Source organism: Danio rerio, chromosome 9 (assembly GCF_052040795.2).
Source record: "Danio rerio strain M-AB ecotype USA chromosome 9, GRCz13ab, whole genome shotgun sequence".
Classification (NCBI taxonomy): Eukaryota; Metazoa; Chordata; class Actinopteri; order Cypriniformes; family Danionidae; genus Danio; species Danio rerio.
The window spans coordinates 8741562-8812866 of record NC_141029.1 but is presented as its reverse complement, the minus strand read 5'-3'; the positions used below and the strand labels follow the sequence as shown (position 1 = coordinate 8812866).

General features: G+C 34.6%; 8 protein-coding genes and 2 long non-coding RNA genes across 25 annotated transcripts; 1 reads left to right on the top strand and 9 right to left on the bottom strand.

Annotated features, from left to right (window-relative positions):
- Nucleotides 1–4315: 4315 nt before the first annotated feature.
- On the bottom strand, nt 4316–7508 carry zgc:153499 (the record flags this gene model as incomplete). The annotated part of the gene is given in 9 exon segments (NM_001045426.2): nt 4316–4422; nt 5212–5341; nt 5416–5460; nt 5537–5643; nt 5729–5858; nt 5939–5983; nt 7212–7219; nt 7221–7281; nt 7457–7508. Coding segments are annotated over 9 exon segments (660 nt in total). The 5' UTR covers nt 7485–7508.
- Nucleotides 7509–9265: 1757 nt separating this feature from the next.
- LOC147842265 (rhamnose-binding lectin) lies at nt 9266–11361 on the bottom strand. The gene is made up of 6 exons (XM_087267480.1): nt 11286–11361; nt 10238–10282; nt 10007–10136; nt 9800–9906; nt 9669–9713; nt 9266–9586 (listed from the first exon to the last, which is right to left on the bottom strand). Exons 1-6 carry the CDS (start codon nt 11311–11313, stop codon nt 9567–9569), a joined length of 375 nt encoding a protein of 124 aa, XP_087123606.1. The 5' UTR covers nt 11314–11361; the 3' UTR covers nt 9266–9566.
- Nucleotides 11362–12995: 1634 nt separating this feature from the next.
- On the bottom strand, nt 12996–15103 carry si:ch1073-75o15.3. Its single transcript, NM_001328196.1, is given in 9 exon segments — nt 12996–13287; nt 13374–13477; nt 13685–13820; nt 13896–13940; nt 14011–14114; nt 14222–14351; nt 14447–14491; nt 14826–14897; nt 15052–15103. Coding segments are annotated over 9 exon segments (669 nt in total). The 5' UTR covers nt 15080–15103; the 3' UTR covers nt 12996–13282.
- Nucleotides 15104–17812: 2709 nt separating this feature from the next.
- On the bottom strand, nt 17813–20306 carry zgc:171776. Its single transcript, NM_001109720.1, is given in 9 exon segments — nt 17813–18000; nt 18125–18228; nt 18840–18975; nt 19059–19103; nt 19179–19282; nt 19396–19525; nt 19601–19645; nt 20036–20086; nt 20255–20306. Coding segments are annotated over 9 exon segments (660 nt in total). The 5' UTR covers nt 20283–20306; the 3' UTR covers nt 17813–17983.
- Nucleotides 20307–30049: 9743 nt separating this feature from the next.
- LOC147842264 (uncharacterized) lies at nt 30050–32647 on the bottom strand. The gene is made up of 3 exons (XR_015499109.1): nt 32531–32647; nt 32249–32327; nt 30050–31608 (listed from the first exon to the last, which is right to left on the bottom strand). It is a non-coding gene; the product is annotated as an uncharacterized LOC147842264 (long non-coding RNA).
- A 99-nt stretch (nt 32648–32746) lies between these two features.
- Nucleotides 32747–47030, bottom strand: LOC147842262 (uncharacterized). Of its 5 annotated transcripts, none has more exons than XM_087267460.1 (15): nt 46815–47030; nt 46062–46082; nt 45884–45928; nt 43702–43725; nt 41442–41476; nt 38482–38679; nt 38246–38360; nt 38071–38171; nt 37835–37888; nt 36537–36601; nt 35472–35733; nt 35264–35317; nt 34390–34601; nt 33186–33345; nt 32747–33064 (listed from the first exon to the last, which is right to left on the bottom strand). In XM_087267460.1, coding segments are annotated over exons 5-15 (1338 nt in total). In that variant the 5' UTR covers nt 41443–41476; nt 43702–43725; nt 45884–45928; nt 46062–46082; nt 46815–47030; the 3' UTR covers nt 32747–32948. The 5 variants fall into 5 exon arrangements, with proteins under 5 accessions (XP_087123586.1, XP_087123584.1, XP_087123585.1 ...); XM_087267458.1 differs by having other exon boundaries at nt 43702–43722; nt 46815–47026; XM_087267459.1 differs by lacking the exon at nt 46815–47030 and having other exon boundaries at nt 46062–46189.
- Nucleotides 39186–41419, bottom strand: LOC147842263 (uncharacterized). Its single transcript, XM_087267428.1, has one exon. The coding sequence runs from the start codon at nt 41305–41307 to the stop codon at nt 39316–39318; it is 1992 nt and encodes a 663-aa protein (XP_087123554.1). The 5' UTR covers nt 41308–41419; the 3' UTR covers nt 39186–39315.
- On the top strand, nt 44373–55407 carry LOC147842261 (uncharacterized). 4 transcript variants are annotated; one of them, XR_015499097.1, is made up of 5 exons: nt 44373–44463; nt 47819–48023; nt 49008–49190; nt 49298–49379; nt 54761–55407. It is a non-coding gene; the product is annotated as an uncharacterized LOC147842261 (long non-coding RNA). The 4 variants fall into 4 exon arrangements; XR_015499098.1 differs by having other exon boundaries at nt 47947–48023; nt 54761–55324; XR_015499099.1 differs by having other exon boundaries at nt 54764–55324.
- Nucleotides 55408–58032: 2625 nt separating this feature from the next.
- LOC564755 (L-rhamnose-binding lectin CSL3) lies at nt 58033–60172 on the bottom strand. The gene is made up of 9 exons (XM_087267471.1): nt 60121–60172; nt 59923–59958; nt 59479–59523; nt 59279–59402; nt 59085–59194; nt 58962–59006; nt 58740–58875; nt 58305–58408; nt 58033–58206 (listed from the first exon to the last, which is right to left on the bottom strand). Coding segments are annotated over exons 1-9 (630 nt in total). The 5' UTR covers nt 60149–60172; the 3' UTR covers nt 58033–58204.
- A 4229-nt stretch (nt 60173–64401) lies between these two features.
- On the bottom strand, nt 64402–70107 carry si:ch1073-75o15.4. 9 transcript variants are annotated; one of them, XR_015499091.1, is made up of 6 exons: nt 69988–70107; nt 69824–69889; nt 69426–69505; nt 66221–66356; nt 65443–65543; nt 64402–65370 (listed from the first exon to the last, which is right to left on the bottom strand). XR_015499091.1 is itself a non-coding variant. In XM_087267476.1 (6 exons), the coding sequence occupies exons 1-6, from the start codon at nt 69989–69991 to the stop codon at nt 65357–65359; spliced, it is 378 nt and encodes a 125-aa protein (XP_087123602.1). In that variant the 5' UTR covers nt 69992–70107; the 3' UTR covers nt 64402–65356. The 9 variants fall into 9 exon arrangements, 6 of the variants coding, with proteins under 6 accessions (XP_087123602.1, XP_087123604.1, XP_087123603.1 ...); XR_015499090.1 differs by having other exon boundaries at nt 70032–70107; XR_015499088.1 differs by having other exon boundaries at nt 70057–70107.
- Between the last annotated feature and the right edge of the window lie 1198 nt (nt 70108–71305).

The following is a 71305-nucleotide window of genomic DNA, read 5'->3' as shown; positions in this document are numbered from 1 at the left end:
ATCTGTAGTGTCAGCTTTTTGCTGGCTGTATGTGGGCAGAGTAATACACAAAGGGTAAAGAGGCTGTACGGGTGCTGATATTACTTAAATATATCATGGCTATCAGTCTATAAGATTCAATAACCAGACAATACTGTTGTATAAATATATATATATATACCTCAATTTTAGTCTCAGAAAAGCTTACATATATATATACAACAGTTCAGTATGGTTCTCGAATCTAATTGGCTGATAGCCATGATATATTTAAGTAATATCAGCACCAGTAGGAGCTTGCTCTTGTGGGGGCGTGATTGTGACGTTGTGCCTGTTGTTGGTGTCCCAGGGGAAAGCCTCCAGCCGACACCAACAACAGTTCGTCAAACTGGGCTCGGCTCAGTCAGAGGCACCGCTGAAAGCCTCCGTAATCCAGGTTCTGTTTTTGGAGGAGTTTATGAGCTTACAGAGCTGGATGCACCTCTAAAATGATCTAGTGAACTCAGACACAGCTCCAAACAAATCAACGCTGTTTTTCAGCCTTCATAAAAGCACATAAACACAGTTATTTTCTCAATAAAATCCATATTAGCCATTTAACAATGAAGCTAGAGTCACCGGGCAGACAAAAGCCCAGCCCATCACGTGAATCCACGTCTGTTCTTAACTGAGTTTGACGCATCAATGAAGTGGATTTGATGCGCGAATGAAGCAGGGTTTGAGGCGCAAATTAAGTGAGTAAATTCAATAACGCAATAGCGAATAGCGCAAATTATCCGCGTGTTCCAGCATAAGGCTGTTTGGTGATTTCATACAGTCGACATCCTTCATTTTCTCATCAGTGACATCCAGTCCATAAACAGTCAATATGTGTAAAGATTTTGGACATCCTCTTGCACATTTTTTTTACGCGGTTAGAAAGGTTGAGATTGTTCAATATGATGCGATTTACTTTCTATGTGCGATTTTGATTGGACACGAATCAAAAGACAGAGTTTTCTACTTTAACCAATCCCCATAGACAAGAAAAAAATAGTGTCTGCAGTTTGAAGGAAAGTAGTGGAGTAAAAGTACAGATACAGCACTGAAAATGTACTCAATGGAAAGTAAAAGTACACATTTATAAAACTACTTAGTAAATTACAATTCCTGAGAAAAACTACACAATTACAGTAATTTGAGTATTTGTAACTAGTTTCTTTACACCACTGCACATTATAGACCTGTATTTTCATTCCTTTGTTAACTGAGCTGTATGAAAGTCTATGCATGTGTTGCTCAGTTAGTAAGCTGGAACGTAAAATGCAGAACACACACACACACACACACACACAAAAAAAAATGAGACGCCAAAAGTGTTTCTCAGCTGATTCATGTTGTTTGCCTGCAGCAAGAGTCTTTCAGCATTGCGTAAGCACTGGAATATTGTGTGTGTTTTTTCCCCTGCTGTTGTGAACTCGGGCTCAGCCGAGGGATTAGAGTCTCCCACCCTCCCTTCTCTGGCTTTCTCTCCGTCTCTCACTTGCTGTTCCACAGGCCAGATCTGACCTGCAGAGACTCGCCAGACAGACAGATGAACTATCAAAGACCGTCTGTATGTCTGTCTGTCTGTCTGGCAAACAGATGCTGATGGGTCAGACAGAGTAATGGGGTTGCTCCGTACAAACATGCGATGAACAATAACAGCTTGGGACGTACAAAGAGCTCATGAGACAAACACAAACACCTGAGCACACCTGGGATGAGTCAATGTCAAGTTGGTCCACGTTCAGGGGGTGAATCACGTCCCCCTCCCCCAACTGCTCCTCTTCTTTTGCCTTTGTTGTTGTTTTCTTCTTCCCCAGAACTCTCCACCACAACAGCAGGTGGAGGGAGGGAGAGGCGGGATTTAGACAAGCCACACCCCCACAGTTCACCTGCTTCAGCGTGTAAACAACATGACTTTATTCTCTTGTGTTTGTGACGCCATGCAGACTCAGTTTATATAAGGGAATCGTGGGAATACAGGTGAGAAGAGAATCTAGCATGACCTGAAAGAGTAAAAACAGCTCACATTGGGGACAGAGTTGTGGTGTATTTAAAGGCATAGTTCACCCAAAAATGAAAATTACCTTTTTTTTCCAAGTCTTGTGGCTTTATACCTTTTTCTTTTTTTTATGTTGAACACAAAAGACTACTTACTATGAAGATAATAGGTGCCAGCAACCAGCATTTTTTCAAAATAATGTTAAACAAAACAAACTCAAGTACAAAACAAGTAAAGGGTGAGTAAATGGCAAAGACTTTCATTTGTGGTTGAATCCTTCTTTCACCTTTCAGATTATATTTACAAGACAAATTTTAACTGGATATTGAGAACAGGTGCACATTCTTATTGTACTCACTATATGCATGTGCATCACTTGACAACCAGTCACAGCAATGTAGTAGCATTTTAGAACGTTGCATTGTGGTGGAAATTTAGGTTGTGAATGTTATTCTAACCATAAAAAACATTCTAGCAACATTAGGAAAACTGAACATTTCCATGTCTTTGAAAAGTTAAAGATAATGTCAGGTGAACATTCTTATAACAAATTTGTTAGCTAGAAAATTATCTCATTTATTAGTCCTTATGTGGTTTCAAACCCTCTACTGCACGGCGTAACCATATGGCAACATGATACTCATGTTCATTTCCCTGCCACTGTTTCTGTAAGATCAGCATATTATTATTATTATTATTGGAAAGAGAAGACTTTAGTGTAGCCAATAATGTGCTTTTGTTAAGTCACATGACATCCAGTGTTTTTCTGTAGCGCGATTTCTGACAGACTGGCATTTATTGTGAGGAGTGCATTCATTCATTTATTTTCTTTTCAGCTTATCCCTTTTATTGATCCGGGGTCACCACAGCAGAATGAACCGCTAACTTATCCAGCAAGTTTTTACAAAGCAGATGCCCTTTCAGCAGCAACTCATCTCTGGGAAACATCCACACACACACACAATTTAGCTTATTCAATTCACCTGTACCACATGTGTTTGGACTGTGGGGGAAACCGGAGTATGCAAACACCAACTGAGCTGAGGCTCGAACCAACAACCTTCTTGCTGTGAGGCGACAGAACTACCTACTACACCACTGCTTCGCCCTATTGTGAGGAGTTGCTAAACGCAAATGTAAACGTCAAAAAAAAAAAAGGGATCAAATTATGTCAGATCCACAAATAAATCTGAAACATCACTTCCAGTCAGTTATGATTTAAAAAAAAAAAAAAAAAAAAAAAAAAAAAAAAAAAAAAAAAACACGTGAGATTAATCAAAAGATCAAAACATGTCTGTGGAAGCAAAATACAAAATATGAACCACGTCTAGTCATCTTGTAGAATACCTTTTAACAGCGGCATAAGATTTTGCATGCTTAAACTTGTGTAACCACCCCTGTGGTAGACCTGGAAACGCAAGCTTGTGCAACAAGTTTCACAGTTCTCTGCATTGAAAAGTTCAAGCTCGGTTAGCAAACTCTGACCAGTCAAAAAAAAAAAAAAAAAAAAAAAAAAAAAAAAAGAGATTGAGACCAATTGAAGATCAAACCATGACCTCTTTAGACAGAAGTCAATATGGAACAATCACTTTTTGTGCAATGTTTAATTTTTGTAATGTGTAATTTTTTTACAGCAGTTCAATGTCGCACACGTATGGGTGTATGATTGTTGCAGTACCATTGGAACCATTGTAAACCATTTAGGGTTGGGGGGTAAATAGATTTGAAAATTTTATTACAACAGCAAAAGGCTACTGGCTTACAGCCATCTAATATTTTTATTAATCCTTAATGCTACTTTCACACTCGTTTGTGCTTGTGAAATTCTGTTGTACGGTGCTGGGAAAATGAAGGGAGAATATACATTAGACAAAAACAGTGAGCAGTTGGTGTTATTTTTAAATTTGACCAAAATAAAAATGCATGTCTAGCCATGTCTCAACCTTTTTTGTGTGTGTTGGCAACAAACATGGTTTAGAAATTGATTTAACTAGACCAACACCTATTTCCGTTTTGAAACTGAACTGTAGCTGATAAACAGCTAATTAACTGCAAACATGATTCCACTAAAAAAAAAATAAAAAATAACCCAGGTTTAGTAAGGGTTTTATTTGTAATAAATACATGGTTAAATCTTCATAAAGGGAACATTTCATTTTTGGTGAGACCGACATGGAAAAGCTGACAGAAAAATGAAATGTCCAAGTCCACAAGATCAATTCATGCTGTGGGGGAAAAAAAAAAAATTAAATATTAAAATCTAGACCATACACTAGTGAAATCAAAACTAAATTAAATTGCACTACATACTTTACACACAGTAGTAGACAATCCACAGGTACTTGCGGGTATTGACACATGGATCTGAGAAGACGTCATTTGAGGCTGATATAGTGCACCGTTTTCTCCCTTCACATCTATACACAAATAAAATAAAAAAAGGTGATAACTTGAAGTAAAACTGGACTGTCAAATCAGATTGCATTTGATGGCTTGTAACTTGACCCATAATCACATGTACATATCAAAGTCCACGAAAGCAATGTGGAGTGTTAGACAATTCAAGTCAAGTAGCTAGTGTTAATGTCAAACCCTAGACATCACTACTCATTCATGACCACATACAGACAAAACAAAAACATGTTCATAGGGAATAGACAAGCTAAAAATTATAAACTTAAAAACTAACAACATCTTGGATTTTTTCCCCATTTTGGGTGAAAAGGAAAAAAAATAAAAAATGTTTAGTAGTACCCAAAACCTAGGAAGTTACTGCAAAAAAATGCTTTTCTTGCTTAGATTTTGTTGGTCTTGTTTCTTGTCCAAATATCCAAATTCCTAAATCAAGCAGCATTTTCTAGACAAGCAAAACATAGTTTTGTTTTGAGAAATATGCCAATATTAAGTGAGTTTCTTTAAAAAGAGCAAAATAATCTGCCAATGGGGTAAACAATTTTACCTCAATTTTTTTATTTTTTTTATTTTTATTTTTTTTATTACCCCATTAGCAGATTTTGCTTGTTTTAAGGAAAAACTCACTTATTAGCTTATTATCTCAAAACAAGACAATGTTTTGCTTGTCTAGGAAATTCTTCTTAATTTAAGAAATTAGATTTGGACTAGAAAGACAAAAAAAAATAAAAATCTAAGCAAAAAAAATTTTTGCAGTGTACCTAAAATGTTAACGCCACTTGCTCAATCTATACCTGTTTGACACTATGTCCAGTGAGTTGGGTGAAGAGCAATTAGTGTTTGGGCGTCTACGTTTTGTAGGGCAAGTGGTTCCATCTGTACGTCCATAGTTTGCAGCAATTATCTGAATCTTGGTATGTCCCGCTATGGGAAACAAAAGCACATTAAAAAGGCGACAGCATGTGACCCAATATTGAAACAAGAGAATTGCTGCTTACCACACTTCAATATACTTTGTTCCCCTTCACAAGTCACACTAGTCTCTGAAAGACAGAAGAAGATTACATGTTTGCGCACAGGGTTCGACTGGAAAAGAAAAACTAAAATAAAAATACTTACTTGCTGGGATGCAAGTGTAGGTGGTAATGTAGTACTTAAAGGCATGAATACACGGATCACTTGCAAGTCTGTCCTTGCTTACTACACAGTCTGACAGTCCATTACACCTGTTTGAGGACAACAAAATAGTTGTAACTAGTCTTGTCAAGGAGTTTTGATTTAAGTCCTACATGGCAAAATAAAAACCCCTACCATTTATCGACAGGAGGAGTATCTTTTGAACACCGAGTCGTTAGCATGAAATTTTGTGGCCTCGCACGTCCACAAGTGTCAGTGCTTCGGCGACCAAATGTTGCTGATATTACAGAGATCACACCGGTACCTGTTAATATATTAAAATAATAGGATAAAGTTAATCTCATTAAATAACAAAATTCAGTAAAAGATCATGACTATACCTACCGCAACGAAGATGAAGGTCTGAATCCACACATGTCATTTGGCTGTCTGAGGAAAAAAAAAAAAAGCCATTTTTAAACTAGATGATTTCTTACCAGAGATTAAACTTTAAATAAGTTTGACAAACACTCACATATACTCTTGGACACTTGGGGCTCTATTTTAACAATCTTAGTACTAAAGTCTAAAGTGCAAAAGAATTACGGGCGTGTCCGAATCCACTTTTGCCATTTTAAAAGGACAGGACAATAGGCTCTGTGCCACAGTGCATGGTCTAACAGGGTTGAGCTTATTCCCGCAAGGAGTCTTGGCTGTGTTTTGAGAAACCAGAGTCTCATCTCCTATTTCCTTTAAAAGTCAGTTGCGTCACACCATGGCAGATATGCCATTCACATGGTGACTTTGTAAGTGGGAAAAACTGAACGCTTCACTTGGAAGAAACAGTAAAACGGCATCTGGAGCGAGGATAAGAATGAGCCTCCTCCAATCGGCCTTTACCTTCACTTTCATGGATAACTAAACTTGTACACAGACATGCATTAGCCTACATAATTTAATTTAAGCATAAATACTGGTTTCAAAACCCATTACGAAACTTTATTCTAATTTCCAGCAAACAAATAAATGAACAATAACGACGGTCAAAAAACTGAGTTATTCAAAAAAAAAAAATAGCATGTCCCATATGGTCCAAACCCTGACAGGTGGACTAATCCAAGCTTTTATTTTTTTATAAAACAAATAAATATGCATACAACTACAACATGCAAAAAGCTAATTGTCATGAATAAACTAAGAATAGCCTTGCAGAGCTTCACCAAAACACCTACCTTCAAGTCGCTAGTAAGCTTAAGACCTTGATTCACTTAGTTCAGGCATTCAATTTGGGGGAGGCTGAAGCTAAAATACAGTAAATTAACCTCCTAAGACCAAGTTCAGGCACCCCTGCATATTCTCCATTTATATTTTAAATTTCTGCAAATCAGTTTAAGCAAAAAACCAAGTAGTCAAACATCACTTCAACCTTTTCTTGGGGGTCACTTTATTTTGATGGCCTGTTTGTTGAATTTAAAATTACACTGCCAACTAATTGTCAGATTACAGGTAGACTGTTAGGTTAGGTGCAAGTTGACTTGCACAACTTATCAGTTAAAAGTCTGTGGTAGGAGCAGCATCAACATAAGCAAACAGTCTATCAATACACTAAAGCATATAGAGCGGTCATTGTGACAAAGCATAAAACAATTGAATCTAGTAGAAAGTAAATGAAACTTACATTTTTTTTAACGCTGTGCGGTAGTTTACAATTGCAGGCTTAGATTTCAGTAAGCTGCAGTTCATCAGCACTACTAGAAGACAAAAAGACAACTGAGTAAAAAGCCTTCACTGCTAATCTAACACAGGTTCACATAGTATTACTGCAAAATAAACAATTTGAAGGGACCTACTCAGGGCTTTTGTTTAGCTACACAATAACATTAAATCTGCAACTGCTTTTATGATGTATATAAAGAAACTTACAGAAAAGCACAGCACTAAGAACACCCATGGTTACGCTGTCTTCCTCAACAGTTTGTAACTGTCTTTACAGGTTCACATTTATAGTCAAGTGCTCTGAGTGTTAATGAGCAACACCTGTGCACCACACCAGTTCCCAGAGGATAACGAGGAATGACTACAGATAAAGAGGACACTATAGTGGGTTAATGAAGTTAGTTAGAACTCATAATGTATTAATGTGTATTGACTCAATGACAGGACCTATGAGTTTAAAGTCACTGCAACTAAAATAAATGAGTATTTTAACACAAATCTGGTCAATATAGAATATGAATAGAATAATCCCATATCTATATACATTTAAGGTATTGAGGAGGAAGACAAAATAAAGCTAAAGAACAGCTAAAAGTAAAAGAACCAAGAATAAATCAGAGTCAGAAGAATAACAATTTATTTTTATTCATGCATTTTGGGTGAACTATCCCTTTAATTTGAAAGATGGCAGCTTCTTCTTACAGGTATTCGCAGGAATATTTGGTAAACATTACAGAGCATATTAATGAGTACGTCAATGACATTTTCAATATCATTCTATTCTGTGGAGGCCACCCTTCGGGTAAATAGGCAATTATATATTTTAGTTCAGTAATGTTTAATATGTAGGGCAGCATGGTGGCGCAATGGATAGCAGGATCGCCTTACAGTAAGAAGATCACGGGTTCGAGCCCCGGTTGGGTCAGTTGGCATTTATGTGTGGAGTTTGCATGTTCTCCCCGTGTTCGTGTGGGTTTCCTTCTGATGCTCCCGATTCCCCCACTTTCCAAAGTCAAGCGCTAGAGGTGAATTAAGTGTGAATGCAAGTGTATGGGTGTTTTCCATGTTGGGTTGCAGCTGAAAGGGCATCCACTGCGTAAAACATATGCTGGATACGTTGGCGGTTCATTCCGCTGTGGTGATCCCTGATGGACAAAGGGACAGAGAAAATGAATGAATAATAAATATGTAGAGATTTTTAGATAGGAAGGTCGCTGGTTTGAGCCCCAGCTAGGCCAGGAGGCCTTTCTGTGTGGAGTTTGCATGTTCTCCCCGTGTTTGTGTGGGTTTCCTCTGGTTTACCTCACAGTTCAAAGACATTTGTTATAGGTGATTGGATAAAATTAATAAGCCGTAGTGAATGAAAGAATGTATGGGAGTTTCCCAGTGCTAACTTAAGGCTAGGGGGGGATCCACCGCATAAAACATATGCTTGCGTAAATGACAGTTTGTTCCAGTGTGGCGGCCCTTGATAAATCAGGGACTAAGCTGAAGGATGGTGAGTGAGTGAGTGTTCTTCTCAATTACTTGTATTGCAATTTGTGTAGTATTCAAGGTTGAAATGGAAGAGAAGGCTTAAAACTCTTAAGCAGGGCTGTGGAAACATGATCCTGGAGGGCCAGTGTCCCTCAGATTTGACTCCAACCCCAATTTGACACACCCGAATGAGCCAGTCAAGCTATTTCTAGGTATGCTAGAATTGTCCTATCAGGTGTGTTGTAGCTAAACTCTGTATAACACAAGCCCCAGGACCAAGTTCAGGCACCCCTGGGCCCGGTTTTTCAAAAGGTTTAATCCGGATAAAATTGATCCGGATTTAGTAATCCTGTTTTTGCGATCCGTGATCACGTAATCCAGCTTACTTTTTGAGACAGTTTTTCAAAGCAACATCGGATTGGATCAATCTGATCTGAATAGGAACTGTTTAGGATCACTAAATCTGGATAACCAGTGCTCAATCACAATGTAGATGGATAGATAGGCCTATGTAAAGAGCAATAAGTAGAATAGCCAGTGTGGGGTCAATTTAACTTTATTTTTATTTGAAATGAAAACACACACACACACACACACATTTAAAAAAAAAAAAAAAAAAAACTAAAATCTAAAAACAAAAAACCCCACCCCGTCCTCTTCCAGCAGACTGCTCATCTGACACCTACAACACACTATACATTGAGGATATTTATAATAAGTTTCAAATATAGATGTAAATAAAAAAAATAATGGGTTGAATAGCAGTCAGTATTTTGTTCCAGCTTGAACGGCGGTCTTTCCAAGCAGGTCGATTTGTCTCTATGTTGAAAGTCTGTAGCAACTATCTTAATCTTCCGTGTCCTACATGAAGAACAAGCAGAGCAATTTTTAAAATGAAAGCCTGTGAATGGATATTGAAACAAGTATTGGAAACACAGCTCACCACATCTCAAGACACCGTGTCCATCTTTACAAATGTCACATGTTTCTGAAAGTTAAAATGGAAAGTTACACATCTGCACAGAGAAGGAACTGTTGAACTGGAAAAGGAAGAGACAGAAAAACCATTCATACTTGGTAGGATGCAAGTGTAGGTGGTGTTGTACTTGTAGGTGTAAAGACACGGATCAGATCCTGCAACTGTTTTCTTGCTTAACAAACACTCTGCATGTCCATTACACCTGTTTAAAGGAAATTGCACAACAAATTATTCACGAAGCAAGATAAAGACTACTAATTGTTCTCATAATCTAGAGCAAAAGGAATGAAAAAGATTCTTACAACTTAAGGACTAAGGGGACATCTTTTAAACACCTAAGAGTAACCAAGTCAGATTGTAGTCCTGCAAGTCCGCAAGCGTGGGTGCTTTGGCGACCAAACGTTACAGACTTGACAAAGATCACGCCAGTTTCTTAAAATATTTGAGTAAAAATAAAACCTAGATCAAATATGCTGTCTTTTTATGAAGCAATGTTATCCAGCACACAGTAGCTAGACATGACTACATCTTACCACAACGGAGATAGAAGTCAGAATTTTCACACGTCATTTCAGTGTCTGTAAAAATAAAGAAAGTCCAGCTCAAGTCAATCAGTCAGTTTTAAACAAGTAGATTTCTCTCAAAGTTCTAAATAAGTTCAATGCAGATACTGTACATCTAGACTAGAGTTTCCGGCTACACAGGAACATGCTTTATGTACACTGAAAAAATGTATTCAAAGATGATTCCTTGGATTTACTCAATTATTTTACGTTAAGTGGTGGTAAACAATTTATCTGGGCTGAATTTAAACAAACAAATTAAGTTGAACATTATCAAATTTAATTTGTTTAAATTCAACACAAATAAATTGTTTGCAACAGTTTAGCATGTAACACTTTTTTTTCCTGTATCAGACATCCCATAAAACAGTCTCACTTTTTCTTTTCATTTCACTACAAATTAGATCAAACTAAAATTTAAATGATTGTTTTAAATTAATTTTATAGTTCTAAATTAGGTGTATAGATTTGTCATTTTGGGAGAAAAAAAATAAATAAAATAATGACTTGAATGATGAAATAAATGCAGCAGCAGATCTATCAAGAAACACTGACATTGATCTAACTCAGAGATGGAATTTACGACACCTGCAGATATCAGCGGACTACAGCTCGTAAGCACTACTAAAAGACAAAAACAACCGATTAGGACACCTTTGAACTGATAATCCATGTTTTACTGCAACTAAATTTAATTAAGAACGAACTTCCCACATGTCAGTCAACACAATAAAGCTGCGGTCACACTTGAATTTTCTCCCCATAGGTTTCCATTAATACGCACGCGAATGCTTGAGACCAGAAACGCAGGGTCTTGCATCAAGTTTTGAGAATCAAAACATGACCTCTTTGGACAGAAATGTAAAACATGGAGCAAACGCTCACTTTTTTTAATGTCTAATCATCTTGTTTAATCCTGCCCCTTTTTTGCAGCACCGCACAAGAATATCACATGCTCAAACTGTAGTGTGACTGCAGCTTAACTCTGCTTTCAATTTAATAAGAGCATTCAACCTACACATAAGAACAATACCGAGAGAGAACATGATTCTGCTGTCTCCGTCAATTGTATTTTAGCTTTACTGATTTATATTTATTAGGCCTGTGCTCTGAGTGTTAATGAGCATCACCTGTGTGCCACACCAGTCTCCAGTCCTAGAGGATAATGAGGAATGACTAGAGATGAAGGCCATGGCTGCTTCTCAATATGCGTTCTTCAGCAATCTTGTGTCCGTGTCCAGAAGTGGGTAGTAATGAATTAAATTTACTTTGTTACATTTACTTGAGTGGAATTGTTGGGTAATGTGTACTTTTACTCGTACTCAAGTTAATTATTAGAAAAAAGTCATTACTCTTACTTCGCTACATTTGGCAGTGTTTCTCAGTTAATGTCAAGTGATATGATAGTAAATATGATTCTTATATGCATATATTGCGAGGTGCTGTATTAGAGAGGTTGTGTCACGAGGTTGCTATAGAGACGCATCTCCCACTTTCAGTTAAAGCACATGCTTATGTTGGAAGGATGGCAAAACTTGAGGACATGCAAGTTTATACAGAACGGTCATGCTGTTTGTACAGCGAGTTTTATGGGACCAGATCAACCGTGGTCTCAAGTTCAGTCTGTTTTAACTCTAAGATGTCAACAAGAATAGTTTGATAATGCGATGCACGCTGTACATCAAACTGACATTGCAACATTTAAATGAATTAAAGCTAAAATCTGAAAAACAGGTTGAGGTAAGTATCAATATGATCCCAATTTGAACCTTATTAATGGTAACTATGGGATAACTAAAGAAATTGCTGTTTAATGGAATAACTGTTCGGCCCTGCAAATATTAGTCATTCACACTGTTAACGATAAAAAAAAAACATTGAAACAATTTTTTACATAAAAATTGTATGCGTGTGTATATATATATATATATATATATATATATATACACACACATATATATACACACACACACACACACACACACAACAATTTTGTCTGGTTCTCAAATCTGATTGGCTGATAGCAATGATATATTTAGGTAATACCAGCAGCCCTACAGCTGCTTTACCCTTTGTGTATTACTCCAGCCACATACAGCCAGCAAAAAGCAGACACTAAAGATCTAAAGTTTAAAAGATGCTTGTTCAACTGTCAGCTTATGATTTGAATCCAACACGGAAGAAAATAGCTCATTGTTCAAAAGGGTTTTTGAGACTCTACATGTTTGATTTTGTTTTTATACACACAATTATGCCGTCAAACTGTTGTCTAAACACAATACACTCGTAGTAGTGCGATTATAACGGTATAGTTGGCACTGGTGGGGGCACTAAGGCACTTGGCCTGTAGACTCATGCCAACGCGTGCCTCCCACCAGTGCCGATATAAAACCATAAAAGCACTGAGTGTGACACACACACGTGCATGCTTTTAACCATTCATCTGTCTACTAGGTAGTGGCTAACAAGGATCTTAATAAAATCCAATCATTTTTAAATTAGATTACAGGTAAGAGTTAATATTTAGTAAAAAGTTTATATATAAAAAAAAAAAAAAAAAAAAAACTAATTGATTGTGTCTGGGAAATTTCAGTATACTTTACAGTAAACCAACAGGTGACTTAAGCAGCCTGTAGTGGAAATAACCTACAAGCCCTATTAAACTATTGTTGATGTAATGCTCTTAAGACACTTAGGGTAAAACTATACAAACAAAGAAAAATCCAACTCTCATTTTATACAGATTTATTTTAAAAAAGCAAACTTTCAAAACCAGCAATTATTAAAGACAACCACACAATGATGAATTCACATATGCCATACAATAGTGTCAATCCTACAAAAATTAAACCATTGTCCATTAGGAAGGGTTACACAGAACCATTTGTACAGCCACAGAAAAAAAAAGGCAAAACTGATGTGGTCAATGACAATAAACATTGTAGAATTGTAACAAGCATGGTTAGCCTGGATAACACCACTGGTGAAGGAGATGCTCAAATAAATCCATAACAATCATGCTGCAAGAAAGAAAACCAGTAAATCTAGACAGTTCATTAACAAATGAAAAAGGTAAAGTAGAAGACTGTCCAGTACAATAACTTACATTGACAATAGTAGGTAATCTTCAGGTACTTGCGTGTGCCAGCACACGGATCAGAGAAGACATCATTGGTTGCAGTTAAGGAGCAGCGTCTTCGCCCATCGCATCTGTGTGAGAATGGAAGAGAGAGTTTAACAATTGAACAACATCCACATTTGTCAAGTGTTAGACTCTGGACACCACTAGACACTTAAATAGCGCTTTCAAAACCAAAATGTAATTTTATTATAGTGCTACAGATCATTTACATGAAATTAGTTAAGTAATAGACAATTGCCTGCCATAGCATTTGAGAAGAACTGCTCAATCTGTACCTTTGTGACACAAGATCCAGTGTGTTTTGTGAATAACAGTTGGTGTTCAGACGCCGCCTGAATGGTGGTCTTCTCAAGCAGGTGGTATCATCTGTACGTCCATAGTTCGCAGCAATCACCTTAATCCTACCATTACCTATGGAGATATTTGATTATACAGATTAATGCATCCTCATACATGGACAAGCAGAGTATTGAAAATGCAGCTTACCACATCTTAAGAGCCCGCGTTCATTTTCACAAATCTCAATTGTTTCTGGAATACATTAGTAAAAGGTTACAGGTTTGCAGAAAAGAAATTAACTGAAAAGATAAACCATCCATACTTGCTGGAATACAAATGTAGGTGGTGGTGTAATGAGTGAAAAAACAACGATGTGGTCTTCCAATTCTTTCCTTGTTTATCATACATGTCGCCTGACCATTACACTTGTTTGAGGATTAAAGTAAACATCATTACCTGAAATCTTCCAGAGAAAGACTACGTAATGCCATAACCTGGAGTAATAAGTGGGGGGAAAAAAAAAAAAAATTTACCATTTAGGTATAATAGGAATATCTCTTAAACACCTAGCAGGATCAGTTTCAAAATGTGGCCTTCCAGGGCCACAAAGGCGGGTGCTTCGCCAACTAAATCTTGCTGACTTTACAAAGATCACACCATCATCTTTATATAAAAAAAATAAAAAAAATAAAAAAAATAAATTAAAAAAAAAAAAAAAAAAAGTTTTACATCAGCTTTAAGTTTTGACTGCATCTTACCACAACTGAGACTAAGGTCAGAATCCAAACATGTCGTTTCAGTGTCTGGAACAAAAAAAAAAAACACAAGTTATTGAGAAGGCTCTGAATGGGTTTGGTGTAAAGACAGGTTGACTCGTATGCTCCTGAATGAGCTCTGAAGGGTCACTGTGGTCACCAAACTGCCCAGCTCATATTAAGGCATGCACAACATATTAACGTTTTAATCTCGATTAAAAAAATAAAAAATAAATGCATTAGTTTCAGCAAGTCAATTTGTAGTCAAATAATCACTACAAGTTAGTAAAAAACAAGTCGTTTCAAGTCTGTGACTTAACCCCAAAGACAAGTGCATAACATCAATTTATATTAACTTGTTAGCAAACTCTAGAACACTTACAATCTAATTCCGAACCCTGGATGGCTGGAATCGCAGAAACTGATATCAGTAAGCCACAGCTCAGAAGCACTACTAGAAGACAAAAACAGAAAGAGCTCACCTCTGCATTGTTACTCACATCATTCTTGTTACATTTGATTTAAAATTCAACCCTTTTCATATTGGTTGTACTACTACACATTAATAACCACTGTACATATGCCTATCAATTTAACAAGAAACTTACATCCACTAACAACACCTAAAGAGCCCATGATTCTGCTGTCTTCACCAATTGTGTGTTTAAGCTTTACTGGTTCATATTTATAGGCCGGTGCTCTGAGTGTTAATGAGCGACACCTGTGCACCACACCAGTCTCCAGTCCTAGAGGATAACGAGGACTGATGATGTATTAATCTGCTCCGACTCATGCCACGGTCACACTCAAGTTTGAGCATGCGAAATTCTGTAGTACGGCCATATGTATTAAAGTAGAGATCGCCTATACGCTATTGTTTATTGGAAGGAACGCGTCAATAGAGCCATAGCTTTAGTACACGGTAGCGCTCCTTTGAAATAAATGTGGGACCAAGGTGCAGTAGATGACTAGCCAGCTAGAGATATATGAACATATATACATATATCTATGATCGGGAGTTCATAAATATATTTTAAAATATATACTTTTTATTAATTATGAAAATAATAATTTAACCATTTTTTTTACATCGATGGATGAGTGATCGCATGGGCATTGCTGACAAAGAGTGTGTGTTTGTGTGCTTGGAAATGTATTATCCACTCTCTCTGTTAAATATGATCTGATCCATGTCCTGAAAAACACCCCCTCTCCTGCTTTCCCTTCTCATTCTAAAGCTGCGGTCACACTGGGCTTTTCCTCCCATAGACTTCCATTCGTACGCACACGAATGCGTCAGTCCGGAGACGCAGGGTCATGTGTCAAGTTTCGCAGGTTGCTGCGGTGCAAAGTTCAAGCTTGGTGAACTCTGACCTGCGAAATCGCATCACTAGACTGCGTGAGACCAATCGAGGATCAAAACATGACCTCCCTTGACAAAAATTTTAAATATGGAGCAATAGCTTGCTTTTTAAATGTCTAATCATCTTGTTTAATCCCACCCCTTTTCGCAGAGCCGTACGACTAAATTTCGCAAACTCAAACTCTGGTGTGACCGCAGCTTAATGGAGGGAGCGATTAGTTTGTGAAAGAATGCCGTTATGAACGACTTAGTTAGCCGATAAAAATACAAGTTTCTGGCAGAGAAGCATCTTGTTGTCAATATAATTTTTTTTCTGATTGTAGTCAATAAAACTAGCATAAGGCAGTGAGTTGGTGCTGCTTTGCCTTATGATTAGTGCAGTAAGCGACTCTATTATCATCAATAACTTGAGCACAAAAGCACAAAATATTTTTTTTTGGAACATGCCAAAAAAAACTGTCTTGTATGCTAGTTACTACATCTGTACACAGCGCTTAATTCCCGCATCTTCACATTGGCTTTTGTCTTGACTAGTGTGGCTGAATGACTTCTGTCCTGGGAGAACTACAAATATGGCGGCACTATTGATGTATACTCAGGAGCCATATGCGATATCTAGTGTGTATATCTATGGTACAGCGCTGCGAAAAGAGGACAAAAATTCAACAAGGTATTAGACATTTTAAAAAGTGAGCGGTTGGTCCATATTTTAATTTTCTGTCTAGAGATCATGTTTTGATGTTATTTTAGTTGGACATCAGCAGGCCACAGTTCAGTAGCACTACTAGAAATCTCACATTCACATTATTGCTTAAAATGCATTTCAAAAATGAACTTTTCTTATGTCTGTTGTAGAGCTACACATTAAAACTCATTCTATATCAACCGATCATGTTAGACACTTACAGGCACTGACAATACCAGGAAAACCCATGGTTTTGCTATTTCCATCAGTGGAGTTTGGCATTTGCTGATTCATATTTATAGGCCAGTGCTGTGAGTGTTGATGAGCGCAGTGGCGCCCCCAGAAAATTTTCCTAGGGGTGGCCAGAAGAGGCCACACCAAACCTTGGGGTGGCACACAAAAAAATTATTTAATTTAGTGTAATGTTTTATTTTTTTTTCTCTGGTAAATGAAACGATGTGATTTTAATTAATTTAATTAATTACTCTAAAAATATCGCAATTTATTTCTTGAAATAATTCAGCAAGTACCTGTGCAAACCAAATAAAAATCAATATTTAGTTTAAAAACACTTTTCATATATATAAATTACTTTTCAGTTATTTTTCACATACATTTATTGTACAGCATATGCTATGTCTAAAATCAATGAATTAATAAAACAAACAAAAAAACTGAACAAAAAGGCATAACTACACACACACTATGTATATATGTGTATACGGACGCTAATAATATCATTATTATACAGATAATATATACAGACGCTAATAATATCAATTATCCATGTTCCTTTTTTAGCCACTTTATTAAATGCAGCTTCTTCTATTATTTAAGGTAAATATAACATCACCATTGCTGTCTGTTGAAGGTGTGTGTGCATGCTGTCAACAACGATCAGGAAGGGCAGTGGTAGTTCTAGATTAAATAACACCCTGAAAGAACCACCCCATATACCCACCCCCCTTATATAGTTACATTTATTTTTCAATTAAAAAAAAAAAATAAAATTAATATTCTAAATAAACAACAGAAATCAATCGTAAAATGTTACTTGAAAAATGTAACCACTGAAGTGATATGCCGAGATCAATTAAGAAATCTTTTGCAAGAATATTAGTTATGATAATTCTAGAGAATACAAAAATGTGTTTTATAAAATTATCTGTGGACTTAGACCCAAATTTTGGAAGATAATTATGTTATAACAATTAATTTGTTAGTGCAAAAAGAGCAGTACATGCATCTAAAATTCATTGCTAGACTTTAGCATTGTGGGTGATTGTCAACAGGCTTTAAGAAAGAGGACCAACGCCATTTAAATTACGAAGATTTATTGGAAGCAAAACTCCCAAACACAGGGACCATAGAAACAGCCACGGTAAGAGCAAATACATAACATTTTGTAGCCATTTGTAACAAACATGATTAGTCTTCACAATGATGGCTTCTGGCTGTATCAAGAATGCATGAAGTTGAGATGCCATCAAGATCAATCATGATGATGTGCTGCAAAGAAATTAGAAAAAAAATAGCAAATTAAAGGGTAACAGGAGAATATATAAAAAAAAAAAAAAAAAAAAAAAAAAAAAAAAAAAACACCACACACACACACACCTTTACAATTACTTACATCGACAAGTGTAGGTGATCTCCAGGTACTTGCGTGTGCCGAAACAGGGATCAGAGAAGACATCGTTGGAGGCAAACACAGAGCAGTGTTTTCTCCCTTCACATCTGTGAGAGGGAAGCAAGGTTAAAATTGATATAGGGTTCACTTAATTTGTCAAGTTGCAATCCTTGGACATCACTACAGTCACCTTAGAATTATAAGGTTCTATCTAACATTGCATCAATAACTAAAATTTGACCACTTAAGAGTTTACTTGCATTGAGACTTAAGGGGAGAAGAGAGAGGGAATTTAAGAAAAAAAAAAAAAAAAGTTGCTATATGGAAAACAAAAACAAGCTTGATCTCAAAATCATTCAGAATGCAGATAGAACCTTATTCCAAGTGATGCCACATTACCAGAGACCAATATACAAGTAAAATCTCTTTTTAAATGGTTCTGTTGAAGCATGGCTGTCAAATCCAGTTCCTGGAGAGCCACAGCTCTGTAATTTAGCCTGATCAAAAGGAGTGTGTTAGACTTGTTTGAAACCTACAGGAAAGTGTTTTAAAGCAGGGCAGGACAGAAACTGTGCTAAGCTACAGCCCTCCAGGAACTGAATTTGACACTGTATTAAAGGGCTACAGGAACATAAACCCAAGCACCTTTGCACTTGCCTTGCTTTAACTGGGGAAAACACCCAGTTGAAAAGGAGTGAGTAGTTTGCTCAATCCATACCTTTCTGACACAAGATCAAGTGTGTTGGGTGAATAGCAGTTGGTGTTCAGGGGCCGCCAGTATGGTCGTCTTCTCAAGCAGGTGGTATCGTCTGTACGTCCATAGTTTGCAGCAAGTATCTTAATCCTACCATGTTCTATGAAGATGAATGCATTTATTTTTTTAGTTTAATTTGGGTCCTCATACAGAGACAAGAAAAATATTGAAAATCTAGCTCACCACATCTTAAGATTTCACGGTCACGTTCACAAACCTTAATAGTTTCTAGAAGACAAGAGGAAGGTTACAGGTTTGCAAAAAGAAAGAAATTAACTGGGAAAAAAGACAAACCATCCATACTTGCTGGGACACAAAAATGGGTGGTGATGTAATGAGTGTGAAAACAATGATGTGGTCTTGCAATCCTTTCCTTGTTGATCACACACTCCGCTCGTCCATTACACCTGTTCGTGAATAGATAAAAAAAAAAAAAAAAAAAAAAAAAGTGTCACATACAAAAAATATAAAATAAATAAATAAAAAAAAAGGCACTTAAAGAAAATCATTAAAAACCAACCATTTAGGTACTAGAGAAATTTCTGGATAGCACCTAGCTGGATCTACTTCAAAACGAGACCTTGCAGGCCCACAAGTGCGGGTGCTCCGCCAACCAAATCTTGATGACTTTACGAAGATCACACCATAATCTTAAAGAACAAAAGTCTTGTTTTAAACAGCAGTATTACATTGATCAACTTTAATATAACATGACTAGATCTTACCACAACGGAGACGAAGGTCTGAATCCAAACATGTAATTACAGTGTCTGGGGAGAAACAAAAAAATAAAAATAATGAATAATAATAATAATAATAATAATTATTATTATTATTAAGAGATCGAGAAGGCTCGGAATAAGTTTGGGCAGACAAGAAACTAATCTAATCCTGACTAGTGGGAGCAGCCATCCTGTTCATATCAGCACATGCATAGCATATCTGAGGTCTTAAATCTTAATATCAGCCACATTCTGATTTCAGCAACCCAGTTTGAGTGAGACCATTAAGTTAGTCACATTAAAATAAACAAAAATAAATAAAAAGGTGTTTAAAAGTCTCACGGATTGAAATTTTTGCCTTCATCTGTGACAGATAAGCGAAGTTAATACATTACATCAAATTAATGTTAACTTGCTAGAAATTTCCTGAACACTTACGATCAAATGGTGATGGAAAGGCCATCAGCAGACCACAGTTCATAAGCACTACTAGAAAACAAAAACAAACACAGAAAACAACTCAGAAGAGAAACCAGTTGCATGGCTAATCCCATTTTATACTTGTTAGAGAAATGAAGTCAAAAGTGAAATTTTCTCATATCAGCCACAACACTAAAACATTGATATTCAACTCTTCAACTTATTTAGAACACTTACAGGCAAGGCAAACACCAAGAGAGACCATTGTTGGACTGTCTCCATCACCTGTGTGGTTATACTTTACTCATGCATATTTATAGGCCGGTGCTCTGAGTGCTAATGAGTGACACCTGTGCACCACACCGGCCTCAAGTCCTGGAGGATAACGAGGATGATCTGATAATGTATGAAGCTGCGGTCACACTAGAGTTTGGCTGCATTCGAAACCGCATGTGTGAGTAGGTACTCAATTTCAAAAAGTACTTACTTAACGAGGACTAAAAGAGTAGACACTCAACAGCCAAATCTCGTTGAGTATAAATAGGATCGTACCTCATCCGCCATGTTTACGTTATCACCAGGCCAGTATTAAGAACCCAGGGGCCCCTGGGCACATTGTCTTGTAAGGCCCCCTACCTGGCCATATATATATATATATATATAATTATTTTTTTATTTTTATTTTTTAAGGGTATTTTAATGTATTGCTTTTACAAACTTATAAAGCATATTCTTGCCATGGCAATTCAGTTCTATGAATCTGAGTCTTTCATAATACAAACACTTATTTACTGTCTCTCTTTCCTCTCCCTGTATTTTCTCTACTCTTCTCGTGATGAAGACTTGATTATAAACCTAAAAGTATCCAAAATCACACACACTATACCTCTTCTCTCCCGTCTCTCTCCTCTTCTGGGCCTTTCTCTCTCTCTCCCTCTCTCTCTCCTTTTCTGACTGTCTCTCACACGATGAATCCAGTCCGCGCTGCGCTGCCGTTAGCCTTCTCCGCCTGGTTAATGCTAGCTTCTCATCATTTAAAGTTAACGTTACCATAAAGTCTTCTTCTGTACCCTCATTCTCCTGATCATGGGTCTGTTTAAAGATTGTGTGTATGGAAAATGCCTCAATAAAGATGCCTCCTCTCCTCTTTCTCTCGCGTTTGCTAAATCCACTTGTCCACTCATTTTTGATCTATGACAGATATAACGTTACACTAAAGTCCGCTCAGTTTAGTGCGGGTTATTACAAAACTGACGTTTCCGCACTTGACCAATTACAGCATTCTGTTTAGTTAAAGAAAGAAAGGCAATTTAAATATAATAATAATATTAATATGTGATCGCGATTTTTTTGCTCAGAGGAAATACAGTTGTCTGAGCAATGTAGTTTTTGCATAAAATAAATATATTTCCAATCTGATATGTAATGGGGAGAAAAAAAAGTAGCACAAGTTCAGCTGATGGATTCGAACCGAGTTTATGATTAATCGCGTCCAAAGATGATGCTGGGCGCCATACAAGGTGCGTCACTGCGGCTGTTACAGTTGACAGTTCTATACTCATGTTGTCTCTATCAATCAGGCATCGATGGGAGTAAACCCTGAATAGCTTATTCCAACTAGATGCGCTATTTTCAATTAGCCAAAAAAGACACTCCGAAATTGTCTTTTTTTCTCCCCCCTCGCAGGGGCCCCTAGTGCGCACGGGCCCCTGGGCCTGTGCCCATAAGGCCCATTGGTTAATCCGGCCCTGGTTATCACCCTTTTTTGATCACTAAAGTTTCAAACGTACTTCTTTCTTCAAGTACTGTTTTCTCCTATTATGTTGTAGGTGAGTATGCACATATCTAGACATAAGGAGTATACGTACAGCCGAATCTTGCCAGGATTGAGGTAATTCTCGCCTTTTTTTTTTTTTTGAACATGGGGGATTCAAACACTCATTCGCTCACCTACTGCTTTTTCCATACCTAATAGTAGAGAAGTATGCGGTTTCGAACGCAGCCTTTGTGTTTGTGAAATTCTGTTGTACGGCACTGCGAAAAGGGGCGGGAATAATCAAGTTTATTAAGCATTAAAAAACCGAGCGATTGCTCCATGCTTTAAATTTCTGTCCAGAGAGGTCATGTTTTGATCCTCTGTTGGTTTCCCGCAGTCAAGTGAAACTTAACGCATGACCCTGCATTTCCGGTCTCACGCATTCGCGTGCGTATGAATGAACGTCTATGGAGGAAAAGCCCAGTGTGAACAGGATTTTTCTCCCCATAGGCTCATATGCGCGCGAATGCATCAGACCATATACGCAAGCTTGTGTGACAAGTTTCACATGCCGCGTCCCAATTCTCATACTTGTACTACGCCCTAAAAGTATACCTTTTTTGTGAAGGAAAAATATATACTTTGTTACTGAAAAGTAGGCAAGCTTTGGGACCAACTACTACATAACCTTTGGAATACTTTTGTTCAACATACTACAATTTGTAACATGCTAATTTATTTTCAAATACTATTTAGGATGGATATGGCGAATTGGGTTGCAGCATCAGCTTGCGTTGGAAAGTTTAAGCTTGGTGAACTCTTGCCTGGGAAATCGCATCACATGATTACATGAGACCAATCAAAGATCAAAACATGGCCTCTCTGGACAAGAATTTAAAACGTGGACCAATCGCTTGCTTTTTTAAATGTCTAATCATCTTGTTTAACCCTGCCCCTTTTCGCAGTGCCGTACTAAAGAATTTCACATGCTTAAACTTTAGTGCAGGCGTGTCCAAAGTTGGTCCTGAAGGGCTGGGGGCTATTCCATAAACCAAGCTTACAGAAAAGCCAGGCTTATTTTGGCAAGTCAGGTTTATTAATGGCGGATTCGGTTTCATAAATCAAATTTACAATAGTTCAAACTTAGTTACTCTGGCAACTAATGCTGGGAAACTAGCCTGGTCCGTGGCAGGCTAACTCTCAGGTTAAGTTCAAGCCTAATCACAGAAATGTTAACATTCACCTGCCATATTCTGATGCCATTTTAATTCACTTAACCTCTTAATAATGATTAAAACTTTATACTCACTTAATAGCAAAAAACATAAATAAATAAATAAATAAAATAAATAATATATATATATATATATATATATATATATATATATATATATATATATATATATATATATATATCTTTCTCTCACACACATGCGAGCGGTCAAGCACAATTATTATGTTTTCTAACAAATATTTAATTTCATGTTAATAGGTCTAAATAATAGCCTATATTTAAAAAATATATTGCTACTAACGTAGCCTATTGAACAATCTGCAGTTCCACGGCTCACTCGCTGTGAACACAGCTGTCTCATTTCAGAGCTCTTTCAGTTCTTGAAGTTGCCATGGTAGCACACAACATAATCAATGTATCTATGCTCGACTTTCAAGGTTTCATGACAGAAATGTGCACGAGCAGTTATCTAGATTATTTAAACTGAACTCAGACTAGTTAGATCAAATGATCTTCAACTTGCTGTTGAAAACCAATTGAAATGAAACCAATTTAAGCGTGGACGTTTAGTTCAGCTCATTGAAGTCAGGCTTTTGACTTTAATCCCCGCTTTTCTTAACCACTTTTATGAAATAGCCCCCTGGTGTCCCGCTGATCTTAGCTCCAACTTGCTCCAACACACCTGCCTGGAAGTTTCTAGTATACCTCGTGAAGCTGCGGTCACACTAGAGTTTGTGTGATCGAAATTCTGTCGTGCGAAGATGAACATGATTAGATGTTTAAAAAAGCAAGCGATTGCTCCATGTTTTAAATTTCTGTCCAGACAGGTCATGTTTTGATCCTCGATTGGTCTTGTGCAGTCAAGTAATGTGATTTTGCAGAGCAGAGTTCACCGAACTTGAACTTTGCACTGCAGTAACCTACGAAACTTGACGAATGACCCTGCATTTCCGGTCTGAGTCATTCGGGTACATATGAATGGAAGTCTATGGGAGGAAAAGCCCACCCAGATAGCAAAATGACATAATTTCAACCTAAAATCAACGTTTTGTTTTGATATCGAATCCACGTTGATCACCGACGTTGATTCAGCATCGTTTTGCTCATCGGGGTAATGTTGAAACGACGTCAGGCACTCCATTCAAATCTAACCTGAAATCGACGCAATTGGTTACTTACCCAACGTTGAATCGATGTTGACTTTCAGTCGATCGAAACGACGTTATAGAATCCACACATTTTCAACAGATAATCGACTTAATTGGTTTGTCTATCTAACGTTGAAATGATGTTGATTTTAAGTCGATTGGAACAGCATAGAATCCACACATATTCAACATACAATCTATCCAAATGATTTAACGTCGAAATGAATGCTTAAACAACATTTTCAACGTGAATAAATACATAATACAGTTTTAAAGGATACATATTATAATTTAATCTGCATATATGACAAAACACACCACAATCTGTCATCATTTTTTTTATTTAAACAAATATACAGCAGTAATCATTCGTTGAGAGCATAAATTCATTCAAAACTTCTATGCACGCAGTACAAAGTCAAAACCATTTACTCAAACTGTAGAATATTAAATACATTTGTCTATTTGTGTTCTAATTCAACATGTATTTTAAGATAATTTAGGTATTGCAGTATATATGACAAATTAAACACCACAATCTGTCATAATTTCTTCATTTTACATATATTAGTTCTGTACACGCAGTACACTCAAACATACACAGAGAGAACATTTGAATTATAGGTTGAATTCGATATATAGACAAACAATTTTCTCAAGAAAAACATATTTTTAAGATGTGCATAATAAAATGTACTATGTGTGTGTGTGTGTGTGTTTGTGCGTGCGTGCGTGCGTGTATATGTGTGTGTGTGTGTGTGTGTGTGTGTGTGTGTGTGTGTGTGTGTGTGTGTGTGTGTGTGTGTGTGTGTGTGTGTGTGTGTGTAAAGTACATCAATTGTATTTAGCATTATTGTAGCAAAACTGAGCACCAGTGACAATGAAATTTGTGTACAATATTTCAGTAAAGTCATGAAGAAAATATTTTTAAAGTTGCAAACTTTTACTTGATTCTTTCTCTCAATAATAAGTAATAAGTCACACCTTCCATGAATACAATTGCACAAATCAAAAAATAAGAAATAAACTCAAAGTTTCATTTTATTTATTGTACAGAAGATCAGTAACCTTGTTGACATGTATATTATTGTTGTGCAAACAAAATATGCAATAGTTGCATATTGCCTGAAAATGTCATACGAAATAAAATGTTGAAAATAAGCTCGTTACATTAATAAAAAAAACACTATTTATTGATTTTTACATTTCCTTCAACAATTTTCGTTTACACCTTGCATCTAAATGTGTTTCTTTTATCCACTTTCAACCGCTTATCTAACGAGGGAGAATAGCTTTTTTTATCTTGTATTTAAAGCCGGGCTCAAATACTGGAGTTTTAGCCCGATTTATACCTCCGGGAATCGAAGAGGAAGTATATATATAGCATTATTTTACCGTGGTAAAGTGGGACATTTCTTGGCAAATTCTTAATGCTTCAATTTGTTTAGTAATTAAATTTCAGTTATAAAATACATTTAAAGAATAATTTGACACTTTCTATTAGTGTCTGCGCCCGCTCCGTCTCCCACAACCAAGTAATTTGAATTAGTGTATAACAAATACCTAAAATACCTTAGAAATAAAAAGAAGCAGGTTTTACGATCAGACATATTTTCAAACCAGTGAACCCCTGTAAACCTTTCAGCCCAAGGATCCAGTAAACGAATGCATTCAGTTAAGTTAAAAACGTCCGGGATACAGAGAAAGATTTTAGATTGTGTGTGCTATCTGAAAATAAGTATCCTGTGAATGATCGAGGGGCACGTTTTACTTCATAATATTTTCACGATACACGTGGCTCACCCAGTTTTTCTGATGCAGGCAGAGTCTCTTTTCTGCCTACTGCTTTTTAATACTAAGATATTTTCTTTGAACTCTAAATGTATATTTTCCTGCCATGGGTTTCTTCATAAACACTCCCTCGCCTGAACTTGCTCGAGAGACTGAGAAATGAAAGCATGCAGCAGCAAGGAAAAATCAGATGCTAAAGACATAATCTTAAAAATAATAACTTATTAAATTGTTTACAAATATAAAACTGAGATTTGTGATACAATTACAGTGGAGCATTCATTAAATCCTTATTTTTCTAAATTATAAGTATAATTAGTGGAGGGGTACAAACAAAAATATAATTTGTGAATTTTTTCTTGGAAAAAATATATTTTTGAAACTAACTTCGTTTGCTATAATTTTTTATTTATTTTTAATGTATCTTTCGTTGATCAGTTATCAATAAACAAGGATAATTAATAACACTTGAGATGATGTGCTTAAAAACAAGTCTGCTATATATGTGCCAAAACAAGAATTGCAGTGAGATTGTGTTGGTTTGTTAAATAAATTATTGAACTAGCCTGAATAAAATGAAAGTGAAACATTCACTGTTTCAGAGAAGCCTATAATAAAGCCTATAATAGTTTTCACTATTAATGACAAATCTGAATAAGCAGGAGATGCTTTGCAATGTATTTGCAGCACTGAGCCCATTACCTCGGCAGAATGTGTTGGCAAAACAAACTCTGTTGAAAGAACAGAAAACTTAGAAACTCTGTGTGAGAATGGAGATATAAATAAATAGCTTAAAGCCCTTTAATATTCTAGAAAAGGTAGTTAAAATTTGCAGAACCAATGATTGATCTTATCCGTCTGTGACCCACCCATAATTAAATATGAAGCCTATTTTTTTATTACCTGGCCTGTGCATTAACAGCAGCCACTGATATAACCTAGAAATGATGAGCTCATATTACACAGTGCATCCACTTGAGGTCCACTTGGTCATTAAGATGGGGGAAAATTAAACATACATTTGCAATGGTGCAGTGAGGTGTAGCAGACATGGTATTGATTGTCATGAACTATGCCAATTATTAAGCCACAGTCAGATCACAAGAGAACATGCAATTTTTTTCTTGATAAAAACCTTTATTTGTCATAAATGTGCCAGACTACACGATCTGTCATCCTGTGACGTCTACAACGAGCATTATTTCAAAGCAGTCACAAATATTACTATAACAGTATTTTTATCTCAAATTAAATTTGTTGTTTTTTTTTATCTTATTTTAATTTCAATTAACACTGATGCTTGCAGACAACTTACTACATTATTTAAAGGCATTCGTTAGAATAGGATCAAACTTATGATTCCTTTTTAACTGGGGCGTAGCCACACCTAAAAAAAGATGCAGAATTATATGTGTATAGCCTTTTCCGCACTCAAGCGCGTGCACAAAATTTGCACCAGCAAAAGTAATGATTATATATTTGTTTGTGATGTAAAAGTTTATTTAGGCCAGTAGGCCTACTAAATGCAACATGCAATTTGAAATAGATTTTTACAAAAAAAAAATTCCTGCAAGTTGTATGTAAACTTATAACTTAAAATGACTTAACTTAAAATTGTCAGAGTGAGTGTCGAAGTGTTTATTAAATGAAGAGTCATGGTGTCTTTAAAGTTTTCTGATAAACTTTTATGTTTCCTTTTTAAAATTAATATATTTTCTTTGAAATCTAAATGTATACTTTTCTGCTAATGTTGCTATTCCCTTGCCTGAACATGAAATGAAAGAACATCAGCAACTGTGAAGCAGTGTGAAGCAGAATAATTAATTAAATCCTTATTTTCCACAGAACAGAACAAATCATCCCCGCACAGTTAATAATTTAGCTAGAAAATATAATTCATATGTTTCTTGGAAAAATATATATTTTTTAAATAAATTTCGTTAGCTAAAATTTGTATCTTAATTTTTATGTATTTTTCATTGGTCAGTTAACTACTAGATAAAAAAGAATAACGAATAACCTTTGAAGTGAAGTGCTTCAAAACAAGTCTGCTATAGTCCTATGCTTCAGCGCCAAAACACTAGTTGCCGTAAGATTATGTTGGTTTGGTAAATTAAATAATAATCTAGCCTAAATTAAAGTTACATATTTACAGTTTCAGAGAAGCCATATTAAACTGTTACTATTAATGACACATTTAAATAAGCAGAACAGGCTTTTATTAGAACAAACTCTGTTGGAAAGATGAGAGCAGTGTCGCCTGCAGCCTTACGACTGTACATTGCACATGTGCATACCAACCATGACAGGGCGCAAATTAACACCGCTTATTTATTTATTTATTTATTTATTTATTTATTTATTTATTTATTTATTTATTTATTTATTTATTTATTTATAAATAATGTAAATTGATTATTAAACGGTATACACTACGATATATTAATAAAGCAAGAAAGAATGAGAATAAATAGTGTGTGTTTGTGTGTTTTAAAGTGTGTATGTACTTGCATGGTGGGAGATGTAAAAAACATACTTGATTAAACGAATTAAATTGTAATTGACATGTGCAACGGATGGTTTTGTCACAAACAGTAACAAACAGTTGAATATAGGCTTCTTTGAAACTAAATATTTCACTTAATTTTATTTAGGCTAGATTATATTTTATTGAACAAACCTGGGGTGCGTTTCCCAAAACCATCGTAAGCCAACTAGACTCAAGTTCCGTCATTACAACCATAGTTTGTTTATTAGCCGTTTCCCAAATCCGCCGCTCCAACGAACACTCGCAAACAGCGTCGCAAACTTGAGGACACGCAACTACAGCTCTGGAGCTAGTTCGCGACACAGTTACTGGCTGTGTTCTATTGCCACTTTTCCGCCATATGTCCTATTTATTTAGAACACTCTAACATTCAAAGTTGCCATTATGAAAAGTAAAAAAGCATTAAGGGCATCTCTCTAAGGTGTAATTTGCTTTCAACCTATTCTTACAGTTCAGTTTTAGCGATCTTCATGTTTACATTTGTGCTGTCTTCGCTGTGCACTTTGAAAACATTGATGTCATTTTGAACACAGCCTCATGGCGAAAGCTAAAGGTGACCTATTTAAAAGCGGAATTTATGTTACGTTTTCAAAGCTTGTGAAAACAAAAAGCATAAGTTAATTCTTTTCATTTATAGTAGGTTGTTTATTGAGTTTCTAGATGACATGAGCCTGCTGGTTAGAAATTTCTGCAGTGGTTGACGTGTTAAATTGTAAAAGTAGACTTTTCAAAAAAATAAATAAACAAAATCCTACTTATTAATATTAATAAGAATTATCATCATAATCATAATCATCATCGTCATCATCATCAATAAAATTATTAAAGTCTGATTTTTGTCATTTCTAATAAATAATAAATATTACATTTCATTTCATAATAAATAGACTCATTATTTATTTTTATGATTTATATGATATTAGAAAACGTGTTAGCTTTTGTGCGTGATATGTTTTGGAATAGAATATAACTAATGTTCAACTTCTCAATAATATTAGTAAAGCAAACCCTATATGTGTATGTGCCATTTACATATATTTCAGTTAATATGGAAAGCTAGTGCATGTTTTTACCAAATCTAATATTAGATTGTATTTTAAATGTGTGTGCGTGTAAAACAATAATTTTCACAAAGAAGTTATGGGTTCTTCTCTAAAGAAGCAGTTACTTCACCCAGTTTAGAGCATCATTATGGGGGTTTTACGTTATAACTAACATGGTTCAAGCCATGGATCTGCAACAGAGAAACTATGCGTTTTGGGAAACACTCGTTGTTACATTATTCTTTTTCTAAACTATGCATACTATGATAGTTCAGCCGCGAGTTATGATGTTATTTGGGAAATGCACCCAAGCTCAACAGTAATTTTCAAGATTTGTGCCATGTTGTTTAAATAGCAAATCCATTTACACTGCTTTGTGGACTCATAGGTGTGCCATTCTAAAAAGGTAGCGTGTTAAGGTGTTGTTAACGCCCTGCTATTTTGAGGAACTAAAAAAAAGACTTTTCAATAGACCAGCTGAGAGCAGATCTAAAGTCCAGCAAAGTCTGTTTGTTGTGCGCCTTAATTGCATACACATTGTTTTATAGGATTTAGAGCACTATGCAAATATCTTTATATGAAAACAATTAAAGGAATAAAATATTACAACTATTACATAAAAAACACTGTCACCATGCTTTCATTTCTGGGTCTTTTTTCAGTTTATTTACTTGCTTTTGTATAATGTTATTATTAGTAGTAGTAGTATTATTTATATGCATATTCATATACGTTTTATTAAAACAAAGCTTAGATTTGTCCACCTGTCGGGTTTTGGACCATAGGACGTGTGTTTGGATAAAACTCATTTTTTGAGCACACTTCCTTATAATTGTTCACTTGTTCGTTTGCTGGAAATTAGAATTGAATTTAGAAATAGTTTTGAAACAAATATTAGAGCTTAACAAACAAAACGAAATATGTAAGCTATAATGGATGTCTTCAATGGAGTGCGTACAACACCGCTCCTTATCCACGAAAAAAAGGAGTAAAGGAAAGAGTTAAAGTAAAGTAAAAAGCCTAAATGGAGGAAGCTTGTTCTTTATCAGATGGTTCAGATGGTTTATTTAACTGTTAATATGACAACATGTGGAAAGGTTCAAGGGGTATGAATATATTTAGGGCACTGTAGCCCAGGCTGACTGCAAAGCAATTTTTTAGACACTTTGAATAAGTAAACTAATATTCTTTTTTTTCTGCAGCCAGTATAGAAAATTTAACAAATCCACTACCATAGCTACACGAAAGTAAATATATTATTGTGCATTTAATTATCTACAGTTTTACAATAAGGCACGTTCAGTGCTGGCACGTCCATAGAGGTGACCTTGGCAGAATAGGCAAAATAGTGAGGGCGGCGTCCGCAACAAGTCGTTTGCCTGGAGCGCCAATGCAGCTTGCTCCGGCCGTGGCTACGTTTCAAAGAGGTATATGATCCCTGTTAAACCACACAGGACAGACAAGTAGCCTACTGTATGTGGAAGGCTTAAAATGTGAAGTATTAACAAAAACAAAAATAAATAAAAAACGGTTTCTTATTTGAAGTTTTTTATTTGTTTATTCTTAAATTTCAGTTTATTCTTCTTTAATGTATTATTATAATAAGATTTAACTAGTTTTGGTTTTGATATGGTTTTATTTTTTATTATTGGTTAATCCTATTCATCAATTGAAGAAATATAAAGTCTTTTTTTTTGTCTGCATAAGGTAAAGTAAAAGACGTTTTGAATGGAAAAGTCCACAAAAGAAAAGAAAAAAAAAAACATGCAGACCATAAATATTGAAAAAGTAGTAAGAACAAATATGAAAGTTTTATAATTAGAAGGTTATGTGTTTAGCATAAAATACCTATATTCATATTTTTTTAAATATATGCATAATGCATTACAAATATAGATTTTCATGGAAAGTGTTACTGACTATTTGTTGCTACTACATATTCCACTATTATGGGTGCTCGTTTTTGCCATATTAATACCTTCATAGGACATGAAAAAGCATAGTTCAGTTTGGTGTTGGTACATCTGTCCAGTCAAAAATCTGATGTCTTCAACTGGAGATCACAGAAATCCTGCATTAAACACAGTTAAAATGCAATAATTACATGCTCGTTACATCTAGTGCATTGTTTTATAAAGTATCATTCCATATTTACTGAAGGTTAACAAGTTTAAACAATATATATATATAAACCATATATATATATATATATATATATATATATATATATATATATATATATATATATATATATATATATATATATATATATATATATATGTAATTTTCCAAAAAGATTAATGGTACAAATGATCAAAACATACATGCATAGGAAAATTTCACTCAATAGTGATAATATTAAAAATAAAATGTTCTCTGCAATTTGTTATTTCTAGTCATTTCTGAATGAACTAACTGAATCGGAAGTTCTAAAACAATCACAAAAACGAGCACAGAGTATAAGGACAATATTACAAAAAATGTTGTAAAAGTTTATTTAAAAAAAAAATTACTTTGTTCACAATTTTACTGCTTGCCATGATTTTACTAAACTTATTGTAAAATAACAGATCCTTAGCTGGCATGTAAATTAACTTTGAGAATAGAAAACAAGAAAATGTAGGCTAACTAAACCCTAATATGATTTTTTTTAACTAAGACAGAGGATCTTGGTCTCTGGATTTGTGACTGGCAGAAGTTGTGAAACTCACATTCTCATCGTACAAGTGTGGATAGCGTTAAGATCTTCTCCTGTTGGTTGAATCGCATGCAGCAACAAACACAATGCTTCTGTGAAAAGGAGCATGTAAAAACACCAATGATAAATGTAAAAACATTAAAGATACTTTTACAATATCTATTAGATATTGTTCTGGGGATATACATTTAAACATTGTAGAAGCTAAGAGTCTGTAAAAAATAATAGCACACACAAACTCCCATGTTCAGTGTTTATAATAAACATATGTAGCGGTAAAAATGCACAAACTTACATTTCAGTGGAATGCACGTACTGTATGGTCTTGACGGCAAACACGCCACATACTGACCTACATAAAAAATAAAATATATATATTAATTACTACAATATTACTACTCAATTAATCATTCTAATTACAAGCATTAAAACAATATAATTGTAGCCTACCTCATATAGCTGAATGTTACAGGCCTACAGGCATTTTAATGGAAATCTCACCAAAACAATCTAATATTATTAATTTTATTATGTTTAAAACTGAACACCTAAAAGACTTACACCTTTATTGACAATAAGATGCTAATACACTTTTTTATTTAAAAATTTTCTTAAATTTAATGTCATTTAAAAATTTTGAAAATTAGATGAAACTGTCAACAGTCAACACAACAAAACAAAACAAACTGATTAGCAAGATCTCATTTTGGAACTTATTGTCGTCCACTGCCACCATCTCTGTCTGGAGCGTAACGTAACCATTTTTTTACTACTTCGCTAAAGTCTGTTTTTGATGCTTCTTTCCCCTGGGAAGTATTTCTTAATGCACCTGAAAGTAAAAAAAAGAACAAAAACTAACATTGTGTTATTTTTTTCACATTTATCTAATATATTTAATCATGTCTACATTTTTTAGAGATTGTTTGTATAGAAAACCAACTATTACTTACGGAACATTGTCTTTTGCAAATTTGAGGCTTCAAAGCTCCTTTTCTTTCCACGTCCAGCCCAATTAAAATGGGATGCCAACCTGTTTGTTAAAACATGGCTTAACATGCGTCTCACAGTGTCCTGCAAGTTGAGTCCACCAAGTAGTGACAGCTGGCAAATCTAATGAGAATCAACATCAGCATTAACATAAATGTTCATCTAAATCCACACAAAACCAGACAAAACATTCAGTTAAGTTATCTAGATGGAATATTGCAAATTTTGATTGATATCTGAGAGGTTGCTTGACATTTTTATTTTTTATTTTTGGCATTATCTGTTGACTTCAATCATCAATAACTTTTGTTCACAAATTTACCAAAAGAATCTAGATAAACAAACCATAATTTTAATGCAAATATATCAAAACAGGTTTCTTAGATGCTTTATGGTGTAGTAGTGTAGATTATGATGAAGATAAAACTTAGCATTTGATTAAGGATCAAATGGCTATTAAATATAAAATGTTTACTAATCCCATGAGCCTATTAGTTCCTCTGTCCCATGCCACCACATTAACAAAATCCTAAGAGCACTCTTGCTGTAGTGATGAGGAACTAATAGGCTAATGGGATTAGTAAACTTTTGTTTTTACTAATGTAACATTTACTAATGTTATTATATGTTCAAATCTTAAACTATTATTTAAAAATGTATTAACATTTTCAAATAATATTTAAAGATATGAACATCATGTGCAAGGATTACCAATCTCGTTACTGAAGATCCGGTGCCCTGCAGGGTGAGAGGGGTCTGAATGCAAAACTGGTGCAGTGCAATCTGAGCTGCATCAATGCTTTTTAATGTGCTCACCTAACCCCACTCTTAACCCTACCTGTCACAGTGACGTCACTCACTCCATTGAGTGCATTGTGTCTGACATTGCATCGCTAAGTGATGCAATCTCAACTTGCATCATAAAAAGCTGCATCCAGATACTATTGTGCAAGGTTTAGCTCCAACTTGCCTCAACACACCTGCCTGGATGTTTCAAGTATACCTAGTAAGACCTTGATTTGCTTGTTCAGGTGTGTTTAATTATAGGGTTGGAGTTCAAATCTGCTGGACACCGGACCTCCAGGAACAAGTTTGGTTATCCCTGATCTAGTGTGTCCTAGACCTAAAAAAAGTGAAACATAATTGTAACTACATTACTAGACATACCAATCTGTTTGTCTCAGCATCATTTTGCAGCATCTTCTCAAGGGCATCAAAGTCATCCAGTGACTGTGCTGGGAAAGCAAAGCTGCTTTCGGCTTGAAGTGGAATGGGTATTGGCGCTCCCTGTAATTGCTGTATCATTGCCCTCTGTTCTCGTTGCTCATTTTTTATTTCCAATAAAATTTTCAAAACGTTCCTTTTAAAAGGAGACAACTCTGCAAAGAAAACAATTAATCAATTAGTTAATAAATATTGTAGAGGGAGAAACTCAAGCTAATTTCTGTCATTAGTAATTGAAAGACTAAGATTAAACAAACAAACCAAAACACTACATACATACACACATATACACACACATATATATATATATACATACAGTTAAAGACAGAATTTTTAGGCCCTTTGATTTTTTTTTCTTTTTTTAAATATTTCCCAAATTATGTTTTACAGATTCAGGATATTTTCACAGTATAATATATAAACAGTATAAAATAATATTTTTTTTATTCTGGAAAAAGTCTTATTTGTTTTATTTGGCTAGAATAAAAGCAGTTTAAAAAAAAAACATTTTAAGGTCAATATTATTAGCCCCTTTAAGCTAATTTTTGATAGTCTACTGAACAAACCATCACACATTAACTTGCCTAATTACCCTAACCTGCCTAGTTAACCTAATTAACCTAGTTAAGCTAGTAAATGTCACTTTAAGCTGTATAGAAGTGTCTTGAAAAATATCTAATGAAATATGATGAACTGTCATCATGATAAAGATAAAATAAATCAGTTATTAGAAATGATTTATTAAAACTATTATGATTAGAAATGTGGTGAAACAATCTCTAATAAACTTTGAGGGGTTACACTTAGAAAAACATACCACTGGGAACAAGGGCGGAGGCAGTCTGACTTGAGGTTTGGTCCATGTATCGCTCTTTAAAAATGCAAGGAACATGGATGTCAAGATGTATTAGTGGATACAGTTTAGCCTGTTTAAGTCCAAACTAAATAAAATGCATTACAAAGTGAGGAATGAGCATGAAATTAACATAAAGGTGTAGTGTAGATGTATTTGCTTAAATCATTACCATTAACCAGTTCACTCAGTGTTCCCTGGTGATCTCTGTAGTATGTACTTTGGTGAGCTCTGTACTGTGGGTCCAAGTGAGGACTATATCTTGTGTCCAGCTGAGCTCTATATGTGTCCTGGTGGGATTGGTGGTGTCTGTCCTGGTGTGCTTGATGGTGTCTGTCCTGGTGTCCTTCGTGAGTGTCTTCATGTGCTCGGTAGGCTGTGACCTGGTGTGTTTCATTATATTGTGTGTTCTGGTGTGCAAGGTAGGCTGGGTCCTGGTGAGTTTGGTGCAATTGCAAAGTAATTAGTGACTATAATTATTTCATTTAAAGGCTGAGAAAATGAAGATTACTATTAATTTTGTAGAAATTTTATTGCAGTTACTTATAATATACCTGCCTAAAATATTGCAAATAAATTTGACAGTAGTTTTTTATATAAGTATGCTTCACAGAATTATCTTATTTTCATATGAAAAAACATTTTTATATGAAAAACATAAAAAGTTACAAATTTGATATTGGAAATATAGCAGAGTAAAAACTAAATAATTTTCTTTTTTATTATTTTAAATAAATTAATTTGATTTAGAAATTTAAGAATGAACACACATTTTAAGTATGGAATATGAAGTCATTGTTTCGAAAAAATTTGTTGTTTTGATATATTTATATATATAAAAAAAAATATATATATATATATATACCCTATGTATGTATATATATATATATATATATATATATATATATATATATATATATATATATATATATATATATATATATATATACATACATTATATATATATATATATATATATATATATATATATATATATATATATATACATACATTACTTTTTTGCATAGTAATTCTGTTTGCTAGCTAAATATTGTTATGTGTGCTATTAAAAAAACTAAATTTTTAAAGATATAAGACTATGTTTGACTAAATAATACAATTAATTTCTAATTAATTCATAGAAAATTAATCAAAATAACAACGAAAATAATGTGAAACCAATTTTAATAATGCAATTAGTAATAAAAAATATATACATTTTAAGTAACTTACTTACCCAACACTCTTGGTGTTGTACATGGCTTGTCCCATGGTGCTCAATATGTCCTCTTTTTGGATTGACTAAAAACAAATGAAAGTTTTTTTAGTTCTAAAAAATAAAAATGCAATTTTTTTTTCTGGACAAGATCCCACAAATATTAACCAATCGTTGATATGTTCCACCCAATAATTTAATCGCATTCAAAATAAAATAATACTCTGTTAACAATTAAGATAAAAAGGTTCCAAAAGGGTTAACCGACGGGAGTACTCCCCTTCCCAAACACTGAGACAATGCGATTGGTTGCTTTTACCTGCCTCAAGTGACTGACGCCAAAACTTCCAGGACATTCATTAGAGCTACTTGTGCAAGACTTGGATGTAGGGAGAAACGTTTCAAAGTGTAAGTCATTTAAAGTTAAGTTAGTTACGACTTCGCCATAATAGCTAATATTACAGGACTGTGCAATTAATCAAAAGTAATTTTCAATTTCGGCCTCCAATGATTATGAAAAATCAATAGGCTAATAGAGAAAATAGGTTAAAAGGTAAAAAAAAAGAGTGTTTAAGGTTTATTGATGGTTTTAAATATCACGAAAGAGAACTTGTGGTGTTCAATGCATGCGCTCATGTTTTAACTTATGGTAGGGGTGCCCAAACCCCTAAAGGGCCGGTGTTCTGCAGATTGTAGCTCCAACTTGCCTCAACACACCTGCACTGATATTTTTAGAAAGCCTTGCTGTGGTCACACTAGAGTTTGAGCATGCAAAATGTTGTCGTACGGCGCTGTGAAAAGGGGCAGTAGCTATTAAACTAGATGATTAGACATTTAAAAAAGCAAGCCATTGGTCAATGTTTAAAATTTATGTTTAGAGAAAAACAATCAAAAGATCAAAGCATGACATCCCTGGACAGAATTTTAAAACATGAAGCAATCGCTTGCTTTTTTTTTAAATGTCTAATAAACTTGTTTAATCCCGTCCCTTTTCGCAGTGCCGCACGACAGAATTTGGCATGCTCAATCTCTAATGTGACCGTAGCTTTAATCCTCGATTGGTCTCACGCAGTCAAGTGATGCGATTTCGCAGGTCAGAGTTCACCAAGCTTGAACTTTGCACCGCAGCAACCTGCGAAACTTAACGCATGACCCTGCGTTTCCGGTCTGACGCATTCGCGTGCGTATGAATGGGAGTCTATGCGAGGAAAAGCCCAAAGTGACTGCAGCTTAAAGAGGAAAAGATGCCTAAACTGGGGAATAACTTGTGGAGTATTCAGAAAATTAGTGAATTTACTGGGGGGAATGTGCATTTTTACCATGGCAGCCTGAATCAGTCTGTCCTGAAGCCAGATTTGCTGAAGCATTCATAGCTACAAAAATGTCAGAATGAGCAGGATGTTAAAAAGACTAAAACAGAAATGCTACTATATTATTACTAGCAATGTAACTTTAATGTAACTTTTTCTATTATAATTACTTTATCACCCTTAACAAGATATTGTTACTTCTGAAAAAAGTAACAATTAATAGTTACAATAAAAAAGTTCATTACCTGTAAAATCTATTGGGGGTGCTGCAGCAAGCCTCAATTTATGTGATGTTATGTCCTGATCAGAATCGTTTTCTGAGAAGTCAATAAATCGTGGATTAGGCCTGTGAAGTGAAACACTCAAATTAGTTATCAATAAGACATCACTTTAATAGTTTTTTTAGTATATAAAGTTAACCTTTTCTTTCTTTTTATTTTGTTTCCACTTCCCTCTTCATCAGAAGTTAATTCAGATGTAGGGAGATTGGACTCCACATACATTTTTAGCATCTTCTGTGCTTTCTCTAAGGTATCTAATAATATATAGACAATAAATAATATTTATTTAAAATAAATAAAAATCTTCAGTGAATCTTGAATAGTAACAAGTTCATGGAGATAATAAATAATTTAATATTTGCATACAACTCTTACCACACTTTTTAAGTAGACGAACAGGCTCAAATAGTTTCCATCCGTCTTTGACAGCTTCTTTTTTCTTCACAGCTGTCTTTATTTTTGTAGGATTGTAATTTGGCCAATAACATTTTTGACCCAAAAGCCAATTTTCAGGGACAACATCTGTTCCCTTGTCAGGGAATTCTACCAGTGCATAACACTGGTTATCCATCACTGTTTAGGACAGGAAAAAAAGTAACTAAAAGATCTCTTATCTCTAGATCTCAGTGTGAATCAATATGTGTGGTTTGTTATGGGTTGCTGCGTGTTCAGCTCCCATACCCATTACAAACCTGTGATTGTGTGATATGTAAAAGGGATGTGTAAATGCATTTATCTTTATGTAATGTCAGTATGGGAAAATAACAGGAATAGAAAAAAAACTGTTTACATACATACACTTTTAGAAATAAAGGTATGAAAGCTGTCACTGGGGCAGTACCTTTTAAGGTCTGAGGGTATAAATATTATATAAGATCTGTGTATGTGTATATATTTAGTATAATAAACATAACTATTTATATATAAAATATGTATTGTATGTTTAGTATTGTAATAAATTCAATTGATAAAAAATATTGTAATAGTGCAAAATATACATACAGACATACATACAGGTGTGTGTATATATATATATATATATATAGGCACATGTATGATATGTGTATTATAATGTGCACACACATAAATTACGCAATACAGACTGTTACCTTTGATGCAATTAGTCTGTGGTTAGCATTATTAAAAAAATCCCAAAAGAAGCTGACACTACATGTAAGTATTTACTGTGTTTTCTATGCTTAGGGAACTTTATCTACAATGGATGAGGGGTAGCGCAAAAAAACTGTTTTCATTTTCTGGAAGAAGGACATATTTTTGTTTTACACTAGACAAAGGTACCAAATCAGTCTTTTCTTGCAAGACAGAGACTCTGTGACAGCCATTTGCAGAGGAGTCGCACGGGTAAGTGTAAAAAGATTCCATTTTCTTGAACGTCTGACACACTAAATGGACAGTTTCACCCTGTTTCATTATGTTCTTAATTACAGCAATGCCTGTGTCAATTTGAATGCAGTTGTCTCCTTGGTTTGGTGATAAAACACAATCAGAGAAATGCACCAGCTTTGGGTCTTTTGTACTTGAAGAGAGATGTGATTCTTGATTTGATTTGTGAGATTGTTTTGTGGGCATTTCTGATAGTCTTCTGACAACCTGCTGCAAAGGTTGATCTGGTTTTCTAACCAACCGTTTCAGTGTTCCTAAGTAGTTCTCATATGGAAATGCAGATATGTTGTCAAGAGGGCCAAATGCTTTATACTCTTCTGCAAGATGAATCACTTGGTGAACATTGTAAACAACTTCATCTGTGCCGTAAAGCTGGCTGTAATGTTTTACAAATGATGACAGAATCTTGTTGGCAATTTCTATCATTGAACCAGGAAGGCCAGGGCTGAGGAGCAGAAACATGCCAGCAGAAAAGAGCATAAAATTGTCGTAAATTTCATTTTCGACAAATCCTTTTAAAACAATCGGCCCAGTATAGATCATAAATTGACGGAACTCTGTGGCCTTCCATCTATCCACATCTCTCAACGAACGAGGCTTTCTGGCAAATTCTTTAGGCATAAAAGGACGGAGAGCAACAAGCCTGTCTGAGATCTTTTGAATTTGCTGTGAAGACAACCTTGTTCTGAGCTGTTTGCCTTTCATCCACATTTGAATCAGTCTTCTTGTCACTCCGAGACAGCAGGTGTGCATGTAATCAATTGGAAACTGGGTTATCATTTTTACTACTCCAGTCAAGGGGCCTAAACTGTTACCCAAATGGTGTTCTTCATTTTTCATTTTTTCAAAGTCATCGTCCGTACGTAAAGGTGCGTCAGTTTCAGGATACGTCATTTTATTGGACCAAACTCCAGTCTGGGAACACTTGTCACAGCCATAGTAGCCATTGTGAGACTTGACATGTTTGACAAATGCCCTTGCAGGGGCATCACATATGAAGGAGGAGACTACAACCTTAAACCGAGTTCCATTCCTCACAATACCTTCACGCAGAACTATCCTCAGTTCTGCAATGAAGTCTCTCAAGTATTCCCAGACTGAGCTTGGTTTGCTATTGCCACAAAATAAACCAATTATAAATGGCGATCGTGTTTTGTCACAGTCAATCGTTCCGAGAATTGGCCAAAATTGAGTTTTGGAGCTTTTGAAAAGGGGAATTCCATCAATGTTAAATTGCAAAGCAAGAGTTGTTATTTTTGGCAAACTGGCAATATGGTCCAATGTCTTCAGTAGACAACTGACCAGGCCAAAATGGTAATATTCCCCATTACATATCTTAGTTACAGGTACCTTTGTCTGTGTGCCAAGAAGAGTCCTTGCATCCTTGGGCAAATCAGGAAATTCGGACCTCAAGATTGCCAGTAGTGCTGTTAGAGCTATGAGAGGTATGCAAAAAGATGCTGCCCATGTTTGCAGTTTTTTTTGCAACTGATTAACTGAATCGTTGCTACTGCTGTCAGATTCTGCATTTGGTTGGTCTGTATCAGAGATACTACCACTGTCAGAAAGAGATTCAGAATCAGAATCAAGCCAACATGGGTTATCGTGGTCGGTCGCAAGAGAGGAAACTATATTGCAAGAAGGCAATTCATCTCTATTTTCAAAGTTTTGAGATGCGTTAACTTGTGCAGTAGATTCGGGATTGTTTTCTGTTTGTATTTTGTATTCATTCAAAATCTCCTGTTCTATCTCTTGCACAGTGGCCAAAGTCTTTCTTCTTTTTGTCCAGTAAGACATTGTGATGTGTGTAAATGTGTGCTATTGTCAATATTTTGTACATGTACTGCACATGTATTAAGCTATATTTGTATTTCTATACGAGCTAGGTCTATACATGTTTAGGTTCTAATGTATTGTGTATGTATTATTACTTGGATCTTGTGATGTTGTTGCTTTGGAAATTCTCCTGAAAGACAAAAAAATGTATGAATAAAAGAAGAATTAAAACCACATAGAAAATATATGTAATTGCCTTTAATCTATTATCTCCCTGAATAATTAGTTTACTAATCGCATGCAACCTTTTTTACTTTATTTCAGAATTCAACAACGACAAAAACCTCTTCATTTACACACCCTAAAGGGGTTCCACACCCCTTTGTATTTTTTTTTCACAAATGAAAATATTTTTAAAAAAATTAAACCAGTAGCCATTGATATCCAGTTGAAACTTAAAGTCCTATAGAAGTCAATGGCTTCTGGATTTTCAAATTTTCAAAATATCTTCTTTTGTGTTTAGCAAAAGAAACAAATTTTTGGGGACAATCTCCTAAAATTATCTTATTTTATGTTCAATAGGACAACCACATACATACATACTAAAACACACACACACACACACACACACACACACACACACACACACACACACACACACACACACACACACACACACACACACACACACACACACACACACACACACACACACACACAGTGTAACCCCCAGTTTATTTTTCCCCCCAATTTCTGTTTAACAGAGAGAAGAATTTTCTAACACATTTCTAATCATAATAGTGTTAATAACTCATTTCTAATAACTGATTTATTTTATCTTTGCTATGATGACAGTAAATAATATTAGACTAGATATTTTTTAAGACACTTCTATACAGCTTAAAGTGACATTTACAGGATTAACTAGGTTAATTAGGTTAACTATATGCAGGTTAGGGTAATTAGACAAGTCATTGTATAATGATGGCTAATAATTTTATTTAAAAATATATAGTAGATGTCAGAATTATTTTTATTATTTTTTAAATATTTACCAGCGTTGTTTAACAAAGCAAGGGAATTTTTACTGTATGTCTGATAATGTTTTCTTTTTCTTCTGGAGAAAGTCTTATTTGTTTTATTTTGGCTAGAATAAAAGACATTTCTATTAAAAAAAACATTTTAAGGACAAAATTATTAGCTTCTTTAAGCTATATATATATCTTTTTTTTTTTCGATATTCTACAGTTCGTCGTTATACATCATTATAATCATCGTTATACAATAGCTTGCCTAATTACCCTAACCTGTTAACGTAATTACCTAGTTAAGCCTTTATATGTAACTTTAAGCTGTATAGAAGTGTCTTGAAGAATATCTAGTCTAATATTTTTTACTCTCATCATGACAAAGATAAAATAAATCAGTTAAATGAGGTATTAAAACTATTATGATAACAAATGTGCTGAAAAAATATTTTCTCTGTTAACCAGAAATTGGGGAAGAAATGAACAGGCGGCAAATAATTTAGGGGGGCTAATAATTCTGACTTCAACTGTGTGTGTGTGTGTGTGTGTGTGTGTGTGTGTGTGTGTGTGTGTGTGTGTGTGTGTGTGTGTGTGTATAAGAACATTTTCAACACATTTCTAAACATAATAGTTGTAATATCTATTTTCTAATAACTGATTTATTTTATAACTGATTTATTTTGTCATGATGACAGCACATAATATTCTAATAGATATTTTTCAAGACATAACTCTTTTTTAATAACTGATTTATTTTATCTTTGCCGTGATGACAGTTAATAATATTTATTAACTAATATATGGCTAACACATGGCTAATATATTAAAAAGCAAACTCATGTGCATGTGTATGTGTATGCATTATGACATTGATACTGATAAAGGCATGTTTTGCCAAAGCTTATAGGTGCACATGAGTATTTTCCTGAAGGTACAAAAGTTATATTTAATTTAGCTAGAGTGATATTTTGATTATATCTGTGTTTCCTAAAGTGTACTCTATCCAACACTACTTTTATGTCATCTAAGAATTTTTACATTTTATGTTCAACATAAAGTGATAGAAGACTTGATGCAAACATCTTTCAATCAGTTTAACTTTTAAGCTTTTATCATTGCCTTTATGTACCATGTATTTAAAACTGTGTGACGTGTTTAACTACCAAAAGTTATATATATATATATATATATATATATATATATATATATATATATATATATATATATATATATATATATAAGACCATCATGGACCAGCCAGGCATTTGTTAAATGCGTTGTTAAAGTCAGAACATGAGACTGGGATGATGGTTGCCGGTTTTTTGTACATACAACATTATGTAGCTTTAATTAATCTAACAGTATTATACAGTTAAAACATACTTACAAAGCTCAGATGTTCTGTGTTCTGCTGAAAAAAAGAAAAACATCACTGAATGCACTAGATATTACATGTCTGCAAATTAAAAATATATTTATTTAATTTTAATATAATTAATATTTATGACAAGTCAGAGATGCAGGATGACTGCGAAAATAGGCAATTAACAATTAAACACAGTTCTTAAACAAATCTTTTGTGTTATATGTTAATATGTAAAATAACATCTGAAATTGCATAAAGATATTAGCAAAGAATGTGAAACACAATGCCAGTGATAAGACCTTCCAATCCAGTAACAAACAAGAAGCCATGAGTAGACTTTACATTTTTATTCTTAAAGATGTTTAATTTCACCTATGACTTTTTTCTTGTATGCTGATTTTTAGCGGGCCAACAGCATCATCGACATTTACAGTGCCCTCCATAATTATTAACAATCCTGGTTAAGATGTGAAAACTAATATTTGCATCTTTTGTGAAGTTGTTTTGGAGTAATTATGAAAAGTGCTATACAAATAAAATTTTATTGGATTATCATTATTAGGAAGTGTTTATTTAGTTATTTCCTAGGGACACTTTTGGTCTTGGAGTAAATTACCATTTTTCCGTTAGGCGGCGGTATAAACTAGCAGTGTGTCGTTCGCCAAAAACGTGCTAAAGAAAAAATTCCCGCCGAGATTCTCGCATGCTTCGGGGATTCGCAGTATCGTAGTTGCATTTGTTGTGGGCATTGTTAATGTTTTCAAACACCTAAAGGCTGACTAGGTAAGTATTTTATTGTCATTACTATATTCTAATGTGTTACAAATCAAGAAAATATGGACATCATATGAAGTCTGTGTAGGCTAACGTTGGCGAAAATATTTTACTTCATTCTTGCATAGGAATTAGCAATGTCAGTTTCTACATGTCCATGCGCTGGGTATTAGGGTTAAAAGCGAGTGATAAAACGTAAGGAAACGTTAACGTTAGTAAATAAATTTAGCGTTGCGTTGTAGTTTGTCAGATGATGAAGTAACGTTAGGTGGGACACTGAACTGTGGCTTCCGTGAGGCGTCGGTCATGCGCTTGCCATTATAGATTAAAAGAGAAATAAATCATAAGGTGATAAATAAATATTGCATTGTTTGGTGTGTAAATGGTGACAAATAATCAGCCTGACGCAAATTGCGCTCGCATTAGCGGACAGGTGAAAGTTTTATTTAGGGACATTCTATAAAAGTGGGAAAAAATGCTTTACATGGCTTCATGTAACGTTAACTATACATAAACTTAGAAAACCCACATTTGTCAAACTTTCTGCGTTTTCTCTCATCAAATAGTTCTCTGATTTGTGAAAACCTTCTTTTTACACGTGATCACATAATTCATTTCCGCTAAACGGTTTTCAACTTAAAATTAACTTGATAACGTCGACTGAAGCGTCAAATATAGGCCAGACTTTAGTGCATATTATATAAATGATATTTACATGAAGGAGATGGTTTAAGCTTTGGTAACCTGATGGTAACCTGCACACCCCACGGTTCAGTGTCACTGACTATGTCGCGATGCGTCACTTATGTCACATAATGTTCTTCGTGTGTTCAAGCTACATTAAACTTCGACAGGTGTCATAACTGCATGACATTGTAAAACACTTACTGGGTTAATGCATTAATTAAACAGTTAAGGATATTTTCGGTTTTTAATTTAAATAAATGTTTTCTGCATATGCAAAAGTGATCCCAGGCTAGGTTCTACGCAGAGATACATTACATTTAGAGACAGACTATTAAAAATATACAAAGATGTGTTAACTTAAAATGTTATAAAAATGTGAAAAACACATAGTCCAACTTTGCTGCTACTAAGCCTGTCGGATAAATACTGGATGAATCAACAAATTCACTTGACAACTAATTATTTAAAAATGATACCAAGCAACTAAACAGTGTCTCACCACAAACCTTTCAATGTCCTTCCCGGGTTTTGCCTACTTATCTTGATTTAAAAAACGATTTCAATTCATAATCAGTTCAATTTATAATTTATAATAATGATAAACGTTTTAAAAATTATAAAAATATATAAGATTATAATTTTAATTTGATGATAATAATAATTAAAGGTCCCGGGTCAAAACGGGTCTAAATTGTCTAAACCTAAATATTGAGACGTGTAAATATTGTCAGTTAAAACTTACATTTCCAAAGATATTTTTCGGCCCTTAAAAGAGCCTTTGGGGTAGCTGATGTTAACAAAATAAGGGAAAAAAACAAGACAAAATTAGGTTTTATTGCAAATGTCTAAATTTAAAGTATTTGTAGTTTTAAATGTTTTTTTTTTAATTGATTAAAGTGTATAAAATCAATGGTACTTACAAGAAGCAGGGGCAGTCGGCACTGAAAAGAAAACAGATTACACAGTTAATAAAGACTGAAAACATAGCCTAAAATTGCACTTATAAGATAAGCAAAACGCAGAGTGCACTCTATCCGACTGAGACCTTACAGCTTATTATATTAATTTAAAAGTGTAACGTTAGCGTTTCTTGGTCTCATAGCCTGGCTGTAATGAATGAATGAGCTGGCGCTCTTTTTACACACACAGACGCACAGGCACTGTACATACACGCACATTGATTCAGTCAAACCAAATGTGGGACAACCTGCTGTTTGTTTGTAGTATTGTTTTGCTTTTTTAATCTAACAAATAATATGACGGACTCTAAATTAAAGTCTCAGTCGGATTTGTGTTACCACTAACGTTAGTTACCGTAAAATGCTTCATACTTGCTAAACGGCTTTTACCGTTTAAACCGTTAGCGGCGTAAGATAGCCTACATATAGCGATTGTAGAGAAAACACGGAAAAAATACGAGAATACTGTTTTTGAATAGTAAATGTAGTACATTTACTAGAAGCGACATTTTTCTGACATTGTATATAACGTTATTGTTATTAACACGAAAACAAGCGCCAAATACCCCTCATCTTTATTAATGAATAACGTACTCGATATAATAACCATTATTCTTGATATTTAAAACACCATTTTATTCGTAGGTACTTGTATGAACAAGTTATAACCAATTTATAATAAAATATAACGATAAAGTTAAAAAAGACGTTTACCTCAGGAAAACTGGCAGTTATGTTCGTTAGGAATGTCCACTTAAATGACCCAGGCTGTGTCCGCGATGGGCACAGACCTCAACTTATATAATGCCCACCGCCTGGTTTCGCGGGCTAGTCACGGAGTAAAAAGTGACAAATTAAAAGGTTTATTAATGAATAATTGAAGATTAAAATGTGTTATTGTTTGTGTTATAATCGTCATTAGATATGAATAAAAAGTGCTGTGTAGGGTTATTAAATTATTATTGATTTTATTATTTAATCGCATTTTTGTATTTGTCTAAATTATTCATATATAGGCCTATTCACTCAATTCCTATATTCAATTCCTAATAAATAATTAAAACAATGATGTTTAAAAAAATAATAACTGTATTATAATTGTTAAGTAATTAATAAATTAATGTGAATATTACAGTTAAAATAATATACATGTATATTAATTATATTTATATATTCAATTATGTTCTTTGATTTAATGGTGCCTATATCTTTTAAAATGCTCTCAAGTTAATATTTTCCCCATAGAGTGAATTTTAGAAACTCAAAGGTCAAACAAATCTTTTAAAACTTTTCTTTTAAAAACTAGCCAACTCTAAAATGTTGTAATTATTATAAAAAATATATATTTTCATTGCCAATACCTATTTTTACCAAGTAGCATAGGCCCTGTATTTATTCATCTTATGTAATTTTATTTAAATTTGCTTAAGTCTTTTCTTTTAGGCCTCACATAAATTACATCTAAACATTTTATGCTAGTATTAATAAATGTGTATCCAGGAAACGTCTTTATATTTTAAGAGATCATACATTGGGAAAGGAAAGAACAGATTATGATGGATTAATTAATGATGATTGACCTTCGAAAATGTGTGATTTCATGTAAATATGTTCTTTTTGTTTTTTAAATGTATAATACTGATGGTGATGATGATGATAACTGGCATTTTTATTATTAATATGTAATATCTTACCTGTTTCATCATTTTGTTTTGTAGTTTGAGGTACATCCGTTATCTTCAACCAGAATGAAGGCAGTGTTTCATCTTTGTGGCCCTCGCATATGAGCTTATGTAGAATTTGAATTTTCCATAAGCTGTTTGTCTGTCTACTTGGATTCACTCAGGGTTTCAAGATGGCTCTCAAAAAGGAGTGTACTACAAGGTGCAGGCGAAAATCATCGCTTATGCTGTTAGATAGTAGGTAGGTAGGGTTATTTGTCTAGTTTGTATATTTGTTTAGTTGTTATTGATTTGCAGAATTATTTAGCAGGCATCACACCAAACAACATGCCAAAGACAACATGTTCACATTCAACAGTATATAAAATAAATAAATAGAATAAAACACAATAAGCAGTCCAGCTGACTAGTCTGTTTTTGACACCACAGGGAGACAGTATCTCTGCTCAGATGGCAAATAGTCAGATGAGGAACTAAATGGGTGCATTGAATCAGCCACAATACTGATTGCCTTTATGACCACTCCATCTTTGTAAATGTATTCCAGTTTACTAGAAGTGGTGACTATTTTCCTTAAACACTTTTCTTGACTCTCAGTAGCATTGCCATACCAGCAAATACTGCAAACAAGTCAATATACTTTTAATAAAAGCAGAGTAAAATATCTTAAGCATTTTATTGCTGATTCAAAAGGACATCAAAAAACAATGTCTCTGCTTAGCTTGAGTGTTAATACACTTAACCCACGAGTCCTATCTCTAAAACCAGGTCAAAAAACTTTTCTGTATGCTCTCCATTAATGAATGTAGGTGCAATATATTATATTATATTATATTATATTTTATTTTTTTCTCAAGTCTATACACATTTCTTTATGTTTTTTTATTCAACACGTTTAGAATCATTACATCACTTTATGAAAAAAATCCAAGAATGGCCATGTTTCTCTTTTCTGCCATAAAAGAGGCTCATAAAGACTGAATCATCAGCATATTTATTGCCTGTTCCATACGTTTAATAAGATGCTTGTTTTATATTTGGCTTTTTTTTTTTTTTACCAAAATCTTAAATTCTGCCTTCATTTACTCATCCTTAAATGGTTACAAACCTGTTTAAGTTTGTTTTTGTTCCAAACAAATAAATTTATTTAGAAAAATGTTAAAAACCTTTACCCATTGACTTCCATAAATGATAAGTGGTTACTGTTATTTTTTTTGTCCAACAGATTAACGAAACCCTTGAAGGTTTCTTGAGGGCCGCTGTGGTGCTGAGTTTAGCTCTAACTTGCTTCAACACACCTGCCCTGGGGTTTCTAGTATATCTAGTAAGAACTTGATTAGCTGCTTCAGGTGTGTTTGATTAGGGTGACCCGAGTTTGGACACCCCTGCATTAGAGGGAGAGTAAATAGTGAGTAAATTTCACTTTTTGGTGAACAATCACTTTTTAAATCTATAAAATTAAAGTATATGTGCAGCTTTTACAATGTTAGTGAAGATATTTTTCTTGTTTTCCAGGATGGCCTGATGCCTGTAGTCAGTTGGATGATTATATACACTAGATGCCTTGATTCTGCATGAATGGGGGATTAACCACTAGGTAGGTCTGTCAACCATATGTTCATAATAACAGAATGAGCTTATTACATTTACATAATGAAAATTGAAAAACACAACAAACAGTTTTGTTTATTATATGTAATACAATGGGCCCTATCATACACTCAGCCCAATAAGGCTCAAGACGCGTTTCTATTTTTAGACCAGTGCAACACTAGTTTTGCCGTTTCCACCATGTTGTTTAAATAGTAAATCCATTTGCATGTGTATATTTGTTTTTTTTTTTAAACAAGCTTAGATTTGTCCACTTGTCAGGTTTTGGACCATATGGGGCATAGCATACGTGTTTGGAAATAACTCAGTTGTTTGAGCACACTTCCTTATAATTGTTCACTTATTCGTTTGCTGGAAATTAGAATTGAATTTAGAAATAGATTTTGAATTTAGAAATAGATTTAGAAATAGATAGAGAACAAATCTTTGCAATCAAACTAAATTAGTTCGGTATAGGCTAATTGATTTGTGTGTACAACATGTTTTCTTATCTACAAAAGATAGTGAAAGTAAAAAATGAGGAGGCTCATTCTCTCATTTTCACACTGCAGATATTTAACTGTTTTCTTGGTAATGAAGCGTTTAGTTTTTCACCTTTAAAGTCCGCCATGTAAATAGCTAATGCGCCAAGGCGCGACACAACAGTCTCTTAAAGTGAATAGGAGATGAAACTCTGATTGGTTTATTCTTAAAACACACCTATAACTCATTAAGAGAATAAGCTCAACCCTGTTAGATCATGCGCTATGAGGCAGAGTGGATTTTTTCGTCCTTAAAATAGCAAAAGTGGATTCAGACACGCCCTTAATGCTTTTGTGCCCTGTGCTTTGAACTTTACGCCTAGATCGTTAAAATAGAGCCCAATGTGTTTGTGTTTAAAGTTCAAACATATACCGTTGCTCGTCTCTGCCCCTTATTTCTAAAAAGAGCTGCAGCACATTGATGCTCAAACTGGGGTCTGTTTCAGAAAGGTGGTTCAACCAACTCTGAGTTTAATCTTGAACTCAGAAGGGAAACGTATTTGGGGTTTCAGATCAACTGAATAGTGTTAGTTTATCACAGTCTTGTGTAGTTTTATGTGAAATGTAAGGACGGGCAAATGCCTTTCTCTGTTGTAAGGACTTAAAAAAATGATTTTTAAAAAACAAATGATTAATTGGCATAATGCTTTTCAAATGTTTTTACCATAGAGATGTCTGTTATTGTTTTCTTATTCCGGCCATTCTGACCGAATCACATTTCAGACTTTTTTTGTCTAACAGCAACTGACTCTCCTCCTGTCAGTCACTCTTCTAAATACAATTTGAATTTTGACGAGGGAATGCAGGTATTGTGCATTCAATCATTTCTGCAAATGTTGCAAGTAAACAACAAGGCTCTTAAAACACTGCTTCAAAAATTTTAGTGTTGTCATATTTCAAATACAGAAGTCATTTGTTTTTTTTTTATTTCATTACTGACAGTGTACTTATTTGTAAAATCATTTTAGTTTAAAATCAAGTGTAAAACAATTTTCATGTGCTGTAAAGCTATATATTCAACAAATTTGCCATATTGCAAAGCAGTGAGCAAATAAGTAAAATAGTGTAAAATGTGTAAATAAAAGACAATTTCAATCTTTTCTTCATATACTTTAATTAAACATTTCAAAGTAGAAAATATTGTTTAATAAAATGGACATCAAATATATCTATGGCCTTATAGTTCTGCCAGTGGTATTGAAAAATTAATTATGGTGAAGGAAAAAGCAACCACACTTCCTTTGATAGTGCAAATTCCCATATATATAGCCTTGTGATTAAACACTTGAACCATTCTATCAAGTTTACACTTGAAAAGGGCCTTAATGAAAATCAGTTTTTTTATTAAACTAACTAATTGCTTATTTTAAGTATTTTTTTTAAAAAAAGAGTACTTTTTTACTTTTACTTGTACACTTAATATTAGTATTAGTTACTAGTAGTATTACTTTACCAATGTAGTAGTATTTTTACTTGGGTACAAATTTTCAGTTCTCTTTCCATCTTTGAGAGAACATAAACAAATACATTACTTTATTTTTTATTTTACAAGCACATTTATTGTAGGTTTATTATATTTTTATTTATGAATATATTATTAATTACTACATTACTAATGTATTTTATTTGAATAAATTGGAGAGTTCTTATTGAATTTAAAGTGCATTGCTGAGAATACATTTCAGGTGTTCAGTACGCTGCATGTCAGTCTTGAATAAAAAAAATAAGTACTGGAAAAAGTGTTTAAAAATCCTTGTTTTTTTTTAAATCTGGGTTTATACAGTTCTGCCTATATATACCCTGAATGGGGCACCAATATTACGATTCATTTTGAAAAAAGCAACCCAACAAAAAGACACCTGCAATTGAGACAATAAACGTTTAATACTTATCACTTTTATAATATAGCAGGAGAAAGCAGAATGGTATGTTAATGAACTAATAGGCTATTTATTTTTATAGTATGCCATGGGAAAAACGTTTATTTGGAAAATATTAGCCAACAGAATAAGAAAATGGCAATGGCTATTTACATTAAGTGCAAATAGCATATTTTCTTACCATGATCTATTAACAGTAAATGCCAATAGATCTAAATACAATGAATCTAGTTTAATTACTTGTTAGTTCATGTTTGTTTTTACATAAGCTAAATGTGACTAACATAAACTTGTTTTCTTTGTCAGGATGATTTTACTTGGGGCACATTATCCTTAACTCATTTCTAATTATTCTGGAACTCCTGTGTTTAAATGTAATGGTTGATCTAATACGTGTTTACACTGAAAAGCAGTAGAAATGTGTTCCGTTTCCATCAAAATAAACAGTTTAAACAGGAGTTCAAGAGTAGTTGAAAATTGTATTACATTAGCAAACAATGAACTAACAACTAACTAAGGTAGTGATATTCACATATGAACTCATGTGACTCGTATGTTGTTTTTAAAGCTAGTTCATAAACAGCACATGCCTTAAAGAGCATATTGTAGGTTAGACACCCCAGTGAGTCAATGTGCATGAGAGTAAAGTAGGAACTACATTTTCTTTAAAATACACGTTAAAGTTTATTTTTAAGCCATCTGTAGTCGTTTTAGTCACATAAATGTTCTTCCGCATGTGAAAAATCACCAGATTGTAAGTGACGTTGAACTAGGAAGATCGCACATATAAACAGTATGAAGACAACTGATCGCGGTGCACGTTTGGATGCCAAGATAAGATATTCTGAGACATTCACACAAACGATGCATCACAGCCATACAATTATGAGCCTGTGGACAGACCAACAGACATAACAGCAGTTAGAGAAGAGTAATTGTGTTGTAATGTGAGGAGAACAGAGCAGTGTGAGACCAATGTTACCTTACAGACAGATATGTTAGATAACGAAATCGTATCAGGCAGTAGCAAAGGTAGTATTGATCATCTAAATATTTATATTTACCAGTAACAGAAACTAAGCATTTAACAGAGTTATGCCACATTGTCACTATTTTTAATTGTAGATAAGTGAATAAGTGACTAATAACATAGTACATCTGTAATAATGCAGAAACATGTGAACAAGGTTCTTGAAAATCTTTTCTCTTAGAGCTTTTGTAATGAAATAAAAAAGCACCAAAATATTAAAACTATTAAAATAAGTTTTAAAATGTTTTTTTATTTGTATTTTTTTTTTTAACATTTCAAATAACATTTCATTAACAGATCTGGGGTGCAACGACAAACAAGGAAAAAACAAACAATGACATAACTTGCAGCTGCACAATCATAGTACGATGCATTGTTTGGGAAAAAATGATGTAGTCACGAGTGTTTTCCCAAAACCCGCAGTTTCTCAGTCACAGATCCATCGTCTAAACCATGTCAGTTATAGCGTAAAACGTCCATTATGACGCTCTAAACAGGCATAATCAACTTCTTCAGAGAAGAACCCCATAATTTCTTTGTGCAAATTATATTGTTTTACACAAAACCTGTTAAAAATTCAATTTTAGTTATGGTAAAAACATCCACTCGCTTTCCATATTAATTGAAATGTATGTAAATGGAACATATAGGATTATTAGGAAATTTGAAAAAATCCTACATTAATATTAATAATAATAATGATGATGATGATTATTTAGGATATTGCTTATAAATTAAAATTTTTTGGAAAAGTCTACTTTTATAATTTGACATGCAAACCACTGCAGAAATGTTCTGACCCACAGGCACATGTGTTATACAGTACAGATACTTAATAAATAACCCACTATAAATGAAAATAATTAACGTATGCTATGTGTTTTCTGTTTTTTTTTTTGGTTTCACAAGCTTTGGAGACGTAACGTAAATTCAGCTTTTTAAATAATAGGTCCCCTATAGCTTCCGTCATGAGGCATAACTGTAAAATGCACTGTGAAGGGAGCACAATTATAAACATGAAGATCGGTAAAACTGAACTGTACGAATACTTTGAAAGCAAATTACACCTAAGAGAGATGACCTTAATGCATTTTTAAAAATCATTCCAAGTTTAAATGTTAGAATGTTCTAAATGAAAATTAATAGGGCATAGGGGGAATAAGTGGGAATAGAGCACAGTTAGGAACTTTGTTTTTGACTACAGCTCTAGAGGTATAGTTGCAAGCATACAAGTTTGCGACCCTGTTTGAATGTTCCTTGGAATGATGGATTTTATATATGCATACATACATACATACATACATACATACTGTACATACATATACAGTTGAAGTCAGAATTATTAGCCCCCTGAATTATTTGCCACCCTGTTTAATTTTTTCCTCCATTTCTGTTTACTTATCCCTAACTGATTTATATTATCTTTGCCATGATGACAGTAAATAGTAAAAATTTGACTATATATTTTTCAAGATACTAGTATTCTGCTTAAAGTGACATTGAGGGTAATTAGGCAAATTATTGTATAATGATGGATTGTTTTGTAGACAATCAAAAATATTACTTAATAAAAATATTATTATTAAATAATGTTGACCTTGAAATGGTTAAAAAAAATTAACTGTTTTTATTCTAGCTAAAATTAAACAAAAGACTTTTTCCTGAAGAAAGAATATTATAGAAAATACTTTGGAAAAATATACAGTATTGTTAAACATGATTTGGGAATATATACAGTTGCAATGTCAAAATGAATGTATCAAAGACATTGTACTATATATAATATTTGAGACTCTTAAGTTATACATTTTTGTCCTTACTTTTATTCTACAGTTATAACTAATAAATAATAAAAAAACTCATCTTTTGTCTGAAAAAATATATAAATGGAATCTATGTTAATTTGTGTACTTATGCTTTCCTGTTTCTGTCCTAGAAGGTCCATTCAAAGGATTCTAGAAATTGTACCAATTCCAGTCTGGATCCAGCCTACCTGGTGAACACCACAGAAGACATCAAAGCTAATGAGTTTAGATAACTAGAACTGGACAAACAGAGTTGGCAAAAATCAAAGCAAACACCACTACATTACTATATTATTATTAAAACAATAAAAATATAAAAGAGATAGATGGACTTGGTGAGATTTACCTGTTTTGTGATGATTTTGTTTAGCTGTAGATTTAAATATCCATTGAGGAAAAATATTTGCACCATTAAGAACTGATCATATTGATCTCTGTTGCTATCTTATGGCGGAACAATGTAACGCCAAACTGCCAAAGAATTTCCATTAAATATTACTACAATTTATAATCAAATGTCATTTGTTGAACAACAACATGTAACAAACAAGAATATAAAGATGCCAAATAAATAAGTCAAATTGTTAATGGATGGCAACATTTTGTCTGTTTAACTGAGCACAATGCTTTTTATGCATCTGACTCCGCAACAGGAGAGTCATAACACTTATTAAAACATGCTTAAATCTATTAAACTGTTTTGTTGAATTATGTTTGTGTGTGTGTGAGAGAGAGAGAAGGTGTTTATTGGGTTATTCTATAAAATGTTTTTTTTTTTTTTTGACTATGTCTGTTAATGTGTCTAATTGAATGTTGAAATATATCGTCTTTCGCATGCTGTGTATGTGTCTAAGGTGTGACAAAAGTAGCCTAAACGCTATTTCTCGAAGAAATACTGAAATGAATTCTTTATTTACCCAAACCATAAAGTATTACATTTTCATGTAATTTCATGTAATGTTGACAAACATTTAAATTAATGTCATGATGTGGGAACATGTTGCAATTATCCATATTTTGGCACGATAAAAATTGCTGCTAAAGCAATTATATTTTTCAACAGAAAGCTATAAATAAACAATAAAAATTTTAATGTACACCTTTTAAATGTATAATACAAGCCGTTTTAAATATGGCAAATTTGATTTACCAAACAAATAAACTTAAAGTGTTAATTGTTTTCTAATAAAAATTGTCACGTTTTAGACACGCAGGATAAAAATAAGCTCTTTAAATAATTTCTGGTTCGAGAAATAGCCTAATATGAAAGAAAAAGATGTCACCGAAAAAAATTGTAACCGTTCACACATAAAATTAATTGGTTGTAATTTAATTTAGCTTATACTAGTTTTTAGTTACAAATGCTGGCCTATATCTGATAAAATGTATACTAAAAAAATGTTTCTACAAAGTTGTTACAAACAATTTATATGGGTTGAATTAAAACAAATTAAATGTAGCCTATTTTCAACTTAAATAGTTTAAATTCAGCCTAAATTATTTAGAACTACTTAAAAATCTAATTAATCATCTTGCATGTTTTATATGTTCGCTGATAAATATGTGCCGGTATTAATGAGTAGAAATCTATTCAGTTTGTGTGTGCAGTTATTTTTGTAATAATATAGTGATTGTCGTGGTAAAACAGATTACTGGTGAACATCTATTTATTAGGCCTAAACCATATGGTTATATAGGGGAAGAGATCACATTAACTGAATAAAATGAATTTCAAATATCCAGTTTAGCCTACACCACTGATGTACTTATGAAATATCAAAATGCATTTTTATTGCAAAATAAATGTAAACAGTCCTACTGCCATATATCACGGGATTAAGAAACTTGAATAATATTCCGAAGGAAAACAAGATAATTAAAGTAAAACAAAATAAAAGTGAAATTAAATTCTTGACATACTAGCCTGTGCAAATAACTAACTTGCATATTTGTCTTCCCAAAACAGCTTAAAATACATAGTATAAGGCAAGATTAAGGGCACTCGCTGTTGTATTTCTCTACTTACACTGATGCAAACGGCATTTTACCGACCAAATAATGAATATTGATTCATATTGAAATATTGAAATAATGAACGTTGATTCAATGTCGAAATTTCGACGTTGAATCAATATCTTTTTTTCAACGTAAAATCCTTCCGATGTACCGACCAAATAATGAACGTTGGTTCAATGTTGAAATTTGATCGCCGACTGATACTGACTATTATAACCAATATTCGACGTTGAATCAACATCGGTTTGCTATCTGGGCAGTGTGACCGCAGCTTTAGAGCTTGATTAGTTTGTTCAGGTGTGTTTGATTAGGGTTGGAGCTAAACTCTCCAGGACACCGGCCCGAGATTTGGCAGATCCTGGATCTGTTCATCTTGATAACTGATCTCTGGCTAATTTGGCTCTTCAAACAAGTTCGCAAATCAGATTAAAATGTCTGGATGAACTGATCTGAGAACGCTGCGTGTGTTGTAAAGGACAAATCTATCGAGTCCCAAAATCATGATCAGCAATGCAACGATTGGCTGACAGCCCAGCTGCGTAATGACATCATTTAATTGATATTCAATTATCCATGTGAGCAAAATGACATTTATTTTTTTTTTTTACTTTGTTTATATAGTTAAAAATATATATTTACCAACTTGTCAAGTGTATATGACTACTGTAAGAAACATTAGCATTTGGTATATACTTTCAGTATTATCTTTGCTTGAAATTACCCAATCCTGTTTAAATTAAATCAATCTGCTCCCGACCAGGTTTGAGCTACCAGAACTGTTGCTATGACAACAACTCTTAGATGAGTATTGAAAAACTAAACAATCTTGGATAGTGTCAAATCATCAATATCCAAATCCAGCTAATTGAGTAATCCACCAATGAAGAACAAACCCCAGCTCCAGTGTGACTGCAGCATTACAGCAAAAACATTGTATTTTTAAAATGATTTATCTTTGTTTTTACAGTAATTCATACATGTCTTGTAAAATATTTAGTAATGCAATTTTAAATTACAGCAACAGTGCAAAACTTTCCTACAGTAAATTAAAGTTCATACAGTTAAATACTGTTACTTAAAAACATTGTTGGTTTGTCACTTCCACCCTAACAGATTAACTGCTTTTCCATGTCCCGTCATACTTCAGTTTCTCACCAAATCTTGATAAATCAAATGCTCTCTAGTATCTGACAGCCCTCACAGCTTTAAAGATGCTTGTTTGCCTTTCATTTGATGTGCTTGAACTCAAGTATTCTTACTAGCAGAGCTGTGATAAAACCAAACTACTGGCTGTTATAATTATATAATAATTAAACTATTTAATCCATTAACCAGAAATCCTTTCCAAGTTCAGAAAGAGTAGGAAATTTAGTCAACAAAAGCCTCATTTCTTTTAAGAATGTATTGAATGTAGAACACAAGGTCCATGACAATGTGTATGAAAAGAGAATGTACACCACAGTGCTAATGTTGTAGAAATTATAGTGGAATACTGTATTTGATTGACAGCCAATGATGAAATGTAGGAAATTGGTCCAAATCCATAAGATCAGCCATCATTCTGCAAGAGGATTAAAAGCAAATAACATGTAGACAGATCAACAGCAAATAAAAGACTGAAATGAAAGTGCCACTTGACAGTCCTTTAAAATAACTTACATGAACAGTAGTAAGAGATCCTTAGATACTTGCGTGTACCAGAACACGGATCAGAGAAAACATCATTGGAGGCGGATACAGAACACTGACGGGTCCCTTCACATCTACAAACAAGATTAAAACAATGTCAAAGATGTGATTTTAGTATGTGAACACTTCTAAACTGACCCATTAGTGAACACAGTTAATGCGGAGGCCATGTCCTAATTCATATTAATCAAAATAACATACTCAACCCTTGAAAGGGTTGAAAAGACAAATTTACCCACATTTGTCAAGTGGCAGGACTTAAGGTCAAACCCTGGGCATCACTCAAATTAATGAAAAGCGCACCTCAAGTGTTACTTCAACATTACTTTCAGAATCTGAAAAGGTCCCTTGTTAATAAAAACCACAAGTGAAACCGAAATAAAACTAAATTCATTTGCTTAATACCGTTTTGTCACAAGAGCCAATGATTTGGGCGAATAGCAGTCTGTGTTTAGATGTCGCCTGAATGGACGTCTTTGCAAGCAGGTTCTGTCATCTGTACGTCCATAGTTTGCAGCAATTATCTTAATCCTACCATAATCTACAGAGGGAAAAAAATAAGTGCATTTTTAAAATGAAAGTGTGACCTGATATTGAAGCAATAAGAGCACTGGAATTACAGCTCACCACACTTCAAGCCACTCTGTTTGCCTTCACAAGTCACACTTGTTTCTGGAAGACATTGAGGATGGTTACAAGTTTGCACAAAGAAAATAAAGAACTGGAAGACAGAAAAAAAAACATCTATACTTGCTGGGATGCAAGTGTAGGTCGTGATGTAGTATTTGTAGGGGTTAAAACATGGATCGTTCTCTAGAAGTTTTTTCTTGTTTACCACACACTCCGCTAATCCATTACACCTGTGTGACAAAAATGCAAGAAAAATAAGACTTAGTTTCTATAATCCAGGTTTTTAAGGAGGGGCGTTGGGGGTGTATCCTTACCATTTAGCAGCTGGAGGAAGTTTAAAACACATAGCATACATTTCGTCTGGTGGCGTTGCAGGTCCGCAACCTTTGAGTTTTTGTGGTCCTAGCTTTACAGACTTCACAAGGATCACTCCAGCATCTTAAAAAATAAATAAAATACATAAGGCGGTATACAGCTAACAAGTTGGAGCCATAGTAGATTGACCACATCTTACCACAACGAAGATGAAGGTCAGAATCCATGCATGTATTTACGGTTTCTTAAAAGAAAAAGAAAAAAAAAAAAAGAAAAAAAGTCATTTTAAACGTAGTCCCTTGGGATTGATTTTCAAGCTTTTAATAATTCTAAAGCTGAGACTTTTAACTCATCTACTCTGTGTGGTCAGGACACGTCTAGTTTAAATCAGCACATGTGCCTCAATGTGCTGTAAACCGCTTAATATGTGCATCTTGATTCCAGAAAATCAGTTTAAGCAAATGTGCAGTGAATAAATCACTTCCTAAAACAAATGTAAATCCTCAAACTGTCATTTTGAAGTATAAAATGAGCAAAAGTATCAATAAAAACACAATAAAAAACAAAAATCAAATGAGTAACTTGTATGATAAGAAAACTAAGAAACATTCACTATCCAAAGGCAAAATGTAATTCACAGCACCTGCAGATATCCGCTGACTGCAGCTCAAAAGCAGTACTAGAAAACATAACACAAGAAAACTGATTAGGACACTTTTACACAGCTAATCTCGCACACATTCATGCTATGGACTACAAAACAACTAAGAAAGAAACACATCAATCACACAGCTACATAACATTGTCTTGGCATCTGCCTTCTCAATTTTTACAAACTAACAGGCAAGAATGGCACAGAGAGAAACCATTTTTCTGCTGCCTTCAACACTGTTGTGCATAGCCTTGACTGATTATTATTTACAGGCCAGTGGTCTGAGGGTTAACGAGCGACACCTGTACATCACACCAGTCTCTAGTGCTTGAGGATAACGAGGACTGGCGAGAGACAAACAAGACACAAGAAGAGTAGCTTTATGAAATTATAACTAATTAAGTAGGGGTGATGCAGTGGCGCAGTGAGTAGGACAATCGCCTCTCAGCAAGAAGCTCGCTGGTTTGAGCCTCGGCAGGGTCAGCTGGCATTTCAGTGTGGAGTTTTCAATTGGATAAGCTAAATTGGCCATAGTGTATAAGTGTGTATTGATGTTTTCCAGAGATAGAAGCAGCTGGAAGGGCATCCGCTGCATAAAACATATGCTGGCGGTTCATTTCGCTGTGGTGACTCCAGATTAATAAAGAGACTAAGTCGAAAAGAAAATGAATGAACAAACTAATAAAGTAATATGTTCTGACTCAATGGCAACAATGGGTTTAAAGTTGGTTAAACTAAAATGAATGACTAACATGAATAACAGTTTAAACTGTTAGAAATCTTTTGTGTGTGTTGTTACTTGGGTATAATTATATGTGTGAATTCAAGGTAACGAGGCGGCAGACAAAATTGTTAAATATTCGATCAAGATAGGCGACGCAGTGGCGCAGTAGGTAGTGCTGTCGCCTCACAGCAAGAAGGTTGGCGTTCAGCTCAGTTGCCGTTTCTGTGTGGAGTTTGCATGTTATCCCTGCGTTCGTGTGGGTTTAGTCCAGGTGCTCCAGTTTCCCCTACAGTCCAAAGACATGTGGTACAGGTGAATTAGGTAGGCTAAATTGTCCGTAGTTTATAAGTGTGTGTGAATGTGTGTGTGTATGTGACTGAGTGTGGAGTTTCCCAGAGATAGGTTGCGGCTGGAAGGGCATCCGCTGCGTAAAAAGGTGCTGGATAAGTTGGTGGTTCATTCCACTGTGGCAACCCCAGATAAATTAAGGGACTAAGCCAACAGGAAAATGAATGATTGAATTCCATCAAGATGAATAAATGGATAAGGAATAAATGTCACTCAGTATCAGAGGAACAACATTTTATTTTAAAAGCATGCAATAGGAAAAATAAAGAAAAATAATTCACAACTTAACGTTTGAATGTTGGTTCTTTACTGGACAGACCAGCACTATCTACTAACTTATACATGATAGTCTAAACCCTTGCCATCACAGAAACGTTCATAATTTAAAAATTACACATATATTGGAATGATAAAGTTATTTTAGTTCCAAAAATGTTTCACAAACCCACTGCTCTGTTTGATCAAATGCAGGCAAGGTCAAGTTCACACTCCATGACTAACTTTCAATTCAATTCACCTTTATTTGTTTAGCGCTTTTACAATGCAGATTGTGTCAAAGCAGTTTCACATAGAAGATTATAGTAAATTGAAACTGTCAGTTCAGTTAGCTAAAAAGATAAGTCTTTAATCTAGTTTTAAATTGCGAGAGTGTGTCTGAGCCTCGAACATTATCAGGAAGACTATTCCAGAGTTTAGGAGCCATAAATGAGAAGGCTCGACCTCCTTTACTCGACTTTGCTATTCTAGGTGCTACCAGAAGCTCTGAGTTTTGAGATCTTAAAGAGCGGGTTGGATTGTTGCAAGACAGGAGATATGTATCTATAGGTAGTGTTCAGTCACTGCTGTACTCATACTGCATGATGGATCGCGAAAGGAGAACACACACACACACACTATGTGATTGTCCCTCATGTAAACGAGCACCAGTTTGGTTTGGATTTCAGACTTTTGTCAGCAATTTTACAAAATCATGTCATTGACAAAAATCAGAGCTAAAATCATGCACCATGAACTCGACATTAGCATTATGCTTTACAAATGTTAGTAACAGGCTCTTTTAGCTCTCAATAGTAAGAATATCATGCTAAATTTAATGCCACTTTTGGCAAGCTTAGATCCCAACATTGCTGCCAAACATGACCACATGTTTCATTGAGATTTCAAATATCTTTACATATGAAAAATAATTAAAATATTAAGGATATATATAGGATATAATAAGGATAAATAGGATATAAATATAAAGGATTAAAATATTACAAAAAGTATCATTTTCTAGCTTACAAAAATATAAAAACCTTACTTTCATGCCTTCAACTCGCAGGGCTTTTTCAGTTTATTCATAACAATTTGCTTTTGTATAATGTTATTATTATTATTAGCAGTATTATTTATTATATGCATATTTATGTGTTTTATTAAAAAAAAAGCTTAGATTTGTCCACCTGTCAGGTTTTAGACCATATGGGGCACAGCATGTTTATTTGGATATAACTTCGTTATTATTGTTCATTTATTTGTTTGCTGGAAATTAGAATTTGGAAATAGTTTTGAAACAAAGCACTTTGTGCTTAACAAACAAAATGAATTACTGATAGGCTAATGTCTGCGCTTACAACACGTTTCCCTATCCTTGAGAGTGAAAGCGAAAGTAAACAATGAGAAGGCTCATCTCTCATTCTGGCACTGTAGATGCTCTGTTTAACTAGTTTTCTCTCTAGTGAAGTGTTCAGTTGTTCAACTTACAAAGTCCGCCATGTAAATAGCAAATGCCCTATGGCGGGGCGCAACTGGCTCCTAAAGGGAAAGGGAGATGAGACTCTGATTTGTTTTGTTTTTTTCTCAAATCACACATATAACTCATTAAGAGAATAAGCTCAACCCTGTTAGACCATGTTACCACAACGGAGATGGAAGTCAGAAATTCCACACGTCATTTCAGTATCTGTAAAAAGAAAGAAAGAAGTCCAGCTCAAGTCAATAACTCAGTTTTAAATTAGTTAATTTCTTTCAAAGTTTAAAGTCTTAATAAGTTAAATGTAGATACATCTAATCTTGAGTTTGCGGCTACACAGTAACATGCTTTATGTATCTGACGTTTCATATACCAATCTCTTTTTTCCCTCCATTTCACTGCAAGTTAGACCAAACAAAAATTTAAATGATAGTTTTAAGTTTCCTTTATGGTTCAAAATTATTAAGTGTACAGATTTGTCATTTTGGGACAAAACATAAATCATGAAATAATGACTAATAACATGAAATAAATTATTCATACAGCAGTAACTAAGTCAAAAAACACTTACACTGATCTAAAGCTCACACTTGACTTTTCTCCCCATAGACTTCCATTCATACGCACGCAAATGCGTCAGACCGGAAACGCAGGGTCATGCATTAAGTTTTTCAGTTCGCTGCGGTGCAAAGTTCAAGCTTGGTGAACTCTGACCTGCAACATTACGTCACTTGACTGCACGAGACCAATCGAGGATCAAAACTCTGGATGGAAATTTGAAACATGGAGCAATCACTGGGTTTTATACATGTCTAGTAATTTTGTTTAATTCCGCCCCTTTTTGCAGCATCGTACGACCGATTACCGCACACACAAACTCTAGTGTGACGGAAGCTTAATATTTATCACTTTTGAGTAAGATGCTAATCATCTAATCCAATTAAATAATTGATGCTAAGCTAAAAGTGCTCCTCACTGGCTGAATAGAGATTGGCCCAAAGAAAGAAACTAGAACTAATAAGCCACTAAACATAAAATGGTTAAGTTTTCTTTTAAGATCATGCTGGAAGATTGGCAAAAGCATGTAAAAAAGATGTGTACCTGCAAAAGACATCACTCAGTCTGAAATGTGTGAGTTGGGGAAGTGTCTGGTGATGTGTTCTGTCTACTGTCTGGATATTCACAGTCTGATACTCATTGATTTGCCATGGTGGTCACTTTTGACCAGGAACATCACAGGTGTACAGTAACAAAGTTGACCAAATCTGTCAATTCGATGAAGGAGGTTATCACTTTTCTAAGTTCAAGTGCATAGTGTGGAGGATGGTAAAACGCCTTAAGGCACAGGTGTCAAACTCAGTTCCAAAAGGGCCGCAGCCCTGCACAGTTTAGTTCCAACCCTAATTAAACACACCTGATCAAACTACTTGAGTCCTTTAGGCTTGTTTGAAACCTACAGGTAAGTGTGTTGGAGCAGGGTTGGAACTAAACTGTGCGGTGCTTCAGCCCTCTAGGAATTGAGTTTGACACCCCTGCCTTAAGGCAATCAGATGTAAAAGGCAATATTTATAAATGTTTTAAGTTGTAAACCGGTCATATTTGACCCGAACACAACACGAAGGTTAAGATGACTAAACCATGAATAAAATTTTCACTCAGTAAATCAGAGAGAAGTCATTTTATTTTAGAAACCTCAGTGAGAAATGGCAGTGTGCTATGGGGTTGGCAATATTACATGATGATCTCGCGTGTTATTAAAATACAATGCATATAAAAAGAAACCTTCCAGTACTGCAGAATAACACATACTAGAATCCACTATTTTAATTCCAATTACTCAAATTTGATAACTTCATAAGTATTAGAGCCAATTCGGGGATGAATGCAAGGACCGATGGAGGAACTTGGCCAGGACACTACAGATACACCCCTACGCTTTCTGAGAAATACCATAGGATTTTTAATAATCACAGAGAGTCTGAAGACCTTTGTTTGTCTCATCCGAAAGACAGTGCTCACTGACAGTATAAAGTCCCCTTCACTTTAGCAGGGCATTAAGACTCCTAATGCAAGTAAAGCACCCCTTATTGACCTCACCAACACCTTTCCCAACAGCAACCTAGTTATTCCATGTAATCACGCATCTAGGTACCGATGATAGGTAATGCAATAATCTCCCAAAGAAGAGAAGGGGAAATAAATAAATAGACAGCATTTTTATGAGTTTAAGATTGACAATATTTTAACATTACATCTTTTGGCAGCAATTTGGCATATAAATAAATAACACACTATACTAATTGTTAAGTAAATATTTATACTAATTGAAACCAAATTATTTAAGTCTTGATACGTTTTCCATCCATTTAAAAAAAAAATAAAAAACGTTTCCATTAAGAGGATTTATTGAAAGCATTCTCCCAAGACCATGACAATAGGAACAGCCACAGTAAAGAAAAAAAATAAAAAAATAAATCCAGAACATGGTCTGTCAACTAGAATAAACATTGTAGCCATTTGTAACAAACATGGTTAGTCTTCCAAAGATGTCTTAATGCATTGAAAGAGCCAGTGGTTGAGGAGATGCTCACAATTGAAATCTAGAACCACAAAAGAGATCAGCGATCATATCCTGCAAAGTAGTAAGAGAGTTAATTAGCCAAAAAAAAAAAAAAAAAAAAAATTAACCTCTACAATAACTTACCAGCACAACCAAACACGACCTTCAGGTACTTGCGTGTGCCAATACACGGATCAGAGAAGACATCGTTGGAGGCAGCCAGGATGCAGTGCCTTCCTGCACAACTGTGTGAGGGTGGAAGGGTGTTTAAACATGACATGGATAGGATTTATCCACAGGGTTAAGGCTCCTACACAACGGGCAGCTTTTTGTTTGCGTTTAATGAGAGGTTTTAGCATATTCAAACCCAAGCGATTTTCACTGGTGTCAGGTAGAGTGTGCAAAAATCACTCCTTGACATTAGATGGCGCTACTCAACTTTAAGCTTCTGACACCAGCTTATAAACACAGAAGAAGAGGACAGAAAGTTCACACGGTTGTTAAAGTTACTAGTGACTCGAACAAATTATGGATGGTTTAAGCAGCAGCTCCAGCGATGAAGAAATGATTGTTCACCAGTGCAAAAAGCAACTTCGTTTATAATCACCTCTGGGCATCTTCTTTAATGTGTGCTCGCATTGACAGTTTTGCGCTTGAGCACCTCTAAGTGGTGTTTAAGATTTCGACGTGGAGCATTTAAAAAAATTAATAAATAAAATTATGAGGCGTTTATTTTTTTTAAAACCTGGCGTTTTGCACGTGGGTGTGCACGATCACATTGATGCCCTTTTAGTCACGAGACATTCAACATTGACGGAAAACGGGAGCAAAAAAAAAAAAAAAAAAAAAAAAAAAAAAGTCTCAGTGTGCACAGGCCTTTAGTCAGACATCTATATAGTAGTAACACACACACACAAAATACCTTTTTGTCACAATATCCAGTGTGTTGGGTGAGGTGCAGTTGGTGTTCAGGTGCCTCCTGTGTGGACGTCTTAAGCAGGTGGTATTGTCTGTACGTCCATAGTTTGCATCAAAAATTACAATCCCAGACATCGGACCTAAGTTTAACACTGAAATGTTAATATATGTCACACACACAAAGTTACTTAATTTTTTTTTTTTTTTTTAAAAGTGTATATAATTTTTTTTTATTTCCATTACGAAAATGTTTTGCCAAAGTTAAACATATTTTTGCCATTTAAAAGGTTTTGTTCAGTGTTGGCTTTTTTGCATCTTCTCCTAACATTCTAATGTATTACAATATTTAAGTTATTACAATATTCAAAACATGTCCCTACATCTTTCGGATTGCCCTGTTGCAAAACATTAAATAAAATCACAAGAAACATCACTCCTGAAAAATAACAAATCATTGAAATACAGCTTCCCTAAAGTCACCTCCACCAGTATAACAGTCATGTTCTCAACATCCATTTTCAAAGTGGGCATCTTGGGAGAGCCAGAGGAAGGTAGGGGAAAAAATATATATATATTCAACAGCGGGTCATTTTTTCATCTTAAACCTGCATTACCAAAATCAAGGAAGTACCTCAGACCATTTTTATTCCGAGCATTCAAACATTGTTTAAACTACAGAAAATATGATTATTATTCTGTAGTAGTATGATTACTAATTGAATACTTAAAAAAAAAAAAAAAAAAAAAAAAAAAAAAAAATCTCTCCTGTCAAAGACAGAGTAGAGTAGTAATGTTGTCTCTGATCATCCAGTCATGGAAGGGAGATCTAAAGGGAAGTACAAATTCAGTGCTCTCCATCATTTAGGTCAGGGGTCACCAAACTTGTTCCTGGAGGGCAGGTGTCCTGCAGATTTTAACTCCAACCCTAATCAAACACACCTGAACAAGCTAAGGTCTTATTAGGTATACTTGAAACATCCAGGCAGGTGTGTTGAGACAAGTTGGAGCTAAACCCTGGAGGGACACCGGCCCTCCAGGACCGAGATTGGTGACCCCTGTTTTAGGTCTTTAAAAAAATAATAATAATAAAAAACGCGATAGCACTCACATCAACCTTGTAACTTTAGTTTGAGTTCATGGTAACAATCAAAAGGTGTCAATGCAAACACTCAGTATAAATACACGCATCAATAATTGATTTTGCCAAATAATAAAAAAGGCACTTAAAAAAAAAAAAAATTTAATTCAGAAGGATTTTATTGGCCATATCAAGTCTGGATTACATCAGAGACTTGACATGTAGATTGCTATGAAAAAAAAAAATTGTACCTGTACTTGACCAAAATGACAGAACCTGAAAGTCAACATAAGGCAGAATATCAGTGAACTTTCAAGAGTTCAAACTTAGTTGATGATTAATAAGAAAGTTTGGCATGCTGTCCCGGGAGAGAGCCCTGAGCTCGAAAGGTCCTTGAGCCCTGGGCTCCCTCCCATTTGCAGGGCGAGAGGGGAGCCTTGAGCTCAGGTAGATCTCGACAACTCCCCCTTGATAAAAAAAACTGATGACTAAAAATTTGAAAGCTATGAAAATATATGCTACAGGTTGAGATTGACCTTAGTGCAAAATTTAGATCAATTCACTTGTTGTGTATGTTTTTGGAATGTGGGAGAAAACTGGAGGACCCGATGAAAACCCACGTGAGCACGGGAATAACATGCAAAACTACGCCGACCGCCAACCTGTTAAGGACAAGAACCCGTGGCGTTCTTGCTGTAAGGCAACAGTGCTAACCACTGGGCCACCGTGCCACCCTATGGAGGGAAAGGTGAAGAGGTAGGGGTGTAAGGGGGGGGGGATTCTTCAAATCAAAGATGACTGTAGTGAAAAACCCTGGCTCTTTATAGTGGGTTAGGAATGGCCTGATTGGTAGATCTTGCATGCTAATGCATAACCAGCCAAGTTCAATCATAAATCACGTGATCCTTTCGAAATTAGTTTATGAATAAACTTCACTTAGATGTACAAAACACTGACTTAATATTTCATTTGTGATGTGCAATTCACTCTATTATGAGAATCAAGGTTTCATTGAAAGCACTCATGATCTCCTAATAGTAAAGGAAGCAGACATATTTAAAGTATTAATGCTATGACTCAAACTGACATATATTGAAGAATTTTAGGATTGTGGAACCCCCCTTTATATCTTCATATTAGCAGCCGCTGAGGATCATAAGTGAACTTGACTGAACCTGAGAGTTGACAAGATTTCAGAAGTATAAGGTTTACGCGTTAAACTGTACTACAGTAAATTTTTAATTTATGGTACTCATTGAGGCTGAAAACACAGTCTGGGTAAACACGAAGTGTCTGACACTTTAAACTATTTTTGAATCACACCATTTCCAAAGACTTAATTCATAAGGTCCAACTTGAAAACATCAAGTTTCAATCATCTTCTCTTAAAAGTTCCATGGCAAATTCAACCATCTTAACTAGTTTGCCTAATGATTTGCCTAAATTAATCAGCAAATGGCTTAAAGTACTTCAAGGATGATCACAAAGCTGGCAGCTCCTTTTTGTAGAGCAAGGGCTTTGTATTATAGAAGCTACACCAGGTAATAGATGGCTTAATTTGTGCCCCAATTTATTCAACAACAACAACAACAACAATAATAATAATAATAATTTGTATACATAAAAACATTTTTTTTTTTTAAGTAAAAAAATAAATAAAATAAATGCTGGGACATGAACATGTGTAATTACAATGAAGCCAAAATTATTAAATGATCTGTTGAATATACATTATCAATGTTGGGATATGGGTAAAAATCAACAATCAATTCAATGATAGTATTTAACGATGACAAAATGATCGAATTATCAGTGTTATTTTAATGCAAGTGTTTTTTCAATGCGAAATGGTTAAATCATCAACATTTATTCAAATGTCAGTATCTTTAAAAGTAAAATAAGTATTTTCAATGTTAAGAAACGAACAAAATCAATATTGGTACAAAGCAAGCGATGGTGAGTGAATTATCAAATGTTGAATACATTTAAATGCAAAGCTTAATATTCAACCTCAACCAAAACGATGATTCTGAAAGAATTTCAAAAACAAAATCAATGCCACTATCTGGCATCCTACCATGTTGTATGGAATTGATTATTACATTTTACTTTTAAATGAGAGGGTCCTTACACATAGACAAGCAGAGTATTGGAAGTGCAGCTCACCACATTTTACGACCCCAAGATGACCTTCACAAATGACAACAGTTTCTGGAAGATATTGGGAAAAAAAAAAATGTTTTGAAAAGTTTGGGGTAGATAAATTCACTCGTCTGCTCTTGAATAGTGAGAGCTCTTAAGTGTCTCTGCCATCAGGACATAAACAGAATTACTCAGTTCATAATAGGGCATGCACAACATCACATTTTGAACAGGATATTAAAAGCTGCATTCTGACTTCAGTAAATTATTTAAGTGAAAGAATGCCAAGTCAATATCAAACATAAAATGGCCCTTTCAGCCCAAAGGAAAGTTAAGTGGATACCATAAAATGAATATTAACTAGCAAGCAAGTTCTGGAACACTTACTAGCAAACATCAGATTATAGTCGTCTGGAACATAAGATATCAGCAGGCCAAAGTTCAGAAGCATTACTAGAAGACAGAAGAAAAACAAAAGAGAGCTCATTAAGACACCTCTACGTTGTTACTCACATTATACTTTTTAAATTGGTTTTAAAATTGAACTCTACTCATCTGTTGTACTTCTACACATTAACAACCACCGTAAATCTACCTTTCAACTTAAAAGAAAATCTTACATGCACTGAAAAAAACTAGATAAGCCATGGTTTTCTGTCTTTATCAACTGTGTATTAAGGCTTTACTGGTTCATATTTATAGGCCGCTGCTCTAAGTGTTAATGAGCAACACCTGTGTAGCACACCAGTCCCCAGTTCAAGAGGAAAACGAGGACTGACGATCTGAAGATGTATAACGCTGCGGTCACACTGAGCTTTTCCTCCCATACTTTCGCGCGCGAATGCATCAGACTGGAAACGCAGAGTCAAGCGTTAAAGGGCCATGAAACCCCCTTGTTTTAGCAGGGTGTTTTCACACCTCTACTTTGCAAAAAGTCAGAAAAGTGGGCGTGTCCAGCTCTGTTTAGGGGGGAGTGTCGGAGGAAGAAAAGTGGGATGGTGTGGGAGTGTCTATTTAGGCACGCGCGAGTTTCAGAGTCAAAATACACACACACACACACAAACGTGATGGTGTTTAACCTACATGGACATCTGTAGTCGAATTATTTGCCAAATTATTAAATGGTGGACTTTAACTGCAGTTTGGCTCTTTCATTCAGGGAATTCATTCATGCCCCTCGCGACAAACGAGATATTTGATTCGAGGAACTGCTCTAAGCGTGTATTTTTCATGCAATGTTTGATACCGCACGGGGAATGAGAGAAAAAAAACCTCAGCATTTCCCGGAAACTTAGATGCACACGGCAGGTAGCGTCAGAAAGCTGCGTCTGTTATTCCGGTCACTAAATGTGGTAAAAACCCTACACGAGGATAAAGTTTGGTTGTGGTGCTAAGATGTTTACACTCTGTGCTATAGTTAACTTAGTTCGACACGAACAAACTGAATAAACAAAGAGCACTGGTCGCTCACTTACCAAATCTGTAGAGACAGGACAATCACCAGCAACTAGAGCCGCGTCTTTATTAAGAGGAGACTACAAGCGAATCCGGATCTCAGCGTTTGCAGATGAGAACACCTCTCAGGTAAACAATGTTCCTCCTTAGACACGTAAGTTATTGTTGTCGAGTGTCGCGTACACTGTTAATCCACACGTGAGACTGAGCTCTCACAGAGAGAAAATGAAAACGAAATTTAACTGCAGCAAACTATAAAAGCAACACTTCACGCTTGTTTTGCCAACACAACGTGGTGTGAGTGTCGTCTAAACACTGTGACAGTAATGAATATTAATGAAGTTGCACAATAGAGCAAGCTGATTGGTTTGAACCAAGCCTTACTCATGCATTAATGCATCACACTGTAAGACA

Bases quoted from the DNA above. Each gene is read 5' to 3' on its own strand.
- LOC147842262 (XM_087267460.1), bottom strand. The intron at 38,361-38,481 runs GTAAGAGTTGTA...ATATATTATTAG, and splicing joins TCGTCTACTTAAAAAGTGTG to ATACCTTAGAGAAAGCACAG. The intron at 33,346-34,389 runs GTATGTCTAGTA...GATTCTCATTAG, and splicing joins ATGCTGAGACAAACAGATTG to ATTTGCCAGCTGTCACTACT.
- LOC564755 (XM_087267471.1), bottom strand. From the start codon at position 60,148: ATGGTTTCTCTCTGTGCCATTCTTGCCT. The intron at 59,524-59,922 runs GTGCTGTGAATT...TTTTCTTTTAAG, and splicing joins CAGTCAGCGGATATCTGCAG to AAACCGTAAATACATGCATG. The intron at 59,195-59,278 runs GTAAGGATACAC...TTTGTCACACAG, and splicing joins CTTCCTCCAGCTGCTAAATG to GTGTAATGGATTAGCGGAGT.
- LOC147842263 (XM_087267428.1), bottom strand. From the start codon at position 41,307: ATGTCTTACTGGACAAAAAGAAGAAAGACTTTGGCCACTGTGCAAGAG.
- si:ch1073-75o15.4 (XM_087267474.1), bottom strand. From the start codon at position 70,084: ATGGCTTATCTAGTTTTTTTCAGTGCAT. The intron at 69,506-69,823 runs GTAAGTGTTCCA...AATATCTTCCAG, and splicing joins CTATAATCTGATGTTTGCTA to AAACTGTTGTCATTTGTGAA. The intron at 65,544-66,220 runs GTATTTTGTGTG...ACCCTCACACAG, and splicing joins CTGGATATTGTGACAAAAAG to TTGTGCAGGAAGGCACTGCA.
- LOC147842265 (XM_087267480.1), bottom strand. From the start codon at position 11,313: ATGTTCTCTCTCGGTATTGTTCTTATGT. The intron at 10,283-11,285 runs GTAGGTTGAATG...TTATTTTTACAG, and splicing joins TCTCGGTATTGTTCTTATGT to ACACTGAAATGACGTGTGAA. The intron at 10,137-10,237 runs GTAAGATGTAGT...AAATATTTTAAG, and splicing joins TGACTTCTATCTCCGTTGTG to AAACTGGCGTGATCTTTGTC.